Source organism: Helianthus annuus, chromosome 11 (genome assembly GCF_002127325.2).
Source record: "Helianthus annuus cultivar XRQ/B chromosome 11, HanXRQr2.0-SUNRISE, whole genome shotgun sequence".
NCBI lineage: Eukaryota > Viridiplantae > Streptophyta > Magnoliopsida > Asterales > Asteraceae > Helianthus > Helianthus annuus.
Genome location: NC_035443.2, coordinates 169,453,485 through 169,525,573, shown reverse-complemented (window position 1 = coordinate 169,525,573; position 72,089 = coordinate 169,453,485). Strand labels below are relative to the sequence as shown.

The window sequence follows — 72,089 nt, the reverse complement described above, 5'->3', positions numbered from 1 at the left end:
GAAAAGCCATGAAATTCGACGTTGACGCTTTTAACCCCTCAAGTACGGTTTTGGCCATAACTTTCTCATACGATAACGAAACTTCATGAAATTTTTACCACAAATTCTAGTGAGTATATTTTAGCATCACAAAGCTTCGGGTCTGCCAAAAGTTCACTTAGAGGTTTAAATTCAACATGTTGACACTTTTAGCCCCTATAGTTTGTAATTCCTCACTTTTGTGCAATTTCCGCTTCGTATGATCCATGATCCATCCGTTTAAGGTTATAAACATTATGTAGGGTTATTATAGAGTCTATTTATCCATTGTTGACACTTTGGACCCTTACGTTCCATAGTTTCCACCGTTTGTCAACTTTAGTCCCTCTAAAGTTTGTTTTTGCATATGTAAAGTCTATGACACGTGTCAATACATCATTGGACGTAAATTTTCGAGGTGTTACATCCTCACCCCCTTAAAAGAAATCTCGACCTCGAGATTTACTGAAACAAATGAGGATATTTCTCTTTCATCGTGGATTCCACTTCCCACGTGTATTCGGGACCTCTACGGGCATCCCATTTGACCTTAACAATAGGCACGTGCTTCCTTCGAAGCTTCTTCACCTGTCGATCCTCAATCGACAAAGGTTTTTCCACGAACTTCAAACTCTCATCTATGTGCATATCTGTGTGCGGTATATCCAGTGATTCGTCAGCGAAACACTTCTTCAAATTACAGATGTGGAACACATTATGAATAGCGCTAAGTTCTTCAGGCAAGTTTAACTTATAAGCGACTGACCCGACACGTTCGACAAATCTCGAAAGGTCCTTCGTATCTCGGGCTTAGCTTGCCTTTCTTACCAAATCGCATCACCTCCTTCCAGGGCGATACCTTAAGTAACACTTTTCCACCTACTTTGACGTGAAAATTTGCGCCTTGGCTCCGCATTCGATATGGGTTTATCATTATATCACAAGTCTTCCAACCGTTATGTGATAGTGCTTCTTGTCTTATTGGCGAAACATATCCCTTCATCCTTAGGGTGTAATACATTGCGAGCTCCACCAAGCTCCTTAAATAGGTTTTAGCTCATAAGTTATTTGATCTTTATATATTCGATCACTTCGAATGGTTTTATATATTCAGAGCTTACTAGCCTGACAATTAACAGATTGGCACACCTTTCCAGGGTGATATCTATTGTTGAACCTTATTTCTTAACAAGAACTTAGGAGGTTTGCTATTTACTTGAATCCTTGATTCTCTGCCGAATACTGGCAACTTATAGATGGCTATGGATTTGCTCGATCTTATTCGTTGTTTCCAAGGCAACTTTTAGATCCTGATAATTGGACTTACCAATTTTCTGTCTAGCAATAGATGTTTAATATCTTATCTATACAAGGTCTCCCAAGGAGCAGCCTTGACATTTATATCCACTTTTATCGAAAATCTTATCATAAGGTGAGGTGGTTATTCAAACCACTGCTTAAAGCTAATTTTAAGGAAATAGCCAATCCCTTCAGTTAGTCGAACAAATCGACGATCCTGGGCAACTGATAGAATTTCTTAATTGTTGCCTAATTAGGGTTGCGGTAATCAAATGTATAAGCAAATGAACCGTCTTTCTTACTTAACCGAATCAAATATCAGGATATCGAGTTAGGCTGTATGAATCCTCTATCTTAAAACTTAGTAAATCAGGGTTCGATTCATCCAGTGATGGTACCAGCCGTCTTGGAGAGTTCATAATAATACAGCCTTAAATGGGATATAAATCTTAATTCTACCTGCCTCTTAGGGTAAACCAGGAAATCTTAGGAGAAGATCGTCACGATACGAGGAGGTTATAGAGATTTTCATATCTCAGAATCCAGTTCACCCATCATTGCTTGTGTCAATTAAGTGACACAATTATGTTATGAGTCCTCATATTCCATTATCAGGGAATATTTATTGGGATAACTCTATTCTGGATATCTTCTTCGAATACTACTAGTCAACTCTAGTACAATACGATCATTGGGATATCTTAGGGGTTCCATGTATTAAACCTCCATACTGATCAGGCATGGAAGTAATCCATGGGACACACTAAAATACGCCAATCCTCATATGGCACTTTTATCAATCATAGTTTGGCATTCGCAGGCGATATAAAACAATGAGAAGAAAAAAAAAGAGAAGAAAAAAATATAATTAAAATAACATATGTTGTCGTATTCTATGCGAAGAAAGAGTACTCTTAGATCTTTCGGAAGGATCCCTTGCCGATACTAGAGGAATCGGTTACTAAGGTTTCCTTGGTAATTTATACCTTGTGGCTAATATAAAAGTTTACTAGGCTTATGGTTTATGAAGGTTTATTATTATACATGTGCTTATATTTAATCAAAATGGAAGTTTTCACAAACTAGGCGCTTAGCTCGGTTGGCTATGCGCGCGAAAGGGTGCGGCCTAGACCCAGATTCGATTCCGGGGACGGCCGATTCTACCATTTTTGCGACTTATCGATTTCTTACAGGAATGGAAAATAGTCCTAGTAAATTTTCTACTTGTAAGTTTTACCTTACACTTAATATATATATATATATATAGTCCTTATGAAGAGTTTTAAAAAAAATTTGTTATACTTATAGTTTATGAAGGATTTACTAGTATCTGAACCAAAATAACACTCTTAGCATTTAAATTACTGATAAAATGACAAGGAATGTACCTGATGTCATTATTTATGGGTTAGCTTAGGCATTTTAGGCGCTTTCAATTTTTGGCTTTACTTCCTCCGCCGCATTTCCTTTGACATATTTAGGGCACGTAGTCTTGATGTGGCCTTTCTCATTACAGCCAAAACAAACTGCATTCTTCATGTCCTTACAGTCCAATGTTTTATGTCCCTTAGACCTGCAGATCCCACAAGCCCTGGACTGCGATTTGGATTTTGGTTCGAACCTGCATTTCCCATAATGGCGCTTCTTGCAGGTCTCACATACTAGTTTCTTGTCAGACTTTTGTTTGTTCTTTTTCTTAGAACTCTGGGAGTTATCTACCTCCCTTTTCCTTTTTAGTTCATCCTTTGCATCCGAGGCATGAACGAGATCCTCCTTAAGAGTAAGGAAATGTGGTCCTAGATAAAACTTGGACCGAGCAGCATGGGGCTCCTTTAACTTTTTCACAGCCTTCTTCACAGCTTTTCCAACGACTGCGTCTATCATAGTCTGAAGAACATCTTTGGAAATTCTAAGGTTTACAATTTCAGCATCATTAGCATGCGTCGCGTCATCAATGGCGCGATTGACTGTTATCTTACCCGAGTTTGCCATACTCGATATTGGTTCCTAATACCAATAAAACAATTTCTTAGTTGAAATCCAACAACTGCTATTTTTCACCCTGATGGCCTTAATATATACTAACCATGGTGTCAATCACCTATACAGGCTATTATAGCACTAACATTATTAATGAACGTTGTTTAAAATATATTAATATTACTTAGCCTAGGTCGCAAAAGACCATCAATGGCATTAAAGATTTGGACCTAGTCCATTACTTTTCTGACAGAGAATCAAAACGTCATATCTGTCTTTATTATATTAAAGAATTTAGGTAGCTTGAAAGCTTGCCATAGGAATATCAGAAAAGAGTGATTCCTATTTAGATATAAAATATCCATCTAAGGTTTGTTGGAGCATTTTCTAAAGTATCATCGGCCAATTTCTACTTCGTATAAAATGACCGAAGTCCTACTAAGACGGAGATAACAGTTTTCAACAGTGATCGTTCATTATTGAATCACATGTGTCAGTATCAATTAAATTTCTACATAAACTGCTTGATAAGGAAAAGTACCTGCTATATAGTTATCCTTCCTGGCATTCATCCGGAAGACTCATGCATTTGTTTTCCTGGCCTCTCAGGATTCTTTATAAGCTTTGGGCAGTTGGTTTTGATGTGCCCTTCCTCGTTACAGTTGTAGCATGTGGCGTTCTTTAACCCCTTGCAATCTAAGGTTTTGTGGCCCTTGGTCTTGCAAATTCCACACAATTTAGCGCGTGGGTCTATTGTACATTTTCCAAAATGCTGCTTTTTGCAGTTATTGCATTTGGGTCTGTTATCCGACAGACTCGAGTTCTTCCTAAACTCGGAGTCCTTCCCACGCTCCGAGCTTCCCTTCTTCTTCTTGTTAGTTTGATGGGAGTTTTCCTCCTTTCTTTCTCTTCTTCTCTCGCCAGAAGCCTTAACAGACTTAATTCTGATTGCGTCTAAGGCGAGAGATAAGGATAAGTCCACCGCGGACCTATATGTGGTTGGCCTAGATGCTTTAACATTCCCTTTTATCTCTGGTGCTAGGCCTCCAATGAAACGCGCTATGCGTTTAGGTTCAGGGGTGACTAGATAAGGAACTAGGCGGGACATAGTGTTGAAACTTGTCACATATGCCGGACAATTCAAATTCTCCATGACCAAAGTCAAGAAGTCCGATTCTATCTTTTCTACTTCATGCTGAGGGCAATAGTTTTCCTTGACTAAAGCAACAAATTGACCCCAAGATAAGTTGTAGAGTAGAACTTTCCCCGTGGCTTGGAGCAATGATCTTCACCATGCCAACGCTTCTCCTTTAAATGATTGTGAAACAAACTTCACAACATCTTGCTCCGCACAACCGCTGATGTCAACAACAGCGTCCATCTCATCGAGCCATGTCATGCAATCGATGGCCCCATTTTCTCCTGTAAAGTCTCTGGGCTTGCATGAGACAAAGGGGGAACAGGCACACTTGGAGAGCGCAGTACAACGGAGAGTTGTATGCTGCGTTAATATTTATATGAACAGGTCTTAACTGGTGCCTCTTGATGAAACACAACTTGTCTAGACGGAATACTCCTTTGATTTGACAAGTTATGGACATCGTCCTCCCTTGACTCATGTGTTTCAGGAGGGGGCTCACTACGAGCCATAGATAGAGTCTTGGAGTGGGTATCATTTGATTCATCATACTGTCGATCAAGAGCTCGAGTAACAGCATAATCTATTATTGCCTGCAGTTCTGCTCCAGTTACACTAATTCTGGTAGTATCATTGCTCTCCTTCAAGTGATTGTTAACCTCATCTAATCTAGCCATGTAGCTTGATTGCTACATAAATATTAACAATGATTTATTCAGAGATTATTATGGAATCATCATCTTTGACGATTTATCAACCATTGTAATATAAACCATATTGGTTGACTTGTTAGTTATATTTAATTAGTATTTTCCATTATAATTTATCCTAGTTATAAAACATTAAGGATATTAAAGTGGCGCATAAGGCCTAGTCACAAGGACAGTTCTAAATTTTTGTAAGCCATGATTTCAGAGAATCGATGCATTAAGGTTTGAATCACGTTCATTACCTTCTCTTGACAGGGAGTTGTAGACTTCAACTGTCGTTTGTCTTTTAGGACAATAGGTATAGCCCGTGGGCATTTCCCTTCTGAGGGGTGTTATTTTCCATTCATTTCATATTTCATGTTTAGAATGAAAACTTAATTTAATCAATCCATTATATGAAAATAAAAGTACAAAGTTGACCTAAGCGGGTCTTTGAAGGGATAATGTGTCCTCGAAGGGACCGAAAGATAAATATGTCCTTATAAGGACTATTAAGGAAACGATCTTCAGCAAAAGGAGTTTCTTCTTCAAGTTATTTCTGAATGCTCTCTCCTTGGATGCTCGTTTCACCCCCGCCGCGCTACGAAGCTCAGCACTTAAAGGCTCCAGATTGTGGAGAATTTCTAATACAGCTTCTTCGCTTGGCGACGTATCCAAAAAAAAAATTGGAAGTAGAATTTTCCAGATTAGGATTGGAAGTATTCCTATGTTAAGTCTAGACTCAGAAGATTTAGGAATGTGCAATTGTGTCATTGAGATTAAACACAAAAGCTAGTGTTTAATTCACTCAATGTTGGCTCTGATACCAACCTGTCACACCCCAATTTTTCCACGTGTCACCGGTGGGCCCGGCGGGGAGTATAGTGACGTAGTTGGCATCATCATAGGCAAACAACACAATATATAAATGCACAGCGGAAGCAGAAATAGATTCATTTCAACTTTAAATAAAATGTAATAATAAATATCACGAGTAGTTGAAACGGATCCACAGGCGGATCAAATAAAATAAGATAAATTGTTCAACAGTTATTGTCGTCCGAGCTTGCGAGACTATTGTGGACGCTCTTAGGAAACAGCCAGCCTAGTACGTATAGTACCTGCACTTAACCTTTTGGGAAAATACGTCAGTTTACACTGGTAAATACAATTAACTGACTCAATTTGGAAAAAGAGTTTGAAAAGTGATTCGAGTGCAAACGGCACAAAATATCTTGACACATTGATTAAAATGCACAGAGGCAAGATTAATCTTTATACTTGGGACAATTTTATTAATAAAAATCTTGTATCCGATTTACATGGTTGTCCAACATTTAGGGCCGGTGATTATACAATACAAGCCGGACAAGATTAATCGACACACCACAAATATAATCTCACAAGAAGATACCCTTACGAGTGAGTATACGTTATACATATGCAACAGGAGGTGTTTTGCCTACACCTTGTGCTTACGTCGTGGCCATTCACTTTTTAAAATGAGCCAAGGATATCCAGGACACGGTCATTAACCCCCAATGTTATTTGTTATCAATCAATACATATTAAAACGGGATTATGCAATTTAATCATCTCTGATTAAACGGTTTCCACACCCGACCAAGCGGTATTTTTTTTATAATACCGTATCCCAAGCCCGTATAAAGGAAAATAAGTTAAAAGTATTTACCTGAGCTAGCTCCTGTCTTAAATAGCAAGAATAATAACTAGGCCGTATTCACTTAAGTAAGCGTAGGTACAATTTACCGGAAGGCTCTATTCTGGAATGATGGTATAAATAACCAATTAGACTGCTAACGGGTCTTTAATTAAGCCTAAGCTTAGACCGATTAGTCTTAAAGAAATATACGGTTAAGACGCACGATTAAGCGAAGACCGGATAAAATGTGATTTAGACCCGACAAGTTTGAATACTTGTATAATATGGGTATACTAAACACATTCTGGATATTGAGATAAAAATGATAACGTTTGACCCGTTTCGGTCAATTTACGCAAACCGAACCGAACGCAAAAAGGGCGTTACGGTAACCAAAAGAATCATATGCAAGTTCCCTGAGATAATATGCTTTAAATATGATATAATATCAGCAAGTTATGTTCTATTATGCCCCGAATAAATTTTAAACTCAATTTATGCCTTAGAAGGGCATTTTGATCATTTAAAATGCTATAAAAGAGTTAAATTGGAAATCTGGGTTTCGGGTCTGATTTATACCGTACATATACTTAATTTGGCATATTATAACAGTAGGGTATGACCCATATACCAAACTTATCATTTAAAATCAAACTATGCACCGTAGGAGTATTTTAGTAATTTCACAAGGGCTAAAAATGTCAAAACTGGAAATCTGAGTTCAAAATCTTATACTTACTGCTATTATATGAAAATATGCTAAATACATCAGTAGGTATGAGTCTTATATGTTTAATATGAGTATAACGCTTACTATGCGCTAGAAACGCTTAAAAATGCGATTTAGAGCCGTTTCCGGGTTTTCAAAAGAAAGCTGAGATTTTTATATTTCCAGAATGCTCAAAATAATTTATTTAACAAATAAAATCAGTAGAAAAAGGTTTGGGGTCAAAAGGATGTATAAAACTCATTTTATGGCTTAAACGGTCAAAACCGGCATTAACCGAATCGACTTAGCGACCTATGATGCGTTCAGCCAAAAATTAAATAAAAATCATCAAAAATCCCAAAATATTATATAACATCAGTGGGTAAAAAGTTTCATATCAAAAAGTGGCCTCAATTAGGTTATACGCTAAATGCGCCGTTTATTAAACATAAAGATATAGTTTTACGCTATCGGCCATAACTCAAAATCTGGACCACCAACTGATCTGAAATTTTCAGTGCAAGTTTATAAATTAATAATAAAGATTTCTACTCTTTCACTTTTCCAAAAATCACGTTTTATATCAAAAAGGGCAAAATAGTCAACTTTTAAGCATAATCGGAAACATGCATATACATCGGTTAAGCATAGACTCAAGATGCAAAAATTCCAGAGAGTTAAACTAAAATAAAAATGGTCAAAAATAAACTCTAATACAGATCTGAAACATGCATGCATGGATCCGAATCGAGAGTCAACGAAAAAGTCGTTTTACAAGACTTTCGGTTCCGATCCGAGTTTATACTAATGATTGTCGAGTTGATTATGCTAAAACACATTTTTGTATTCATTATAAGTTATTTTTGATGATCAAACTGATTGCATGTCATCTACATTACCATTTATGCTATATTTCGCAAAAACGATTTCTGTTGACTTTTTAAGAACATCTTTGACTCGACAAATAGCATGCTTAGAGTGGGAATCAGAGAATACCCTTTTGAGGGTTTGTTCCCCACATAAATACCAACTTATAAGTGGTTTCAATTTGAGAAATGACAGAGCCAATTTCGTTTAATCGAAAAGTCAAACTTTATGAACAACGGTTTGACTCTTAACTAATAATCTATGCTAGAACGGATTAGAGAGTGATATGAAGGCTTACAAAGGTCCTAATGAAGCTTAGATAACACTAGGAGGCTGCCTTGACGATCAGATTGCTCCTGGAAAAGCCTTGTGAAGTTTTGATAGTTGGGTGTTCTTGTTTACAATCACAAGTGCCTCAAAAAAATGGAGAAATGAGCTGATTTATAAAGGAAATCAGATGTTGTAAGGAGTCTATAGGTGCCTATACTTGCATGTCCATCCATTGGTGCATTTAGGAGGTGATCCCAGCTGTTTCCCACAAAAAAAATGGACTAAACAGCCCCTGATTCGCAAAAAGCTGCACCTGGGCTGCCAAACTTGGATTAAAAATGGCAGCTTTGGTCCCTGTCTTTGCACGCGAGGTTTCGGCTATTTATTTTGACTCGTAAACCCTCAAATCTGGTTTTTAAGTACCTTGGGACATTTACCAACATGGTAATGTCCTCGGATAACTTTGCGCTCACCCGAAAAGCCATGAAATTCGACGTTGACGCTTTTAACCCCTCAAGTACGGTTTTGGCCATAACTTTCTCATACGATAACGAAACTTCATGAAATTTTTACCACATATTCTAGTGAGTATATTTTAGCATCACAAAGCTTCAGGTCTGCCAAAAGTTCACTCAGAGGTATAAATTCAACATGTTGACACTTTTAGCCCCTATAGTTTGTAATTCCTCACTTTTGTGCAATTTCCGCTTCGTATGATCCATGATCCATCCGTTTAAGGTTATAAACATTATGTAGGGTTATTATAGAGTCTATTTATCCATTGTTGACACTTTGGACCCTTACGTTCCATAGTTTCCACCGTTTGTCAACTTTAGTCCCTCTAAAGTTTGTTTTTGCATATGCAAAGTCTATGACACGTGTCAATACATCATTGGACGTAAATTTTCGAGGTGTTACATAAACCAAATGGAAAATCAACGACTCAAGGTCGAAAGGAACCGAACCAAAAGAAGAACAAAAAGGTGAACTTTGTGAAATCAAAGGGAACAGATAAATTGGAAAATTTTGCGAATAAATCTAACTTAGATCATATCATTCAAGTTAAACTTTTGAAAAGAAATGAACAAAACAGTTTAAAACCAAGTACCTCGGGATCACAAAGTTCATCAACAAGACAGTCATATGATACTTCGGGGATTGTTGAACGAAGATCATGTTTTGAGTGTGGTGAAATTGGGCATATCATTCGAAATTGTCCGTATCTTCATAAACTAAAAGCCAAAGTTGATGATCCCCATGAACAAAATTATCGAAAGCGATCTGTTTCTTCAAAACTAGATCCCCGTCTTGTAAAAGAAAGGGAAAAGAAACAGAGACGCCAAAAAGTCAAGGTAATTGAGAAGGCAATAAAAACTGACGTGGTTCAAAAACAACATGTCTCTGTCAAACCAGAAATTTCTAAAACTTCAAACAAACAAGAAGTTAAAATTTCAAACAATCAAACTGGTAAAACTCAACAGACATGAAAACCCAAATTGACCACGAATTCATGGGGAACATCACAATTTCCAAACCATCGAAAAATTGAAGTAACTTTTGTTGATGAAAATGGAAGACCCAAGACCACAATGGCTTGGGTCCCCATCTCCAACTAATCATGTGAGTTCATGTGCACGATGTTCCAGGAGGAACTTTCAGCAGTCATTGGATTGTTGATAGTGGGGCATCCAGGTACATGACAGGCGACATGAAGCTTATCTACGACGTTAAATCTATTAGAGGAGGTTATGTTGCTTTTGCTGGAGATAAAGGCGGATATATTACTTGTGAAGGAATAGTATCCAACGGGGTTGTAAGCTTTGATATGATCAACTTTGTGCAACAAATTGATCACAATCTTCTCAGCGTTTCACAAATCTGTGATAAGAAGTTTTCAGTACACTTTGATGCAAATGGATGTTATGTGCTGAAACCCGGTTTCAAGATTCCTAAAGACTGGATTCTCTTATCTGCTCCAAGGATTAATGATTTGTATGTCCTTGATATGAGCCAAGCAAATACAACGTCTGCACAAGCAACCTGTTTCGTTTCCAAAGCCACATAAAAGGATTCAATCTCTTGGCACAGACGGATGGGACACATTCATTTATGGAAAATGAATCATTTGGTGTCGAATGAATTAGTGACTGGTGTTCCTCTTAAAAATTTCCATCTTCAAGACGTTTGTGTTTCATGCCAGAAAGGGAAACAAAGAAAGAAGTCGCACCCGGCTAAGAAGATCAACACGGTGGCCGTTCCGCTTGAACATTTGCACATGGATTTGTTCGGTCCTGTCAAGCATAAAAGCATCAGGAATGATCAGTACTGTCTCGTGGTGACTGATGATTATTCAAGATTTTCTTAGGTGGCGTTTGTGGCACACAAGAGTGATACTTTCGAGATTATCAAAAAGTTGATCACAACGATTGAGAATTTGTATACCTTGAAAGTTAGACGGATATGCAGCGACAATGGAACCGAGTTTAAGAATCATGCCATGGAGGAGTACTGTAGATCCAAAGGTATTCTTCATGAATTCAGTGCAAGTTACACTCCTCAACAGAATGGCGTCGCTGAGCGTAAGAACCGTACATTGATCGAAACTGCTAGGACTATGTTGGTAGAGTCCTAGTTGCCCATTCCATTCTAGAGTGAAGCTGTGGCCTCTGTATGTTACACATTGAATCGAGTCCTTACAGTAAAAAGACACAACAAGACCTGCTTTCAGCTTCTTCACAAACGAAAACCAGATTTACAATATCTTGAACCGTTTGGAGCTCCCTACACAATGATCGATCTGAATGGAAAGTTTGGGGCAAAAGCAATTGAAGGATACTTTCTTGGGTATGCCACCCCGAACTTAAGAGTCTGGAATCTAGAAACAAAAAGGGTCGAGGAATGATCTGAAGTCAGAGTACAAAGGCACACATTGCCAGTCAAGTGTCCTGGTCAGCCATGGATGTTTGAGTACGATGACTTTTTCAATTCGATCAATATTCAAGAAGTGGAATAAAACGTTTCGGCAAAGATGTTTTTCGAGAGTGACAACGCAACAGGTTCACCGTTGGTTCGTCCAATTATTGTCAACAATCCAGAACCATCTTCAGTGAACAATAATACTCTCGACAATGAGGATTTTCATGATGCTACCAAACTGAACGAATCTTCATAGGATGATGAATTTCTCGATGCAGACCAAGAAGTTGTTCATGGTACTTCAGAGGCTACACCTCCAGTGGACGCCCCTAAAACAGCTGAAGCTACTGCATCATCCTCTTCGCCAGTTCAGGGTATTGAATTGGTTGTTGATCTCAATCTCAACAATCTGGGTACAAATATTCCAGTTCCAGATAATCCAGAAACAAGAATTCACAATACCCATCCTCAACAAAACATCATCGGTAATGTACAAAGTGGTGTTCAAACGAGAAACCAGTTGCGAAACAACAACAATGCAGGCTTTTATGCGGCGATTCGAGAATCTGGTCAACAAAACGATTGGTCCTTCGTGTGTTATGTATCACAAGAAGAACCAAAATCTTGGAAAGAAGCTTTGAAAGATAATGCGTGGGTGGAAGCTATGCAGGAAGAACTGCAGCAATTCAAGAAGCTAGGGTCTGGAAGCTCATTGATAAACCTGAAGATTACAAGAAGATTGGTACCCGTTGGGTGTATAAGTGCAAAAAGGATGACCGTGGAGTAGTCATTCGAAACAAAACGAGAGTAGTCATTCAAGGTTTTCGTCAGATTGAAGGGATTGACTACAACGAAGTTTATGCACCGGTTGCACGTCTTGAAGCTATTCAGATCTTTCAAGCCTACGCGTCCTTCAAAGTATTCAAGGTTTACCAAATGGACTTGAAAAGTGCATTCTTACATGATGTGGTTGAAGAAGAGGTGTACGTCGAACAGCCTCCAGGTTTTGAAGATCCTATTCACCCTGATCGGGTTTGGTTGCAGAACAAAGCTCTCTATGGTCTACATCAAGCACCACGAGCTTGGTATGCAACCTTATCTAATTATCTGCTGGAGAATGGATTTCACAGAGGTCTTATCAATTGATGGAGATCTTCTATTGGTACAGGTATACGTGGTATTATATTTGGTTCTACTAACGATGTTTTGTGTAGGAACTTTGAGCGCATTATGCAGGATAAATTCGAGATGAGCGCAATAGGGGAAATGAATTTCTTTTTGGGCCTACAAGTTCTGCAAACTGAGACTAAATATGTTGGTGACATCTTGAGCCGGTTCCAGATGGCTGATGCAACGCCCATTGGTACCCCACTACAGCAAAATCATGGAATTAATCCAGACTTGAAGGGTGAAATTGTTAGCCCCTCATACTACCGCGCGATGATCGGATCTTTTATGTACCTCACAACATCAAGAGCAGATATAATGTATCCAACGTGCCTGCTTGCCAGATATCAAGTTAACCCGAAGGCCTCACATCTTGCAGCTGTAAAAAGGATTTTTCGTTATATGAAGGGATACCCAGACACCGGTCTCTGGTACCCTAGGGATAATAACCTTGACTTGATCGCTTTCAGTGATTCTGATTTTGGCGGATGCAAAATCGACGGCAAATCCACAACGGCTAGATGTCATTTTTTAGGAAATCGCCTAGTTACATGCGAAGCTGAATACATTGCTGCCTCAAGTTGTTGCTCCCGTGTCCTGTGGATGCAACAACAAATGCGCGACTACGGTTTTGAATTCCTATCTACTCCTATTTTCGTTGATAATTCTGCTGCCTTACAGATCACTAGAAATCATGTGCAGCACTCAAAGACCAAACACATCGAAATTAAGTATCACTTCATACGTGATTGCTTTGATAAAAGGCTTATCGATGTTGTTAAGGTCCACACTGATGACCAACGTGCCGACCTTTTTACCAAAGCTTTTGACAAATCACGATTTGACTATTTACTAATGGTAAACGGCATTAAGGTCAAACCAGAGTAAAACCAACATCGGAAAATCATTTTTGTAAATATTTGTTTGTGTTTTCTTAATTTCTCATACTTTTTGCATTTTAGGGGGGTAAAAACGAAAAAAATACAAAAACATTGAAAATTTTTAAAAATCCAAAAACATCGAAAAATTTCAAAAACACAAAAACAATAGAAAAACAAAAATGAGTTTCCTGGCGAGCAAAAGAGAAAATGATAGTACATCAGTGGTATGTCCAAACCTCTTTAAACCTTAAACGAAAAATGATAAGCAGCTCTATATAAGATGTGTCGGTAGGCTCACAATCATTTTAAAGTGTGCAGGGTGATATAAACTTAAATCGACTGAAGACCACGTGGGAACCACCCATTGGCATATGGTCTTAGTATCGAAATTTTGTTTGATAGATTGCCGAGGTTCTGAGATACGTGGTCTTTATGCTGTTTATCATCTAGGTATCATGGTTGTTCCGTTTCTTTTACCGAAAACAACGGAGACGAAGTCTAGATCTTCCATGATACCATACATACGTGTACATACTGCATACGACCATAATAAGTGATCAACAATCACATGTCCAAACTCAATAAGTGATAATATATCACATTTATCCGGGAGTCAAGTTCGTCTCTTTGTTGTATGTTGTACTGATCTGTTCACGGACTTGCTCATGTGCCCTCATGCATCTGAAAATCAAGTTCCTCATCAATAAGTGATTCTATCACGTAGGGCTTGTTTTCAATTCAAAATAAGTGAGTATCTCACATTTTCATATACGTCAAAACAGATGATAAATGGTATACTCACCAGTAAGATGAACTCTCGTGCATACCTTGATACGGGAATGTGTCGTGAGTGGATGAACACTGGTCGGTAAGTATAAATCATACACTAATCGTATCCCCTCGCCGCGATTACATCTGATAAGTTGAGCTTAAGTGGACAACAATACCGATAATTGTTATAGGATGCTTATCTAAATGTTAACTAATTGAACAACAAGAGCGTTTTGGCGTGAACGTACGCTGATATGATTCTCCTACCCTCAAAACTCACAAAAAGAATGTCTGTAAATATTTATTTAATTCTTTCAGTTTCTGCATCTTTGTATATATTTATTTACTTCTTTCCGTCTTTACATTTCACATATTCAAAATTCGAAAAATATTTTAGGTGTGTTTTAATATAAACTTTATAAAAGCCAAAAAAAAAAAAAAACTTATTTCTAATTTCTTTTGATTGCCCGATGTTGGAACTCAAGTCTTCGTTACCTGAAACCTGAATGAAAACTAAAACAACTAAATCTTCATAAACGGTCGAAATTTGCAAGTTTTTGAAAGTTAAAAACTAAAATTGAACAATTTGTTAAACTTTCAAACTGTCGGACGGCAGTTGATTGAAAATTGGTCACATGTGTGTCGTTTGTTTAAATGTTAACTATATTCCAAGCGGTTGTTCTCATTACGCGTTTAGCTTTCCTGTGTCTGCAGATGCAACATCAAACCAGCTAAAGGCAAAGAGAACGTGTTCGATAACAAGCTTTGGAATGAAGACACGACGTGGAGGCAGTCAAAAGATAAAAGATGATCGAGTTGCCGCTGACCTCTCATCAACACCTCAAGGATCTAGTGCTGAAAATGGAGTTTGTTAACACACTTCCTAAATGAGAGGGGGTTTGTTGATACATTTTCTACTTACGACGCGTGAAGACTTTGAAGATCCTCCGACATGAAAGACATGGAAGATGGACCCTCACGAGCAGCGTCCAAGGGGGAGTTTGTTGATGCATATATGTGGACGCGGCCCGTTCGGTTCGACATCACTACAAAATGCAGACCGAGGCTCGAGATCCTCCATCAAGTCTCAGTGAACATTGCTGATCTGCAGGTTGCAGATATATCAGTTGCTGCTGTCTGGGACGAAACTCCTGCTCATGTTTTCCTGATGATTGACGAAAGTCCAGCCTGCATATGATCATGACGAAGCACCTATTGAAGAAACACATGTTTCGTCGAATATAAGGGTGTGACGAAAGTCCCCTTGTTTCGTCACTCTTGGTGTTTCGCCATGAGTGTTTCGTCGCCTGAGGATGTTTCATCGGCTGCACAAGTATTTCGTCGACCTTGATGCTTATATATACAACAACTAAAGACAGAAGACACAGAAGTGTAAGCACAGACACACAAGTGAGAGAACAAAAAGAACTCAGAGAGAACCGAGAAAGTTGAGAGCGTATCTTATGTAATCGTTGTAAACAACTTTCTGTTTTTAATATATTGTGAGATTTAAACGTTGAATCTATGTGTCTTCGTGTTCTTATCTCGGTTTGCATATCCGGTTAGATTTCGCACAACCGGGTTTGTCGTATACAAGGATTAGGCGACTAGATCCTCCTCTAGTTGGACCTACAAAAGTTAAGATCCTTGAAAAGTGAGTTACTTAGACGGAGTGTACAATAATAGGCCTTCGAGCCCAATTACCTAATGATCTTTTCCAATGTTTAGACAGGGCAGAGATTAATGTAAATGGGAGTAATTACTAGTTTTGTCCTTTATCTATATACCATTTTGCAAGCGGTATCCTTTGGACGAAACTTAACGAGTTATATACTTAATGTTTCAAAATCTTGCACAGTATATCCTTTGAGCATAACCAGTAATTTTTTTTTGGTATAGTATGGCCATGTGCCTTGCACATGAGTATATTCTTGTCATTTCACATCCCTAGGGAGTATTGTGTAAAAAAAGTTATATCAAGGCACTATTGTGTAAAAATAAAAAAGATATTTAAATAAAACAAAACTATACACTTTCTCTCTCTCTAAACTTCCTCTCTCTCTCTCTCTCTCTCTCACTCCAAACTATATGCATTTCTAGAACCATTCAAAGAAAAGTGCCCCACATTCGAAATAGTCTCATGTTTCCGGAAGCATAGTTTGCCCGGAAACGGAATCCACATTGATGGTGGATCTGGTGGTGGTGTTAGGGGCGGCTTAGGGCGGTTGCAAGTGGTGGTGGCCGGAATCGTTTTTGATGGTGGATCTGGTGGTGGATGGGTGGTTGTGGTGTTAGGGGTGGTGGTATAGGTGGTGTTAGGCGTGGCGGTATAGGTGGTGTTAGGGACGGTTGCAGGTGGGCGGCAGTGTTAGTGGGAACGGTGGGAGTAGCGGCGGTATAGTTGTGTTCTCTATTGTGTTTTAAATTTGTTTGTAATTAGTTAGATATTATTTTTTTTTGTAAAAAATCTAGTGACAGGAACGGTGGGAACAACAGTGGTGGGTGGTGATTAAGGTTATGGCGGGGTTGCAATAGTGGTAGGGGGTTGTATGGGTGGTTTTGGTGTAGTTATAGCTATGGTGGGTGGATGGTGATGGTGGGAATGGTGGGGTTGCACTATTGAAGCAGTGGAGGTGAGTTATGCAGGGTGGTGGTGGTCGGCGGTAGATGGGGGTGGGAGGTGGTGGCAGCAGATGGTGGCAAGTGATGGTTGGAAAGAGAGAGAGTGAGAGAGAGAGAGAGAGAGAGAGAGTGTGTGTGGGTATGTTTAGAGAAAGGAATTCCAAGATGGGTATTGTTGTTTTGTTTTCCTAAAAAAATCATTTATAAATTAGGAAGGGAAAAGACAATAATACCCTTGGAGTGACCAGATTTAAACAAAAAAAATTAACTAGGTCAGGCTCAAATGACATACCATGCAAGATTTTGAAACATTTAGTACATAACTCGTAAAGTTTTGCGCCAAAAGACACCGCCTGCAAAATGGTACATAGATAAAGGACAAAACTTGTAATTTACTCATAAATGGTCTTCTAGACAAATCGAAAGCTATTGTTGATCTGCTACGCAATAAAGTACAAATGATGCTCAAGGATGTGATAATCAAGCTACGAAAAGATATGGATGACAATTCTTTGATATGAACTATAGCTTCTTGCGTTAGAAATCAAGATAAACGATTATAGCAAGGCCATAATAAATGTCATCCGAAACGTAATAAGCATTACCAAGAGTCAAAGTTCCAAAAAACACACCTTTTGTCTCAAAACCAAGTCAGAACAACGTGATATTTGATTTGCTATCAGTTATACATCTTTTAAATGCATATTTACCCTACGGTACTTTTTTATGAATTTATCATTAAAATACTATCCAAATCGTTCTTATTTGGTAATTACAGGTTTCTAAGAGTTATGGATGAAAAGAAGCGAAAAATGTGGCAAAAATCAAAAGTTCCAAGAGAATCTACCAACTACGAGATAGACACGCTCGTGTATATCAACTCAGCAAGTACAAGTCAACCCTATCTTGGTCAATAAAAGTACACGATGTGCGAAGGCATGACCGTTCACCTCTTAGGCACTACTGTGGAGGATAACGACAAGCAATGGATGCTTGGAGATCCGACGAAACAGGTACCTTCTGAAGCGTTGTCTGGACACCTGTCTATGCATGTCTATGCACTACCTTAGACATCGCTTTCAGGTTTGGGACTTGTGGAAACATGATAAAGCATTGACGGCAGTGGACTCATTTTTAGGTGATTCATTTGATGCGTGTGACGTTCTTCTCTCTAAAGTTGACCCCCGCCCCCCAATCCCTTTTTGCAAGTTGTGATTGTTTCGTCTTCCCTCTTGCTCCACCACCTATGCAACCCTGTCCCCAACTAGTCCTTCAGCTATATGAACTCGCATATCCACTCCTCTGGTTGCAATTTTGGTCATCTAATCAAGCAAACAACATGACCATACCATTCTAGTTTGGTTGAGCCTTTTTTTCCTTTGTGATTAATGGCTCCGATGCTCTATCTATTATTCGCATTCTTTAGAACACTGTGTCCTGCTTGATTGACACATCACCAAGTTTGCTTGACACCCCGGCAATTTTTTTTGTCTGCCCCTATTAACTAACCTTTTTTCTATACGGAGCAACAACAGCTATCATTGCTCCCCCCGCAACTCTTTCAGTTGTATCGCCTTAACATCTATTTAAGGATGTCATTGAGGATTCTTGTTGGCCAACTTTAGCGTACTACCACTGCTCACTCATTTCTCATTCAATCGCCTACCAGAAACGTACCACTAAACACTCAGTTTGGCTTCTGTTTCTTCCCAGTACAATGGATCCAAACAAGCAGCCCAAATCAAGAAATAGTAAAGGCCCAACAAGTAAAATGGATGGAATGGGGATCATCCGGTTATAACCAAGGGTAGAAAGAGATGTAGGGCATGAATTAGCTTGTGAGTGAATTGTTCTAGTTTCCCATCTCATTCTCTCTGTATATCCCATCTTCTCCTTATTGATTTAAGTAATAAATATGCGTTGACCCGATCTTGATCCGATCGAAATAAACCCAACATGATGCCTATAAAGCGGCATTTGCATTTTCATTATCGAATAAGAGAGTAGTAAAACCTTGATTATTGTTTACTTCACTGAAATTTTTAACCGCGATACCCGAGAGATCTCCGACAAAAGGAAGGCAAAAACTAGAGACAACACCCCTGAACTACTAAAAGGCAAAGCCTCAACTACTCTGCTTTATTTCAACAGAACTTAATGTTGGTTCAGGCCAGTTTGCAAACACACACTACACACAATTTACGTACTCTTTCTTTGTATTGAACTTCAAAAGAAATTACAACTAGAAAATGGGCTATTGAATACATAAACTCCTGCTACTTAAATAAAACAAATATAACTATAACAACAAACTTTCCACGTAATCTGTTCCATATTTTTCCATACTACTCGGTTAACATGGACCAATTCTTTTGTTGACACGTTTTATTTGCATGACATGTAATTGACTTGACCCGTACTCGACTTGAACCGACCCGAAACATCAAGATTATACCCAACATTCACCCCCTTAATCTTGATGTCAGTTCTTTGCTGCTTGCCTTCCTGGTTCACTTGCTTCATGCTTGATCGGCTTACTTAGATCCGACTTTTTAATTGTCTTGTTTCCTTCTACTTTCTTGTTCTTGCTTGCGTTTCATGCTATCCAAATCACAAAGATTCAATCTTGCTACTTGCTTCTTGCTACGAACCGCTCATGGCTCGAATCTTACTCTTGCTAAACGAACCACTCGGGTGCGGTATCTTGCTAACTTTCTTTCTTGCTAACTCGAATGGGTTTTCTTCTTAAACGCTTCTTTCACATGTGATTCGAATCCTCTTGCTTGCTGACATGTTTCAGGCTACTTGCTACCTGATTTTCTTTCTTCCTGTTAGGACCGGTTTTGACTCTGAAACGATTGCGAACCGAACGTGTGACGTGCGGAATCCGTACACGAACGTGATCGAACACACGAGACGTAATTATAACTGTGATTCTTTGATAGATCTGAAAAGATACAAGAACCGTGAATCACTGATGCGTGTGTAGTGTAATATAATTTAGATGTATAATTAAGCCCTTTTTACACTTTTAGCCAAGTTTTAAATTTATAAAACACGATATTCACTAACACTAAACACACATATGGGCAAGTGCACCCATCGTGGACGTAGTATAGTGTTGGTAAGATACCGAGGTCGTCCAAGGACACAAGAGCTTTTAGTACCGGTTTATCCTCAACGTCTAATCAAATCAAAAAGTTAGAAAAGATTTTTAAACTAAGAAAATAAAAACTAACTAAATGCTGAAAACTAAAAATAAAATAAAAACAGATAGACAAGATGAATCACTTGGATCCGACTCGTGTATTAGTATAACCTTTGATTATTTTTGCACTTTTGCACTTGTTTAAGAGATTATCTTAGTTATTGTAGTAGGCCCCTCTTTTGAAGGCGACGTTACCCTCAACCCAGTAGTTTGAGTCAACAAGGATACAATCCTAAAAGGTTGGATTATTGAAAGATAATGAATTAAGTTATTAATGCAAATTGTGGTAGGCCCCGCTTTTGGCGGTGACGTTACCCTCGGCTAAGTAGTCTGAGTCAGCAGGGATACAGTCCTAAATAGCCGGGTTATAGCATTAATAGTAGTTAACTTATGAGGGGGTCAAAGAGTTTGGATCCCCGCCATCCAATACCTATGGGCATTGAAGGAGATCCTACTAAAATTGACCCAGGTCCCTTGCAGGACCTCTAAACGCTGAACAAGGGCAAGACCCTTACCAAACCATTCCCTTAACCCCCGACCAGGTAGCCAACATACCTCCATATAGACCGTGGAGATATGAATGGTGAAAATCTTTTATTTTATATAGACAGTAAAATAATGCCAAGACACCACGGACAAACGATAAGGAAAGATCACCTTCAACATAAGCAACTAGTTATTAAAGTCATTAATACAAAACCATATAAAAAGTGCAAAAGATTAAAAATAAAAAGTATTATACTAAACACTTGTCTTCACCAAGTGATGTAAGAGACTTAGGCAAACATGGCCTTTGATTGTCAAGAACTCTTACGATCAATCTTGGATCCCGGGACGACTCACACACTCTATGATGGACAATGGATGATGGTGGTGGATGATGGTGTTATGGTGGTGGTGGGTGGTGGATGAAGTGTGTGAGAGGTGGTGTGCCAAGGGATGAGTTGAAATGAAACCAAGCACTCCTATTTATAGGCTGAACAGAAGGCTGGGCATGGCCCCGTGTCCGCTGGACACGCCCCCGTTCCCGTCTGACACTCTCTCTCTTCATTAATTGTAATTCGCAATTTCAATTAATGCGCCTGCTGTACTTTCACCACGCCCCCGTGCTCACTGGACACGGCTCCGTGGTGGGCAATAGAAGCTTCTACAGGTTTGTCTTTTCTGCTGCTTCTTGGGCACGGCCCCGTGCTGGCTGAGCACGGGGCGTGTTCAGTCTTCTGTTTTCTCTTCTCTGCTTGGGAGGATGCTGTTGAGGGTTCGGGCAATCTACTTTTGTTCCTTTTCTTGTATTTATGTTAGAATTAGCTGTCTTTTTGCTTCTTTTGTGAATTTGAGCTCATTTCATCCTGAAAATACAAAAGGAAGACAAAAACACTCTTTTTCCAACATTAGTACTCAAAAAGAGTTAGTTTTATGCCTTATTTGATGTAATTTATATGTTGCATTTTACACACATCAAATACCCCCACACTTGAACTTTTGCTTGTCCTCAAGCAAAACTCTTTAAATATGAGGCTTACACTCCCAAATGGATTGGGTAGAAGAGAAGGTTTTTGGTTTGTCATATAGTGTCGGGAATCCAAGATCTTTTTGGGTTTTATTTTTATTTATTTACAATCCTATTCGTTATGATTTATTTAGAACGTTTCATAAGAGAAATTACTTATTTAGGCTTAGCATGCCTTTTTAAAATTTCATTTATATACAAGTTCACATACCTCACGTGAGAAATCACTCAACACTCGGCCGAAGGTGTATTTTTTTAGTGAATCAGTCGAGAGCGGCATGGAACTTATTCCTACCATAAGCTTGCCAAGCAATCAATCATCCTCCTTTTTAACTATATACCTTTGTAAATATCAAGAGGACTTTTTGGGTGAAGGGTTAGGCTTGGGCTAAAGGTGGGTGGTTGGGTTAGTGGTTAGTAAAAGGGCGAAAAGCGTAAAAAGCGTCGGTTTTCGTAAAACACTTTGTTTTTAGTGACTTTTTATTTTGAAGTATTTCTCCAAACAAGCTTTTGATTTCATAGCTTTGTTTGTTTTTAACTTCATCATTCATTTTTTTTATAGTACAAAAAAACCGAGCTTACGAAAAACCGAGCTTGTTACTAAAATAAAGGGTGAAAAAAATAAAAAGAGTTTTTGGTGGGTAAAAAGGGTTTTAGGGTAAAGAAATGAAAGGTTTAGGCTCAAAGGGGTTAACTAGGGGGATTTTGGTTAGGTGGTAAAAAAAAATTGAAAAATAATGGTGTAGAAAGAAAAATGGTTAGTCCTAATGCCTCCATCATTTACTTACTTGGGTTTAAGTTGGTAAGGACCGGGAATGAATCGTCGTGGCAAGTCCTAGAGTTGTAAGAACCAAGCGGCTATTTCACACAAGAAACGAAAAATGAGCATTTAGTCTAAAGATGTGAATTTGTATGCTCAATAAAGGCTCAAAACTCACTTTTGTGGGAATGGGTTTTTATGTGATCGAGCATATATAATCAAATTTTAACTAAGCTTGTTATGCCGTTTCATAATTTTCTTATGTTGGTTCTTGTTATCACGACGCTCCCGGTTGTAAAATTTGTAAAAATATAACCTTATTAATCTTAGGATTCCTAACTTAAACTTTAGACAAGTAAAAAAAATGAAAATTTTTTGAAAAAATTTGGGGTGTTTAGCGGTTCCAATAGAGTTTTGTGTAAGGCTTGTTGTTAGGACTTGCAAAATTTCGAGGTGTTAGCTTCCCCCCCCCCCCCCACACTTAAATTACACATTGTCCTCAATGTGTCCCAAAAATAAATTTTTAGGTTGATTGGATGTGTAATGTGGTGTTAAAAAGCAAAGATTTATGTTACTGGCAGTCTGAACACGGCCCCGTGGGGACCGGACACGGCCCCGTGTTCAGGTGCTAGTAACAAAAATTAAAGAAATGAGACAGAAGCCTGGACACGGGGGCGTGTCTGGTGAACACGGCCCGTGTCCAGTTACCTGAACTAAACATTTTTCTGCAGGGGGTTCAGCACGGGGCCGTGTTGGTTGGGCACGGCCCGTGTTGAGCCTTCTGTAATGGAGAATTTTGTGTCGGGTTACCTTGTTCTTGTGCATGGGGCCATTTTTCTCGTTCCCTTTGTCATCCTTTACCACCATGAGTGTGTTTTATTTATTATAAACCATCAAACTTTTAAAAACCATCATCTCATTGCAACCATAGAGAGACATTACATAAAACGAAATATGAAAACAATGATATATTAAACCATGGAGTTCTAGCCCGTACTTTATTTTAGATAGCAAAATTTCCAAGAAGCTACTAATCTTGGTTAGACAAGGCTTTTAAAACTCCTTCTTCCCGGTGTGGCTTTCCTCACATGTCGGCGAGCCACTCCTCCACCTCCCTTGGAAGGAGAAAAGAAGGCTCATTTGCATTAGTTTGAGGAGTTTCGATTTCCACCGGGATCTCTTGTTGGTGCTCCATGGGAGGCTCCGCAGGAAAGTCTTCCCACCCGGTAGGGTTGTTAATCCCGAGTGCCAAGTTTCAATCCTGTTGTGGAAGGACTGGTTCCATTGGGGGTGCTACAAGAATATTTAACCTCTGGTGCAAGAGGTTAATTTCTTGGAAGCTGCTTTCGGGTCCCACCGTAAGATCGTTAATACGGTCGATTAGGACCTCCTCTACTGACGTCATTTCGTCGAGAGCCTCCCTTAATGCTATCATATAGTGCACAAGCGTAGCTTCAACGGAGGGTCTCCTTCCTCTTCGGATGTTTGATGAATGCACGGATGATGTTTCACTGTTTTCGCTCAACATTCTACGAAAAATAAACTAAAAAATAGTTTATTTGATGAAAGAGTATCTGGACACGGCCCCGTGCTCATTGAGCACGGCCCCGTGTTCATCTTTCTACAGACTTTTGAAGCAAGGAAACTTGAAATTTTAAGTTATTTTCTGAACTTGTGGGGTCTTTTTTAAACATTAATAACTTAAAACAATGTTACATAACATATTTTTACCAAGATTCCTTGAACAAAACTCATCAATTCCTACCACAAAGTTTGAAGAATTCAAACTTTTTAATGGTAGTTCTTGGAGAAAGATGGAGAAGAAGGAAATGGCTAGAAGAGGAAAGGACAAGATGGGTTGTTGGAACCTTCTTTTAGACTTACCTAGGATAGTTTGAGAGAAGATTCTTTCAAATCTCTGTCCCAAGTTGGTCCAAATGTGCAGAATTCTTGGCTGCATTTATAGAAAACGACAACATCCTGGACACGGCCCCGTGTTCGTTGGACACGGCCCCGTGTGCAGGTGGAGTTCTGACACAGTTTGTCCGTATTCTGACGTACTGATCAGAGGGGAATCTTTTAGGTGAGCACGGGGGCGTGTTGAGCGGACACGGCCCCGTGTCTGGAGGCTGTCTTATGGAGTTTTGTTGTCCCTAAGGATCTTATTGATATCGGGTGGTTCCTTACTGGATGGAACAACCCCAAAGTGCCTAAGATACCTTAATTGTCCTAGACTAAGGCGAGAACGCAAGAGGTTGTCGGTGAGGGTAATTCCTATTTTCATTTTAGGTGGACAAGTCCAACCCTTTCCCGGGCTCTCGTTAAAGAAGGTGTATGCCGAATCGCTCATGTCTATGTATGCACCGAACGAAGTCGATGGAGAGTCCTTCACGGCACAATCGGCACAGGGACGACTATCTCCAAGTCTTTTCTAGGTATGAAGGTATTTTCGGAAGCAACGAGGTTGTCGGAATGCGGTTCCAACATTTCTTCATGGTCATCGTCTTGGGGTGGATCAATAAAATCCTTCCTAAGTTCTTTTGACCAATTTAGAATTAGTTCTTCTAGTTGAAATAACTCGTCAAGTAGCATTTCCCCTAGAATATCTGGTTGGGCGCATTCGAGGGAGAGATAGTGCTTATTTTTACTTTCGCCCCTCTTAAGGTTATAAGGAATTGGTGGGTCTATATAGTGGGGCCTATAATTTAGAAAGTAACATTTTAATTCTTCATGTTCGCCTCCACATAATTGACACCACATACCATAAGAGTGCCGAAAGTAAAAAGAATTACTATCACTCATGTTTATGTCAGAAATTACCAACCGCCGGAATCTAACGGTTCTGTTTTCAGTAAGAGAATCTTTGGGCACGGGGGCGTGTTGAGTGAGCACGGCCCCGTGTTCAGCTTACTGTCTGACTTAAAACAGGATTGCCAGTTCCAATGATTGAGCACGGGGGCGTGTTCAGCGGGCACAGCCCGTGCTGAGCTCTGCAGAAGCTGAAAAACTAAGAAAATCCTAAAAAAATTAAAAAGAAAAATAAAAATATGACTAGGCCGTTGATTCCTAACTTTCTTAAAATCCTTGTGTCCCCGGCAACGGCGCCAAAAACTTGATGCGTGTGTAGTGTAATATAATTTAGATGTATAATTAAGCCCTTTTTACACTTTTAGCCAAGTTTTAAATTTATAAAACACGATATTCACTAGCACTAAACACACATATGGGCAAGTGCACCCATCGTGGACGTAGTATAGTGTTGGTAAGATACCGAGGTCGTCCAAGGACACAAGAGCTTTTAGTACCGGTTTATCCTCAACGTCTAATCAAATCAAAAAGTTAGAAAAGATTTTTAAACTAAGAAAATAAAAACTAACTAAATGCTGAAAAATAAAAATAAAATAGAAACAGATAGACAAGATGAATCACTTGGATCCGACTCGTGTATTAGTATAACCTTTGATTATTTTTGCACTTTTGCACTTTTTTAAGAGATTATCTTAGTTATTGTAGTAGGCCCCTCTTTTGAAGGCGACGTTACCCTCAACCCAGTAGTTTGAGTCAGCAAGGATACAATCCTAAAAGGTTGGATTATTGAAAGATAATGAATTAAGTTATTAATGCAAATTATGGTAGGCCCCTCTTTTGGCGGTGACGTTACCCTCGGCTAAGTAGTCTGAGTCAGCAGGGATACAGTCCTAAATAGCCGGGTTATAGCACTAATAGTAGTTAACTTATGAGGGGGTCAAAGAGTTTGGATCCCCGCCATCCAATACCTATGGGCATTGAAGGAGATCCTACTAAAATTGACCCAGGTCCCTTGCAGGACCTCTAAACGCTGAACAAGGGCAAGACCCTTACCAAACCATTCCCTTAACCCCCGACCAGGTAGCCAACATACCTCCATATAGACCGTGGAGATATGAATGGTGAAAATCTTTTATTTTATATAGACAGTAAAATAATGCCAAGACACCACGGACAAACGATAAGGAAAGATCACCTTCAACATAAGCAACTAGTTATTAAAGTCATTAATACAAAACCAAATAAAAAGTGCAAAAGATTACAAATAAAAAGTATTATACTAAACACTTGTCTTCACCAAGTGATGTAAGAGACTTAGGCAAACATGGCCTTTGATTGTCAAGAACTCTTATGATCAATCTTGGATCCCGAGACGACTCACACACTCTATGATGGACAATGGATGATGGTGGTGGATGATGGTGTTATGGTGGTGGTGGGTGGTGGATGAAGTGTGAGAGAGGTGGTGTGCCAAGGGATGAGTTGAAATGAAACCAAGCACTCCTATTTATAGGCTGAACAGAAGGCTGGGCACGGCCCCGTGTCCGCTGGACACGCCCCCGTGCCCGTCTGACACTCTCTCTCTTCATTAATTGTAATTCGCAATTACAATTAATGCGCCTGCTGTACTTTCGCCACGCCCCCGTGCTCACTGGACACGGCCCCGTGGTGGGCAATAGAAGCTTCTACAAATTTGTCTTTTCTGCTGCTTCTTGGGCACGGCCCCGTGCTGGCTGAGCACGGGGCGTGTTCAGTCTTCTGTTTTCTCTTCTCTGCTTGGGAGGATGCTGTTGAGGGTTCGGGCAATCTACTTTTGTTCCTTTTCTTGTATTTATGTTAGAATTAGCTGTCTTTTTGCTTCTTTTGTGAATTTGAGCTCATTTCATCCTGAAAATACAAAAGGAAGACAAAAACACTCTTTTTCCAACATTAGTACTCAAAAAGGGTTAGTTTTATGCCTTATTTGATGTAATTTATATGTTGCATTTTACACACATCAATCACCTTGGAGCACTTTCTCTCTCTAGCTTTTCTCTCTAACACTAGAGCTCTCCAAGTCACAAATGGCCAAAAGTCTTAAAGTCTAACACAAAGACTCCTATTTATAGATGTTGCCAGTTCACATGGACTGACTTTGTCACTTCACATGAAGTGGTCACTTCGTATGAACTGGCTTTGCCAGTTCATGTGTACTGGTCAACAACACTAAAAAGACTTGTTTTCTTCTGTTTCTCGCTACGGCTCAGATTGACAAAGGCGATAGACATAAATGCACTAACAGACTCCCCCTTGGATATTACTGTAGTCAATCTCGTAGCATCTTGTCTTTCTTTCTCTCTTTGCCTCTTCTTGAAGCTTTAACACGTTTTCATCAACGTAGACTCCTTCTTTCTTGAACAAAATCCCCGTGGATCTGTCTTCAGCTCCCCCTTTCTGTAGACTCTTTTCTTCATCAGGCTCCCCCTTTCGTCATGCTTCCGTGCGTTGGGATCGACACCTTGTTTTCCAGTTACAAGCTCTTTCAGGATAGTTACATGACTCCTTGAATCCACGCTTCCTCTTGCGTTGAGCTCGTCTTCAGACTCCCCCTTAGACTCGGCTGTCGGGATCGTAGTCTGGTACAACATCTGCAAATCTCAAATGTTAATAAGTACAAACATTTTGAACTTCAATTGTCCAGGAATTATAACCCTGGCTCTATTTAAACTTTCAAGATCCTGGCTTTAAGATATAATAATATGAATATATCCAGAAATATCTTGACTCTCTCCCCCTATTAACAAACTTCATAGGTTTTGCAGTTTCAGCGAACCGAATCAGAAACTGGCTCTTTTACAGATTTTAACAATATAAGAATCCAAATCCCTCATAGTTAATCATCCAATCCAACTTAATGACCTTGGAGATATCACAAACTGTTTTTGATTTTTGAATTTAAAAACTTCAAGTTTCAAATTAATGAACTTGTTTTATTTTTCAGAAACACCATCAGCATACTTAGATTTTGATACACAGCATTCAGACATCGGTTGTCGAAAATAAGGTGAAATCAAAATCTTTTTGTATTTTTCTCAAATATAAAGCAGTAAAGAAATATTTACAAACATGTTTACAGATAATATTTTTGTTTGAGTTTGCGTCAGAGGATCATATTAGTTTATGACAAATCACTAGTACTGTTGAGCTTTAAACACTTTAAGTTCTAAACGATTCACTTAGATTGTCAGTATACTGATCCACTTAAATTTTCACACAAACTTCAATTCATTCGAGATACACAATTAGTGTTTTAAGAACTTAAACTTATTCACGTGTCCCACCTCAGAATATACTCCCGTATCCAGACTCCTATATTCAGTCTTACATATGAATGTACACTAATGATATCTGTAAACGGGTAATGCGAGGCCACGAGAGCTCAGGTTAGAACTTCTGTTCAGACAAAGAAATGATGGCTCGACTTAGGTGTGTCCCGTTTGGGGATCTTTTCTTCAACAGCACATGATTAGCATTTTTCAATGTTTCATCATTTTTTATGCTGAGGGTGAGCTTTATGATTAAAGCATGTATAAAGCATTATACGAGGACTAGGTTATTGCTTCCGCAAAATCAGAAGTCCAGGTATAATACCCCAGATATCATTACGCACAAAGACCTAGTATGTCAGAAATAGAAAGCCCTTCAAACAAGATTTCGGGGGTTACCCATATATCCGAGAGATGTTCCTCACGAGATAAGTAAAGTATTGATATTTAGGTTTATATCTCGAAGACAATCTACTAAGCGTGTAAAAACCTACTGGCATATCATCAGTGAGACCATTTATCACATTAAAATATTCGATTTCTTTAGCGTACTGTGATTGTCTACTGATGTACTATCATTTCCTCTTTTTACACAAAAACTCAATTTTTGCATTGTATCATGTTTTTGGCTTTTTCAAATTTTCTAATGTTTTTGTATTTTCTGAAATTTCCTTACTCCCCCTAAAATGCAAAATCATTTAAAGAAAAATTGACAAACCGACCTTGATAGCTTTGTCTCGCTATCCATTTTCTGCTTTTCGTGCACTGATTTGCAACACATTATATTTTATGCAAATGTACCCCCATGATTTACAACACACTGATTTTTTACAGTTTGAAAACCGTTTTTCAATCTTGTGAAATTAATCATGTTTGTTCTGCCGTGAGGGTTTCGGCATATTCAATCAATATATTTTTTAATTTTTGAATATTTGACAAATTTAAAACAAACATATTTTTAATTTTTCAGATTTTTGTCAAAATAAAAACATATTTTTGGGTTTTAAATTTTTAAATTTTTATGGTTTTTGAAATATTGTTTATTTATGTACAGAAAACAATCAAACTCCCTGTTTCAACCAACACAGGGTTCAGCAGCCTCCTCTTCTCGTGCCAGGCTGCTCCGACACTCTTCTTGTTGACATTCAGATTTCTTCGGAAGCACCTGCACATTTATAATTACTCAATTATTTGAACAATGTAGCCCAGGTATGTTTGACCTTAGGCATTTCAACACAATATGCTTCATTCAACTTCTGAAAATCTTTGTCATTTTGTACGAAGACTTTGTCTATTTTAACATCAACTTTTTCATCATTTACCGAAGCAATTTGTTTCTTTACAGACCATGTTTAACCTTTTGGAGTCCCTCTTTTGTAAAAATTTGAATCTTTTTGAACATTTTGATTCTGAACAGCATTTGGTTTCCAAAACTGTTGTGGTTTTGTCATATCAACTGATGTTTGCCAACTTTGTGTTGTTCTTAATCTGGGTGTGTGAGAATTCCAGGTTTGTCTTGAATCGAACCTATTTGGGTTTGATTTCCAAGTTTGAAGCAAACTTGTTTGTATTGTACCTCCAAGTTTGTTTTGAATTAAATCTGGTTGACCTTTGTCTCACATTCTCAGATTTTTGTTTTTGAACAACATCAGACTTCTTTTTCGTCTCAACATCAACAGGTTTCAGATTTGGACACTTGCGTGCAACATGTCCTGTTTGATCACATTTAACATGTTCTTTTGGATACATCTTTGACCTGTGGTTGTTGCTTTTTCTTTTGAGCATAGAACTCTTCATTAGACTGTCATCTAAATTGGAGTTCTTTCTCTTCTTCTGAACTTGTTCCATGAACAAAATTTATCTTTGTCTGATAATTCGGCGTTTCATTTTTCTTTCAACTTTGTTTCTTCTTATAACCCAACCCAGCCTTCATGTTTTTCTTCTTGTAACCAGGTTTGTTATAAAAAGTTTTGTGACCATTTCCAGCAAACTTTGAAATCTCAGACTTTTCAATCTCAACCATCTTGAAAACTTTGTCAATCTTTTCTGAAATCACATTCTGAATCGGGAATACAATATCTAAGTATAATTTGTCTGATCCAATCATGGTATAAACCAATCCTTTTGAATCATCATTCAAATTTTTCTCAGATTTTGAGTTTTTTAGATATTCTTCATGAAAACTATCTTCATTTTCATCATGTGATTCAGCTTTACTTGTATCAACCGACTCTTCTTTCAACACACTTTCAACGACTTTACCTACCACCTCTGAATCACTAGAATCATCAGATTTGGAATAGGTTACGTCAATGTTATCTGGCAATTGATCTACCATGTTGAAAGCCTTTTCGACCTTTTCATCATCATAAAATGCAAACTTTTCTGGTGGAGGAACTTGATGATACTCAGAACCAATGCCCTTTTTGTTTTTCTCAGAATCATCATCACCCGGTTTTATGTTGAAAATTCTTTCAAGCACATATGATGACGCATGATAACTTTTTAACTTGTTGTTATCCTGTTCTAAATCAGCAATCTGACGCTTTAGCTTAGCAACATCCTCAATGTAAGAGTTTACAACTTGTTGCGTTATTTCATACTGTCGCTTAAGTGTATCAGTTGTTTCAGAACAGTATTTCAATCTCGATTGAACAAGTTTTACTTGACCTTTCACATCTTCATATGACTCTTTTGTAATGTGATAAGCCAATTTTATTGAATCATACTCCTTTTTCATTTCTTGAAAAGCATTCTCTTTTTTATCACATTCTTCTATCTTTTTCAAAACTTCGTTTTCTTTTTCTAATTTTTTACATTTTTCTGAAAGTTTTTCATCATTGTCTTTCAAAATATTTTCGTTTTCTAACATTTCTTTGCATTTTTCTTTGAAAACTTCTTCGATTTTAGTAAATTCAAGCTCTCTTGTTCTGAACTTTTCGTCTTTTTGTACAAGCACTACATGTTTCCATGCATTTATTGCACTGTTCAACAATTTTTAAGATTTCAGATTCAGTTTGAATTTTATCTGTTATCCCACCTTCTTCTGTCATTTTCTCCTTTTTTGCTGTGTTCACCTGATCATCAACCAGCTTTTGATCACTCTCAACTTCTTCTATCACCTTCTTTTCCTCTTCTATCTTCACATCCTCAACATTCACAGCTTCGACTTTAACCTCTTCAGCAACTTTCTTCAAATCGTTCACCATTTCATCAACATTTTTCTTCATTCTTGCTTCATCCCTCTTCCACAAACTTGATGTCATGGCATATCTTATGATTTTATCCATCCTTTTCACATATGTTTTATCTTTTTCAACATTTGAATAGTATTCGCCGGATCAAGGAATTACTAGAAGAACATCATCATGAACTCTGTCCCTCCTGGGAACAACAGGTTCACCATCTCTGTTGACATAACACTCTTGTTTCTTGTCCCATCTTTTATTTCTTACTGCATTTTCATATTCTTCCTGCATTTTCTCCATTCTGCACCCAACAATGAATATTTCTCTATCGGTTTTCTCACTCAGAATTTCTTCTCGAGTTTTCTCTTTTGTTTCACCCATGATGCTATCTCCTCGCATCACGAATTCGGATCTGAATCTGATGAAATCTCGAGCGGAATTGTGTGTTTGATCTGTGCAATCGAGCTCCTGCTCTGATACCACTTGTTAGGACCGGTTTTGACTCCGAAACAATTGCGAACCGAACGTGTCACGTGCGGAATCCGTACACGAACGTGACCGAACACACGAGACGTAATTATAACTATGATTCTTTGATAGATCTGAAAAGATACAAGAACCGTGAATCACCTTGGAGCACTTTCTCTCTCTAGCTTCTCTCTCTCTAAGTCACAAATGGCCAAAAGTCTTAAAGTCTAACACTAAGACTCCTATTTATAGATGTTGCCAGTTCACATGGACTGGCTTTGTCACTTCACATGAAGTGATCACTTCGTATGAACTGGCTTTGCCAGTTCATGTGGATTGGTCAAACAACACTAAAAAGACTTGTTTTCTTCTGTTTCTCGCTACGGCTCGGATTGATGAAGGCGATAGACATAAATGCACTAACACTTCCGCTTTCTTTTGAGATGAACGAACCTGTGCGACACCCGTCTTTCTTCTTTCTTCACGGCACCGGCTTTCTTTCTTCTTTCTTTGGTTGTTGATCTTTCTTTCTTTCTCTCTTTCTTTGCAACACTTTCTTCTTTCAACAATATCACAACATAATTTTCCTCCTGACTTCTTTCTTTGATCCATTCAATAATTAATTAATAACAAAATGAGGTGTGAGTTTGCCTGCTTATGTTTTTGCATTTTTGTTTAATAGGGGTTTTGAAAGGAAAGTGGTTGCTTGCTTCACCAACATGCATGTCTGGTTCGTTCAATAATCTCAGCCGCCGCCTTTGAATTTTGTGGTGCTTCCCTTCAATTAACTTGACCACTTGCTTCCTTTTCAATGCGAATCAACTCCACCAAAATTCATTTTTCTCCTGTCACGGCTTATGATTGCAAACAAATCAAACCTCACTTTTAATTTCCGGTAACCACCTCCACACTACTTGCGTGCTTTCTTTCTTTCTGCTAATCGCGTTCTTCGTTATCAGCCCTTGCCTTTTCTTACAAACCTACTGCTTCCGCTTCTTCTTCAGCCCCACAGCCAAAGGCTGCTCTCTTACTCGAAACCGACTCTCAAACCGGCTCCCGTTATCAACCTTGCTCTAATACCAAATGTTGGTTCAGACCAGTTTGCAAACACACACTACACACAATTTACGTACTCTTTCTTTGTATTGAACTTCAAAAGAAATTACAACTAGAAAATGGGCTATTGAATACATAAACTCCTGCTACTTAAATAGAAAACAAATATAACTAAAATAACAAACTTTCCACGTAATATGTTTCATATTTTTCCATACTACTCGGTCAACATGGACCAATTCTTTTGTTGACACGTTTTATTTGCATGATATGTAACTGACTTCACCCGTACTCTACTTGAACCGACCCGAAACATCAAGATTATACCCAACACTTTATGCTTGCTGTTCATTGTTATCTTAAATCAAACATAATCCACTTTTCATGGCAGTTAAACCCAAAAAACCTCCTTAGTTTAGGAAATGTCAAACTCACTGAACAGATGGATTTTGACAAAGTCATGAAAGTGATGTCTCCCAGAATCATCTATTATCTTTGATATTTTACATGTTAACTCAAGATTCTCATATCTTGCATCTTTTAAAACTATCACTCACAAAAAACTGCTGATCGGAAGAAAAGAAAAACATGCATCAAGAAAGAGCCATTCTAGTATCTGTGTTAATCTTTCTGATTTTCCGGTTTTGCACTTGTATCGACACCATCACACTCACTCGACCGCTTAAAGATGGGGATATATTGGTCTCTAATGGAGAAACTTTTGCTCTTGGATTCTTTAGCCCCGCAAATTCCAGCAACAGATACGTTGGTATCTGGTATAACAAGGTTTCCGAGCAAACTGTAGTTTGGGTTGCCAATAGAGACCGTCCGATCACAAACTCATCCGGTATCCTATCCATAGATGAAACCGGGAACCTAGTCCTTCACGAAAAAGATCAAAGCTTTGTGTTTTGGTCAACCAACGTGTCCAGAGTGGTGAATGATGTTTTTTCAGCTCAGTTGTTGGACTCAGGGAATTTGGTGTTGTTTCAAGGCCTAGTAAACAAAGAGGTTTATTCATGGCAAAGCTTTGATCACCCTTCGAATACTCTTCTTCCGGGTATGAAGTTTGGGTTAGACAGGAAAACGGGTTTGAATAGGGTGGTTACATCTTGGAAATCTAGTGGTGATCCGGGTGTGGGCGATTATTCATATAAAATGGAGTTTGTTGGGCCAACTCAGTTGTTCCTATACAAAGGTATGACACGAATTTGGCGGACCGGGTCATGGACGGGGCACGGATGGAGCGGTGTACCTGCGATGACGCAGAATTTCATCTTTAACGTGACTTACATAAACAACAATGATGAGGTGGCAGTTGTTTACCTTATACGCAACTCGTCCATCTTGTCCAGATTAACGGTTAACGAGTCTGGAACTGTGGAGAGGCTAACTTGGCACGGGCCAGATAAGAGGTGGATCGGGTTCTGGTCGGCTCCAAAAGAGCAGTGTGATGCCTATAACCATTGTGGTCCTTTTGGCTTTTGTGATCCGTATAAATCTGGCACTTTTGAGTGTGATTGCCTTCCAGGATATGAGCCACAGTCTCCACAGGACTGGTACCTAAGGGACGGTTCCAAAGGTTGTAAGAGAAAGGCCGGGACACAGATGTGCGAAATCGGAGATGGGTTCGTTGAGTTGGCTCGTGCTAAGGTTCCCGACACATCGACAGCACGTGTGAACATGAGCTTGGGATTAGAAGCATGTAAAGAGTTGTGCTTGAGGAATTGCACATGCATGGGGTACGCAAGTGCCGATATCAGTAAAGGAGCTGCTGAGGGTGGTTGTATTACGTGGTATGGGAACATGATTGATGCAAGGACTTTTCCAGATGGGGGCCAATCGTTTTATACACGGGTTGATGCCACTGAATTAGGTACGTAATAATTATCTTTCAAAAAGTATATTTTTTTTTTCAAATATATTAATTTTTCTTATTCATTACTAGTATAAAATGTTATATTTGAGGTCATCTGCCTGTGCCATATTTAAATCTCTGATTTTAGATGGTGTTACGGTCTTTGTAAAGAAAGAGTAAAATAAAAATGATTAAATGCTATTTGTTGAATAAAATTGTGATATTAAAAAGCAGACAATAAATATGATGCAAACAGAAAGCAAACAATAAATATGATGCATAAGCATAACAGAACACGAAACGTATTTAATTGTGATAGGTGTACATTATAAATGAAGGGTTTGTTGTATGGCTATAAAGAAATCTTTCTTGTGGAGTTGTGATCACTCACTCACTCTTAACTTTATTTTCATACATTTAATTCAATCCTGTTCACATCATAATTATTTGTAAATAAAAAAAATGAGTTCAATTAAGATTTGATAACAGATTATTGGTGATATAATTTTTATCGTAATTAAGAACGTAGTTGACACGTGTTCGATTTAAATCCATAAGGGACAACTTATGTAGTGATGCTAGAAAAACTAGGTATTTCTAATCTTGTTTCGTACTCAACTCTATCCGATAGGTGTACACAGGATATAGATTTTTATGCTAGAACCCATTCCAGAAACCACACCCAAAACCAATTTTTATAACACCCAAACCCGGGTATTATACCCTACCCGAACCGGATTTAAACCGGTATATAAAGGTTATAGATAAAAATAATTGTTAGAAGCGATGCTTTGACAATTTGTTTGCATTGTTTTTTTAACCCTTTCAGACCCCATATTTAGTTATATTGGTAACGGGCAAGCCAGCACGCGACTACTAAGGCAAACGGTGGATTTTTTTTTTTTTTTTGAACGGCAAATTTGGATCACTTAAGAGCAAAAGGAAAGCGTGACCTTACCTCTTTTTCTAAGCCTATTTGGACATACGGTTCCCCGGGAAGATCAAGTCCGTTGCCGCTTAATTCATTACCAGGAAGAGACAAATTCTCTTTTTTAGTAAGCCCTATTAGCTAGTATGGGTGGGTTGAAAAGGTAAAGAAGGTATAATGGATCCGAACGCATGGGCAAGTGAAATGAGGTTTTTTTTAATCCCCCCTGCCCGCATCCAATCTCCAATTCTTGTTCACCCCGGATGATCGTGTTGGATAAATTGTGACCTCATACAATCCTGTCAGGTGAGCAACAACCGCTTCAAGATGAGAAGAGACTTCGTGCTATGGAACATGCCCAGGTCTACTAGAAAAGAGGCTTTTAAGTAAATTAAAAACAGGCATACCTGTGTTACCAAAACTTGCTAGTGGACAAAGGTCAAACTCACAACATCAGAAAACGCAAATATTTAACATAATATTATATGTTTTAGTTTACATTTTTATTTTAAAATAAAAAGATATATATAATATAAAGTAAGTAATATTTAGTTAAAAGATTTTTTGGTTGTTGTAACTTATTAAATTATTTTTATAAAATTCAAAGAAAATTAAAAATAAACCAATTTATTTGGGTAAAATAACACAAAATGAGAAACATATTTTTCTAGAATCGTACATTTAATATCGGGTTATAATCGAACCTGGTGTCTTACCCTATCCTGCACAATTACATATGGTTTGAAATTTTGTTCTCACCTGAACCCTCAAACCGGACTTAGTCCCACTCATACATTTCTCTCTTCTCACAAAACGCACAAAAACTTTCAAAAACCAGAGTCTTCCCTATTTCGGGTTTTGATAGTTCTTACATAAGAACTCCACTTCACCTCACTCCATCTACTCCACCATGATCACCCTCTCTATTTTTCCAAAAAATACCTAATAGTGTCCTAAAAGAGGCTCTTACTAATGTGTTTATACACATTATATTGTCCATATTAATTATTCTTCTTATTATTATTTTATTTTATTTTATTTTATTTTATTTTATTTTGAAGTGCTTATGAATAGTAACCATCAAATTTTAAGTCTTTTTTGTAATTTTTTATCTAAATTTTCTAAATATTATTTTCTACTTTTTTTAATAATATGTTATTCATCATTTAATTAAGTTTTTATTTTTATTTTTGTTTCGAAAGACATATTTTTATAACGTAAACTATACGAGTGCCAGTAACGATATTAAAAAAAACATAAAAACATTACTTTTTTCGTAAACTATATGAGTATTGTTAGCTAGGTGACGGAACCTATAAGCGGAACTTAAATAGCCACCACTAGAGCACTAGTGATGGTTATTAAGTTTCTGGGTGTTGCTAAAAAATAATCTATCCATAATTTATGATTTATGATTAATAATAATGGCATCAAAATCTGTGGCATAATACTTATATGATTATATAATTAATAATAATGACATCTAAATATGTTGCACAATACTTATATGATTAATAAACTCTTATATCAATTGGCATAATCTTTCCTGTGATTGTATTTCAGCCAAGTACTCGTCACAGAGGCTAAAGAAATCGCATAACAATCGATTTCTAGTCATCGGGGTGCCGATCATTGCAGCAGGGTTTTTCTTCTTGTGTGCCTTCATTTGTTATTACATATGGAAGATAAGAGGTATGTCAAAGATCAAATATCATTAACTCATTCATCTTTGGCTAAACAAGAATTCACCAGGCCTAGACATATGAATAACTCCAACCTAAAAGGCTAAAATCTTATTTAACATTGTTTACAATTAACTAAAATAGGATACACTATCAAGGAAACCATTTGGGTTCTTGGTTTAAACCATTTGCAAATTGTAAACATAAATAAGATTTACTTATTACTAGAAGTTAGAACACTAGATAATCCAAATCTATTAACAATTTTTCTTTAGTGAAAACAGAATTTGAGTTGTAATTCATACTATACCTTTAACTACTTAACCAAACAGACAACAGGTGTTTTGGTTTGGGTTATTGACTGGGTCAATCCATTTTCATGGTTTATGGCTCGGACTTATGCTCCTAGCTAGAAAAATAATGAAACTAAGGTGACAAATTAGTTTCACTACCACTTAATTGTGGGATACAGGCAAACTAAATGAAGGCAAAGCTCGGTTCAATTTCATGAATAGCTTGAAATCTTCAGAGGGGTGTTTGACAGATAAGGACATTGGCGAAAATGTTGATATACATGTTTTTGATTTTAGCAAAATACTTGTAGCAACTGATAATTTTTCTCCTTCAAACAAGGTCGGAGAAGGTGGCTTTGGCTCTGTTTATAAGGTAGTGTCAATTTTGGTAATGATGTTAGCCTTTGTGGTTTAATATAATGGTTGTAATTTAATAAACACTGAATTACTCAGGGTAAGCTACTAAATGGGCAAGAAATTGCTGTGAAAAGATTATCGCAAAGTTCTGGTCAAGGGATGCAAGAATTCAAGAACGAAGTGACGTTGATTGCCAAACTTCAACACAGGAACCTAGTCCGGCTTTTGGGATATTGTTTCCGTAAGGAAGAAAAAATGTTAGTTTACGAATACTTACCAAATAAAGGCTTGGATTCTTTCATCTTCGGTTAGTTTTCTAACCTGCAAATAATTGTTCACAAAACCCAACTACTTAGTTTTCTACTCCTTAATAAATTCTAAGATGTTCGATGGAATGGTGCACTAGATCAAGAAAAGGCTTCTCTTTTAGATTGGAAGAAACGACTCCAGATCATTCAAGGAATTGTTCGTGGACTGCTATATCTTCATCATGATTCTAGGCTCAAGATCATCCATAGGGATCTAAAAGCAAGCAATGTTTTGTTAGATACAAATTTAAACCCTAAAATTTCTGATTTTGGAATGGCAAAAATCTTTGGAGGGGAAGAAGACGAAGCTAAAACACGTAGAGTAGTCGGAACATAGTACGTATAGTTATACTCGATCTTTAACATAACTCAGTTTTAATTCGTTTTATTAATGTAACGATTTCATGATATCTTTGTAGTGGTTATATGTCTCCCGAATATGCGATGGAAGGCCTCTTTTCAGTAAAATCTGATGTTTTTAGCTTTGGAATTCTACTTCTGGAGATGATAAGTGGGAGGAAAAACAACAGCTACTATAAGGACAATTCGGTTAATTTGATCGGACATGTAAGTAACCAAAATTTGTCACTTTTTTTAAATTATGCATCCCACCAAACAAACCTTACCATAATATATCGCTTTTAGGTTTGGGACTTATGGAAACAAGATAAAGCATTGATGGTAGTTGACTCGTCTTTAGGAGATTCATATGATGCCCATGAGGTCCTTTTATGTATCCATATCGGGATTTTGTGCGTTCAAGAATTGGCTAGTGATCGGCCTACAATGACTGACGTAGCTTTTATGTTGAGTAATCGTGAAACAATGCTTCCGCCTCCTAATCAACCAGCATTCATCTTTAGACAATTGAAGTATGGTATGGACTCAAAATCAGCATCCGCTAGTGGCGGTGATGGCTCCGTATTCGATGACACCATCACCATCCTTCATCCTCGGTAAGTTTATAATCTCTACACTTTTAAAACCAAGTGGAATGTAAAACTCTAGATCATGTCCCGTTTTCTTTAACGTCGTGAATGAAGTTGTGTACTCTATAAGTAGTCGTTCCAGATAGTATACTCCAAAAATGTCTTGAACAAGTAAACTTGTAAGATATATACGGTCAAGCCTTGCTATCATCACCATCCAAATAGGTAAATTTGATGGTAGCTTAATTTGGATTTGCATGTATAAATTATATAAGTTATTGAGTAATTACACATACAATGCTACAATGCAATTGTTCATCAAAATCAACTACCCTTTTGATCATCATGGACTAAAGAAAAGAGAACTTGCATTAATCGGTGGATGCCTAAGTAAGTTCAAGGTCGGATCTACGTGGTGGCGAGGGGTTGCATGGGATACCCCTTAACTTTTTTGACGAAGTACCAAACTTTTACTAATCTCCTATAATTTATCGGGATACCCCTAAACAAATATTATGATACCCTGAGTGTAGATGAAGATAAAGATGAAATGACATATAGTCGATGGAGACGAAAAATTTTGATCAATTGGATATTGCAGTGACACATTGTGAAAGAACGTAGAAGGAGCTTTAAATAAATATTAAAATAGGGTCCTAACATTAATACATGGCAAAAACTTATTTACACATGGTGTATACGGGCCGTATACAGTTATACGGCCCGTATATAATAAAATAAAACTAACAAAGTCTGTGCCTTCAGACTTTGTCAGTTTTTTTCATTCCATACGGGCCGTATAACTGTATACACCATGTGTAAAGAATTTTCCTGGTCGTATACAATGGATACGAATAACGTATACGGGCCGTATAACTGTATACGACCCATATGAAAAGAAAATTAGATTTTACCCAAAGTATTTAATGGATTTAAGGTGTCAATCACATGAGACATTTTACAGTCGTTAGGTGGTCAAATCTTTCTAAAAGTAGAAAAAAATAAAACTTTAACAAGTAGCAAAGATTGAAAAACAAAAAAACGTGTCGTATGACTGTAATAAAAAGGAAGGGTGAGGCATTTGATGAGAGTTGTAAGGAGAAGCGTTTTAATCACTTGTTTTCAACGGGGATGTAATGCAATGATTCTGCTAGTGGTCGGGCTTCCAATGCTTACACAGGGTGATAAACAACGCTGATATGAACCTAAACCAACTGCTTTGTCTTGAGTCATCAGGAAAACTTTTCCTCAGGGGAGGGTGAGTAGTATGAGTCTGAGTCCATTGTGGTTCGTGAATGTTTCGAATCATCATAGAAGACGTGTCGGGTTCTGCTAGAAGAGTATAAGGATTTTGTTGGTTTGTTTCCAAGTAGGGATTAGAATGTTTGAAGTATTCTTGGTTCAATACCAACTCTTCTGAAAGACAAGAATACAACGTTCATGTATCACAAGGAATGGCCGATCTAAGGCAGAGAACTTGATTTAGATACACAAATTCATCACCGGTTTCTACAGCACAAGCACATACACAGTTTGTGTAGAGATCTTTATGTACAAATTTGCATTATCCTTACGGTTACAAATGAAGTATTAAAAGATGTTAGTTTCTTGACAATATGGTTTCTCGACAAATGAAGTATTATCTGTCATTGCTGCCTCTTCGGTTGGTAAAAGACATAGGATGGTTTCTAATACATGCTCTTTTAGAGAAGCGTTGGGATTCAAGGGTTTATGAGTAAAAGATGGTAGTTTATTGACAATATGGTTTCTCGACAAATGAAGTATTATCTGTCCTTGCTGCCTCTTCGGTTGGTAAAAGACATAGGATGGTTTCTAATACAGGCTCTTTGTCAGTTGTGGTTGATTTATAGGAGGAGGTTATGAAACGAATATATGTTTATGAGAATTCACAACATCTTGCTTTATTCTCTTTAATCTATTAGAACGATCCTTGTTTTGTCACGTACATGTGTTTAATTCCCAAGATCCTTATTGTATCAGACTATCTCACCTCTTTTTCTCTCTCTGACAACCTAGACCCAAACCACCGCAATCAACCACGTTCTGTGAAAAAAATATCATCTGTTCATCATTGTTCTTGAAGATGAAGATGAAGATGAAGAAACGAGGGTTTATTCTCATTAATCTATTAGAACGATCCTTGACTTGAATTTGTGGATTTCGGTTGGGTTAGAAAAACTTAACAAGAGAATCAACTAAAAAATACAATTAATTACTCGGTCGAATAACCGGTCCGTTAAAGTTGAGCTTCCTGATGCAACTTTCACAGTGGTACCAATGTCCTACTACTACAATCCTTCCAACGCCTGATTCCGATACAACCCTCGATGTTGAAACCAGTTTTACCTCATGAAAAGGAAAGAGTTAACATTCTGATTCAGATTCAGGAAGCAGATGTTCATGAGTGAAAGAGTTAACATTCTGATTCAGATTCAGGAAGCAGATGTTTATTAGTGTTTGAGAAACTAACAAGGTAAACCTGAATTTTCAAAATTTTAGATACTTACTTGAACCGTTAGTAATGCTAGATGTCATTTTTGCTGAACCACAACCTATTACAGCACTGTGTGAACCTGTGTTTTGAAAATAGGCTTTGTTCTTCGTTTATTGGATCGTTCTAATAGATTAAAGAGGTTTTTACCATTTTTTACCATGCGTATACGGGTCGTATACTGTTTATACGGCCCGTATACTATGGGTAAAAAATGGTAAAATTGGTTTATTCTCTTTAATCTATTAGAACGATCCTTGTCTTGAGAACCTGATTCTGATTTAAACAATGGAATTTGTGGATCAACAGAATAACTGAAAAGAACTCGCCATTCTCTTGCATCTGTATACGTTGATTGTGGATTTAACTTGCAAGAATTGTGTCCGTTGCATGGACTCAGACTCATACTACTAGCAGAACCCGGCACGTCTTCTGTGATGATTCGAAACATTCACGAACCACAATGGACTGAGACTCATACTACTAGCAGAAGAACCCGACACGTGTTCTGTGATGATTCGAAACATTCCGAATCACTAGCAGAAGAACCCGACACGTCTTCTATGATGATTAGAACGATTCTTGGTTCAATACGAACTAAATAACTGAAAGACAAGAATACAACGTTCTACAACACAAGTTCATCACCGGTTTCTACAGCACAAGCACATACACAATTTGTTTGGAAGAACCCGACACGTCTTCTGCTAGTTACTCTTTTCTTCGATTTCAACAAATCGTACCGGTGATTGTTTATCCATACTATTCTTCATAGCCATATTCCCACTCACAAGTTGTTGATACTGAGCTTCCTGATACATATCGTTCGTAAGAAACTTTTCGTGCACTGAACCTTCAGTTGTGTACTCTTCAATCTTCTTGAGTATTTTTCTAACTTTATGCTTGCATCCACCATAGTGAATATTAACTTTGAGTGAAAGAGTTTGGAAACCGGACGGTAAAAACGAAGTAACTGTTGGTATTTGTGGATTCCGGTTGGTTCAGAAACTTAACAAGAGAAGCAACTAAAAAATACAATTGATTTCTCTTCATGTTACGGAGAATGTTCTAGAAATTGAAGGAAAAGGAAAAGATTTGTTGAAATCAAATTCAACAGAGATAACTTAAAACAACCGGTCAAATTACACACTATATAAAGATTACAGAGGTTTTTACCATTTTTTACCATATGTATACGGGCCGTATACGGTTTATACGGCCGTATACGATTGGTAAAAAATATTTTTACCGATCGTATACTATGTATATGAACGATGTATACGGGTCGTATATTGTTATACGGCCCGTATACTATGGGTAAAAAATGGTAAAAATTGGTTTATTCTCTTTAATCTATTAGAACGATCCTTGTTTTGAGAACCTGATTCTGATTTAAACAATGGAATTTGTGGATCAACAGAAATAACTAAAAATAACTTGCCATTCTCTTGCACCTATGTCCGTCACATGATAGAAGACGTGTCGGGTTCTGCTAGAAGACTATCAGGATTTTGTTGGTTTGTTTCCAGGTAGGGTTTAGAATGTTTGAAGTATTCTTGGTTCAATACAAACTCTTCTGAAAGACAAGAATACAACGTTCATGTATCACAAGGAATGACCGATATAAGGCAGAGAACCTGATTTAGATACACAAATTCATCACCGGTTTCTACAGCACAAGCACATACGCAATGAAGTATTAAAAGATGTTAGTTTCTTGACAGTATGGTTTCTCGACAAATGAAGTATTATCTGACATCATCTGTTCATCATTGTGTGAGATTAGCCAAACGAGGATGAAAGATACTCAAACCATCTGATCCCGTTGTTGCAAACTCCTTTAATGTGAGATTCTTCAAGTTTGCACATTTTGAGAAAATACCAATGTGTTTGTCAGCTTCGTCAACACACAAAGGAAAATATTTGTTGAAATCGAATTTGGCAACTATGACAGCTTATTAAAAGTAGCAATCACCTCCAATCATTTCTAGATGTCGATTGTTGAAAGTTTGAACTGATTATTTGTTATCAGGTGAGTTCCAAGCATTTTATCATGTGTTGTAATTTTAATGAAGCAATGAAGATTGAATATGCACTAGGGTTTTTTCTCTTCCGGTTACCAGGCCTATCATTTCCGTCTACGTTTGGTTTCCTCAACGAAGAACCATCAGCCATTATCTGCCCTTTTTCCTTTGGTTTCTGGTTGATTTTGAGGGTGAGGGTTTTGCATTGATTCCTGCGCTCAAATCATCTGCTTCCTGAATCTGAATCTGAAAGTTAACTAGACCCCTCAAGTTGTCATTCGTAACAACTAAGCGTCTGGAGAAGAGTATGTTGATATAGGAGAGTTGAACCCGACACGTCTTCTGTGATGATTCGAAACATTCCGAATAACTAGCAGAATCCGATCCACTTACATTCGAATAACGCTGAGAATCCACAACGCTTATGGCCAGATTCTTTCCTTCAATCTTGGCAAAATCAATTTCTGCTTGTTTTATTATCACGAAAGTACTGAACAACCGAGATAGGCACAAGAACAATCGAATCAGTGATTTTACTGGAAGCCGTTTGATTATTTCTTGTTTTATTATCACGAAAGTACTAAACAACCGAGATAGGCACAATAACAACACCATCTTTCTATGATTTGGAAACTGATCGGAATCGAATCAGTGATTTTACTGGAAGCCGTTTGATTATTTCTTCTTGGATCTCGAAAGGCACGTTGTCTGACATCTTGATTTTGATTAACAACTCACCATATCAATTTCTAGGTAGTTAACAACGCTAATTAGAAAAAAAAACGTGTTCCATATACACAACGGTCTCTTTGCTTCGTCCACTAGAACTATTTGTGTATGCATTCTTTTGGTAGTTAACAACGCTAATTAGAAAAAAAAAATCTGTAAAATAAATCATATCGATTGCTATAACAGGATGGATGTGACACACACAGATAGATAAGCTGTCACAGTTGTCAAGACTGTTTGTCGGGTTTCCAATGCTCACACAGGGTGATAAACAACGCTGATATGAACACATGTGTTTCGAAATAGGCTTTGTTCTTGGTTTAATGAAGTTACACGTAACATCTACTTATATTCAGATTTAAACAATGCCCGCCTCAACTAAGATAACGGACATCCATCAAGCTCAAAAAGAAAACTTGTGTTTCCCATAGTCACAAAAGATTGCGGTTTGTATTTCGCATAGCCACCGTTTCCGTAGTAAAAAACGGTTGGGTTTGCACATTCAATCTTCAATACTTCATTAAAATACCACTAGTAGAAGAACCCGACACGTCTTCATGTTACAGAGAATGTTCTAGAAATTGAAGAAAAAGGAAAAGATTTGTTGAAATCGAATTTGACAACTATGACAGCTTATTAAAAGTAGCAATCACCTCCAATCATTTCCAGGTCAAATCACACACTATAAAGTTTAAAGCTATCGTGTGTTGTAGTTTGGAAAGATGACCGAATAGAGATCTGGATAACAAACTGTGGAGAACTTGTTTGTGTCGGGTTCTTCTGCTAGTTACTTGATCAACGGACTGATCGGTAACGTTACTCTACTTGTGCTCCGATTTAAGCGGCGTGTTCCGATCAACGTTGTTTAAAGGTGATGAAGAGTTTAGAAACCCTAGAATGATGGTGTTTTTACGGGAAAAAACGTGATAATTGAAAAACATCCATCTATACGACCCGTATACAGTTATACGGCTCGTATACATTTGGTAAACATCAAAAACCTCAGAAATAAATCCATTGAGCCGTATAGTTTTTATAAATCGTATACACTTGTATACGGCTCGTATAACTATGTATGGGCCGTATATAGTAAAATAAAAAAAAAACATTCTCTGCACATTTTCCTATTCAAAAATATTCTATACGGGTCGTATATATTGTATACGGCCCGTATACACTAGGGATAGATATAGGGGGTGTGGGAACAAGACACCCCTTAAAATATGAGCGATGGGATGGGATATTGAATGAAAAGGCAACATACTCTGCAAAAGTAGTATGTAACATAACATTTAGTCAAATTGAATTAATATTCAACCATTTAGTTTATTTAATATATTATAAATATTACTTATTTGTTTTATTTCTTTTACTTGTTTATACATAATTTTATATGCACTAAACGCTATTTTAAAATGTTATGCACCCATATTATCCTACATATACATTTTTCCTGATGGGAATAGTTTTGATATTTGATTGGCCAAAAGTGGCGGCAACCAACAAGCTTTTTTTTTTTTTTTGAAAGTTAGCATATAATATTTAAAATTACGATTTCGCCCCCAGTTCAAAATAAAATTATGGTTTTGCCCTCAGCTATGGTCATGTCAAATTACGATTTTATCCTCAGTTTAAAATTACGATTTCGCCCCAGTTCAAAATAATATTTCGGCATTCCCCGTAGTTTAAAATTACGATTTTGCCCCAGCTAAAAATTACGATTTTGCCCCCGGTTCAAAATAAATTTATGGTTTCGCCCTCAGTTCAAAATATGATTTTGCCTCCATTTCAAAATTACGATTTTACCCCAGTTCAAAATTGCAATCTTACCATCGTTTTTTTTTTGGAAAAAACTATGGTAGTGTTTTATTTTACTTGATTCACTCAGTGTAGTTTTTATTCGTGCAAAACAGTTGCCTATGTAGGACCATGTTTCGGGACCGAAACCGTGATTAGTGTGAGATTAGTTCAAGATGGGAGAGATTAGAGAGATAAACAAACACTTCTTTGTATTAATCGGTAGTAAAACAATACAAATCGGCCCGATTACTAGCTAACCGACCTAATACCAAAGGAGTATACATCCGGGGAGAGACCAAGTGGTGATCTTTCCCCTACACAATAAAGCTCACTGTGAACTCTCAAATGAGCTCACCACACTCTCTGATTCTCTCTAGTGAAAATGAAAGACAAGGGTGGTATTTATACCCATACCCATTTCACTTGCACACACACACGGTCAAACACATAACCCTCTCGTTTAACCACTTCAAACGAGCGGGTCAATACACATTCGTTTGACTGTTTCACTAACTGTAACATATTCAATGTAAAATAAAATCTAATCTATTCGACAAGCATCGGACACAAAATCTGCACCAACAAATTCCCCCTTGTCCGTTGCTGTCGAATGCTGAAAATGCAACTGCAATCGATCTTCAGTCAAGTATTTATCTTCTCTGTGTTAACGAATTCCCCCTTGACCAATGATCCAGGTAAGTAGTATCTTGACGCTCCTTGTATAAAAGTTCCCCCTCAAAGTACGCGTATCCGTGTTGGGTGTTGTGAAATTTCCTCACAAGGCTCAATTAACCGATCTTCCGCTGATCTTCCAATACTCCAACCGGCATTAGATAAGGGTTCCATTCTTTAAGAACTGCATCAAGTCTTGATTTGTCATAAGAACTCTATTTCATACAAGCATACTACATTGATAGAGATTTCTGGTGAACTGTCTTCTGTAAAACCGTCTTTGTGAAATCGACCAAGTAATGCACTTTAATCCTCAGCATCAATACTCAGGAAAGTCAGCTAGACCGAGTATATCCTTGCAAGCTTAACCAAACGGCACGCTTAGTTGAACTACATCCAGATCTCATTGTCTCGCCTTTGTGAAGTTGACCACGTAATGCACTACGGATCTTCAGCATCAGTACTCAGGAAGTCAGCTTGACCAAGTACATCGTTTGCAAACTCAACGAATTGAGTTACCCCCAGATCCCTGTAAAATCCCAAAGAAACATCAAACCCAAAACCGAATCCTGCAGGTCTTCAGCCTTGAACTATCAACTTTCATAAAGATTCCCCCAGGTCTTCAGTATACAGCGCTTTGAAACTACTGTCGACTTTAGATACCTGTATGTTTCCGTGCAAAACTCTTCACACTGGCTGGAGAATTAATTAAAATCCTCAAATATGTGTCTGTGCAAAACATTCCACGCAAAACCGTTTGTATCACCAGAAAATAACAAACTCTACCACCTGTGATTGCGTTTAGAAAATTACCTAAGAAATTCAATATTTGAAAAAAAAAATTATTTTTTTATCCCCCCATTTCTTTGGTAAGATATCTAAACCCTAACAGATTCTCTCCACTTCAAAGAAACTGTCGTCAATTTCACATAACAAATTCTCTCCACTAAGTAGAATTTATCTTTAAATGTTCACCAATTCCCTCCACTGAGCGGAACTGTCATCCATCTTCATTGACTGTTCTCGGTTGTTCGAAAAATCACGAAAATGACTTTCTTCTTTGCATATTCTAGTTGAATAAGAACGTCCCCTAGTACCCCGTAGGATCCGACTTGTATCCCTCCAAAGACTTTGTGAACTCGTTAGGACCGGTATTGACATTCCAGGTTCATACGTTCGTTTTCAAATGCGAGAATATGACAATAAACAAAATGCTTTCGAACATTTACGAATAACCGATAACAATCATAAACATTGACGTGCGGAAGTGAACATACCGTTTTTGGTTTTTGGCCCATAGTAGTCAAGTCACTAAAATTTGACGTTTGCATCGGTAACCGTGACTACCCCACATTCAAAATAATTCATTTGTTTTCATCAAGCTTCATCATCTTGCGCGCTCCCGAACCCGTACAAATTTGACGTTGACATTTAGAAGCGCGGTTCAACTAAACTTCACGAATACCTGACCCCACTTTGCAACTCATGAATAGAAATGGGTCCACTAAAAATTTACCAAGTCTGATTCACTATAAAAAAGATAGAATACCAATCCTTTCATGAATGAGGCTCAATGCTGTTGACTTTGAAACCCATGAGTAATCAGGTCCAAATGAGAGTTAAGCCCAACACACTTGAAGATCCATCTTATGTAGGACACCCTATTCGATCAGGTGTGGCCCAATATGAACTTGTAACAAGTTTAGTTGATCTTAGATTAAGTTTGGCCCAAGACATAAGAGCCCACCACATGTAAACACAACAACCTTTAACTTTGGCCCAATATAGATAGTCATGTAATCACAACCCATTTCACAAAATGAAATCAGACGAATGATATATTTTGCAGAATAAAACAAAAAGAGTAGATTTTTTTTTTTTTTTTGACTTGAGGGGTCTTCTGTTGATTAATACACTTACCAGCTTTTGGTTTTGGTAGATTGATACATTCGTGAGAGATGAGCCCAACAACAATCAATATGTAAGCCCAAATAAAAGTTGTCATCACATAAGACCCAATAGTCAACATACCTAAAAATTTTTATCAGCCGCTATACCATCTGATCTTTCTCTCCCGCTGCGATACTCACCTCCAAAACCATCCAACCCCCAAAGAAAACTTGTGTAGCTGCCACTCTAATCTACTAGGTCTCTCTCCTTCAATCTTTTCGATACACAACAACCAAAACCCCCAAATAAAAAGTGCAGCCCTTTCCCGAATTTATTCACTGCTCAACTCTGAATTCAATCCAAATCCAATCAGTTTGGAGCCTAGGTTTTGAACCCGCTGGTCGTCGACTTCTACCACAGACCACCGTTGGCCATGTCCGGCATTCATCTCCGGTTTCTTTAAGAAAAAAAAACGTTATACACAGCATCAACCTCCAAAATCCAATTTCATTCAACTTCAGTCGTCACCATTATCGACGAAACACCTGAGTCGACGAAACAAGGAAGCCGACGAAACAGGATATTCAGGTGTTTCGGGGGGGGGGGGCGTTTCGTCATGTGCTTGGGAAGTGGGGTTTCGTCGGAGACCCTAAAATTTCTTAACAGCCGCCAAGAACATCTCAAGAACACAACCACTGTTTATTCCCAGATCTTGACGAAAAATCTTTAGAAACAAGATGAAAACTGATTTGTTTGGTGTAAAAGAGAAAACCTAAACCTCGGGTGTGATTTGTTTCAGCGCAGATCTGAATTTCGGGTCTAGATCTGGGTTTTCTTCATTTTTACCCAACTTTACATCTTGAACAAAAGTCACTAAAATCACAGATCTAGAGCACATGTGACTTAGTAAACGGTTAGATTTACTAAATCGGGCACCATGGCTCTGATACCAATTGTAGGACCATGTTTCGGGACTAAAACCGTGATTAGTGTGAGATTAGTTCAAGACGGGAGAGATTAGAGAGATAAACAAACACTTCTTTGTATTAATCGATAGTAAAACAATACAAATCGGCCCGATTACTAGCTAACCGAACTAATACCAAAGGAGTATACATCCGGAGAGAGACCAAGTGGTGATCTTTCCCCTACACAATAAAGCTCACTGTGAACTCTCAAATGAGCTCACCACACTCTCTGATTCTCTCTAGTGAAAATGAAAGACAAGGGTGGTATTTATACCCATACCCATTTCACTTGCACACACACACGGTCAAACACATAACCCTCTCGTTTGAACACTTCAACCGAGCGGGTCAATACACATTCGTTTGACCGTTTCACTAAGTATTACATATTCAACGTAAAATAAAATCTAATCTATTCGACAAGCATCGGACACAAAATCTGCACCAACAGCCTAACACTCGCTAATTGGTCCTAACAAGTTATTGTTTTGCCCCCAGTTCTAAATTACATGCTTGGCATCGTTTTAGTTATTTTTTTGGCAAAACTATGGTAGTGTTTGGGTTTAATTGGTTCACTCTATGTATCTTTTTTTTTGAGATCGTGTTATAAATGGCATGTATAAGTGACCGAAATAAAGGCGTACATGTTATTAAACTAAGAAATATGCGGTTTAGCGCCCCGTACAGGCGACGCATAACACTAGTTTTTCACAAAGTGTACATGATGGTTCTTTTTTAAACAACAAAAGGTTAAAAGTGAAAATATCAAAGGAAAAACATTAAAATAGTTTTTTTTTATAAATATATGATTTAATAAATTATCTATTTTGTTATATATATATATATATATATATGGGACCGTTAAAATAAAAATCATCTCTAGTTGTAAGAATCGAGAGAACCATTTTCTGGCCATTAGATATTCAAGATCAATGAATGAGATTTAAAGTAACTAAAAATAATATTAAATGTTTTTTGTCTTATTATATCTTTAATATTTTAATCCAAAAGGGTAAGTTAGTAAAATTACTCTATTTTGTCTTTTTGTCTTTATTGTTTTTTAATAGTTTTTGTATTATAATATTACTTTTTATTTTTTAAACATAATGTTTTTATTAAAAGCATTTTTAAATTCAGATTTGTTTTAAAAGTTTTTTTTATACTTTTTATAATTTAAGTTTTACGTTAAACTTTTTACGTTTTACGTTTTTTTAACGCGCCGTTTTCTCGCCCGGCTTTTTCAAGCTCCGTTTTTTAACGCGCCGTTTTTTACGCGTCATTTTTTTAACGCACCGATTTTTCAAGTGTCGTTTTTTTAACGCGCCGTTTTTTACACATTTTTTTAACACGCCGATTTTTACACATTTTACGTTTTATGTTTTATGTTTTACGTTAAACTTTTTAAACTTTTTAAGTTTTAAGTTTTATGTAAAACTTTTTACGTTTTACGAAAAAACTTTTTACGTTTTACGTTTTACGTGAAACTTTTTACGTTTTACATAAAACTTTTTACGTTTTACGTTTTTTACGTTTTACATTAAAAAGTTTACGGTTTAACTTTTTTTTTTTACAAAAACTTCTTTACGCAAAAACGAACGCACCCAGAAATCGCAAATTCGGGAGATGTCTCAGATATATCGTTATTATCATCGACTAGGGGGGGAAACCAAAAAACCAACAATATCAAAACAAAGTCTATCTCGAAAAAAAAACGGGGTTTGTCTTAAATTAACTGATAATCAAAAGACTGCAAAAGTGGGGTTGCAGGTTCAAAAAACCATCCCTCCGTCGTCCTTGCCATGCCATCGTCATCAAAATCGATGTATTTTTTTCATCATTGCCACCCCTATCCAACATATCAAGGCCACAAAAGTCTACTGATCAAAATCACCAGATAAACAAGAACACAGGCCACATAGTCCACATATCAAACCCACATAGTCCATAGAGTTCATCAGACAAAAAATCAAAGAAACCCAACCAAAACAAATTTGAAAACCCACCTTCACTGACCCAACTCAAACCATCATCGAGCACCCACCACCTCCAACATCGTGCACCCACCACCTGCCATCGAGCACCCACCACCTCCGACATCGGCACTCCACCACCTGCCATCGAGCACCCACCACCTCCGACATCGACACTCCACCACCGTCATCGAGCACCCACCACCTCCGACATCGACACTCCACCACCGCCGGAGATAACAACACAGGTCATCAACATCAAACCACTGCCGAAGATAACAACACAGGTCCCATCGTTCACCGTCAAACCACCACCATCTAACCCTAAACTCCAAACCGGAGCTCACTACCCCAAATCGGAGCTTTGGGCGGTGGTTTTGTGACAGTTGCCCACGCAAGTCTTCATCAAATCCAGGATTGGGCGGTGGTTGGTAGTGACCGGTTGGGTGGCGGTGAACAGTGGTTGGTGGTTTTGGGACAGTAGGGCGGTGGTGAACGGTGTTTGGGAGTGCCGGAAGTGTGGTTGACGGAAAAGGGGATTGGTTTGCAGGTGGTGAAACGGTGGTGGGTAATGGGTTTGAGAGGAAGAAGATGGAACTTTGCATATTCAAATTAGGAGAAACCGAGAGAAAGATGAAAATAATTAAAATTAAGAAGTATTAAATAGAGAGAGAGGATGAGGAGAGAGAAAAACATTAATTGGAGAGAGAGTGGTGACTTGACATATGAGGTAAATGACTAATATACCCTTTATGTTGGCACAATGTGATTGGTAGAGAGTGGTTCTCGTGGTTCTTACAACTGGATATGGTTCCTATTTTAGCGGCTCCCTATATATATAGGGTAAGGATAGTGTACATTAATTCAAAAGTGTGAGAAGTGTCTTATAACACTATATATAACACTATATAACACCATATAAACACCATATAACACTATGTAACACCATATAACACTATGTAACACTATATAACACTGTATAATAATATATAACACTATACATCTATCATAGACATGCTATCAGACAAAACATAGTGTTATATTTGTTATATAGTGTTATATAGTTTTACCTAGTGTTATATGTTGTTATATGGTGTTACATAGCGTTATACGGTGTTTATATGATGTCACATAGTGTTATATATAGTGTTATAATAACCATACCCTATATATATATATATATATATATATATATATAGGGTAAGGTTATTATAAAAAAAGGTTAAAAGTGTGAGAAAGGTGAGAAATATTGTGGAGATGACATGTGTCCTAAGTTTAAATTAATTCAAAAGTGTAAACAAGTAATTTTATCATTAATTCAATTAATTAAAAACTTCTCATAACCACCACCTTAATTATAGGAACTGGATTTTTTTAAAAGATCTCTATAAACACCATTCAACAATTATATGACACCATTTAGTAAGTATATAATACCATTCAGCAAGTATATATAACACCATTCAGCAAGTATATAACACCATTTATAGTAAGTATATATAACACCATCCAGCAAGTATATAACACCATTCAGTAAGTATATAACACCATTCATGGACTAAACATCTGATCGAAACATATTTTTTTCTCTATATAAGTATAGCAATAGGGTACTCATATTAAAGATAAAAAACCCTCGTTATTATTGTGTAATTTAAAAAAAAGGTTACGTATAAAAAGTTATTGACGTTTAAAAAAGACAGGGGAAAGTTAATTACATGTGCATTAATGTTAGTTTCTTAATTTAAAAATGTTAAATTTACCTATATACCCTTAATCTAGAAAATTAGTATGTTTAATAGTAAACATTATTTACAATTTTGCCATTATGATCTCAACCATTAGATCAAAGATCTAATGGTGTAGATTCTTTCTTACCTTTCTCACAAAAATCCCTTTTTTACATGAACCTCAACCTATATATATATATATATATATATATATATATATATAGGTAGAGGATCCTGTAAAAAAGGCCTAAAGTTTGAGAAGAGTAAGAAAGAATCTCAGCCATTAGATCTTTTGATCTAATCGTTGAGATTAATAGAGACCAAATTGTAAAATATTTTCATTAATTTTGGCTGATTTGAAATATCTAGGGGCAATATAGTCTTTTAAACCCACTAGAAATTAGGTAATGCACATGTAACTTCCCCCGTCTTTTTTAAACGTCAATAACTTTTTATACGTAACTTTTTTTAAAAAAAATCACACCATAATAACGAGCGTTTTTTTTATTTTTAGTATGAGTACCATATTGCAATACTTATATAGAGAAAAAAATATGTTTCGATCAGATGTTTAGTCAATGAATGATGTTATATACTTGCTGAATGGTGTTATATACTTGCTGAATAGTTTATATACTTACTGAATAGTGTTATATATACTTGCTGAATGGTGTTATATAATTGCTGAATGGTGTTATATACTTACTGAATGGTGTTATATACTTACTGAATGGTGTTATATACTTGCTGATTGGTGTTATATACTTCCTATAATTAAGGTGGCAGTTATGGGAAGTTTTTAATTATTTGAATTAATGATAAAATTACTTGTTTACTCTTTTCAATTAATTTAGATCTAATGAGTGAGATTCTTTCTTACCTTTCTCACACTTTTGGTCTTTTTTACAATAACCTTACCCTATATATATATATATATATATATATATATATATATATATAGTTGAGGGTTCAAATGAGAAGAAAATTTTTTGTAAGAAGAAAAAAAAATAACTTTCAACCAATAAGAATGTTTTATTTTACTTCATTTACTATTTGCATTTAATTTTAATATAATGGTATATTTGTAAACTTACATAAATCATTAATTTATAGTTTTCCTTTTTAATAGCTAAACTACATTAAATTTGTAACTTATTTTCAAAATATATATTTATTCAAAAAATAAAAAAAATATTTTAGAGTGTAGGACAACTTACTAGCTGTGTAGGATAAATTACGAGTTATATAGGAATAAATATAAATATGTGAAGGATAGATTTCTAAAGGTGTAGGGTAACATTTTATGTGTGTAGGCAAAAAAAAATTAGGGTAAAGAATGATCGTTTTTGTAAGTAATTAATTACTTAAAGATAGTAATAAATGAGATTAAAGAAAAACTATTTAACATTTTACAATTGTACCATTTGTTCTTTTTCTTCTCAATTAAATTTTCTTCTAAAATGAACCTCCCCATATATATATAGTGGAGAGTTCAAATGAGAAGAAAAATTTTGTAAGAATAAAAAGAATAAGTTTTAAACCAATAGAAATGCTCTATTTTACTTCATTTAATATGTGCATTTAATATTATTAATAAGGGCATATAGGTAAATTTCTAATTGTAATTAATTAGCTAACTAATTAAAATTGTAACTCCTTGTTAAATATACTCTTTCAAGATAGAATAATTTAGGGTGAAGGACAATTTTCGACATGTGTAGGATAAATTTTAGTATGTGTAGGATAAATTTTAGTATGTGTAGGATAAATTCTTAAATGTGTATGATAAATTTAGATATGCGTAGGGTAAATTTCAGTAAGTGTAAGATATATGTAGGATAAATTTTGAAATGTGTAGGACAAAATGTTTTTTTTTTGCTTTATTAACGAGAGATAACATAATTAATGGGAGGAGTTATAAACTATTTAATATTTTACCATTATGCCCTTTCTTCTTTTTCTTCTCACATTAAATTTCTTCTAAAATGAACTTTTCCCTATATATATATATATATATATATATATATATATATATATATATATATATATATAGGATGAGGATCATTACAGAACACTAATTATTGCGAGAACAAAAAGAACAACTCTAAAACACTAAATGTTGGGATTTAAAGTACATATTTTTTAAATTTTATGTTTCTTACATTCATATCTATATTATATGTACATAAAAAAACCAAAGATTTTAACCTACACATTGTCTACATACATGTTGGTAATTTAACCTACGCATAACCTACCTATGTGTAGGTTATACAAGAGGTGAAAATTTTCCATATTTTGTTTTGAATTCTAGTGTAAGAAACAATAAATCTTATATTTGTAACATTTTCATTTACTTTTTAGGTTTTTAGGATAGAAAAAATGGGTGATTCATTGTGTTCTGCGTGTTCTCGCAATATTTAGTGTTCTGCATAGAACCTTCCCCTATATATATATATATATATATATATATATATATATATATATATATATATATATATATATATATATATATATATATATATATATATATAGGTAGGTAGGTAGGTAGAGGATCCTGTAAATTAATCGAGAAGTGTATTATAACATTATATATAACACTATATAACACCATATAACAATATGTAACACCATATAACACTTTATAACACTATATTACAAATATAACACTATAGTTTGTCTGATAGCATGTCTATGATAGATGAATAGTGTTATATATTGTTATATAGTGTTACATAGTGTTATACGGTGTTACACAGTGTTATACGATGTTTATATGGTGTTACATAGTGTTATATATAGTGTTATAATACAATTCTCACACTTCTGAATTAATGTACACTATCCCTACCCTATATATATATATATATATATATATATATATATATATATATATATATATTAAATTGTTTAAAGTAATTCAACGCTTCGGATTTAAGTTTAAGAAAAGACACCCAGGTGTTTCTAGAGTAATCATCGATAAATGTAATGAAATACCTGCATCCACAGATGGATTGTGTTCTCATAGGACCACATATATCCGAGTGAATAAGTTGTAGAGGTTTATATGCATGCCATGTAGTTTTCTTGGGAAAAGGCTTTCTAGCGTGTTTCCCAGATACACACCTTTCGCATATGTCGTCATCTTTTGTGATCTTTGGCATGCCATGTACTAATTCCTTATTTCCCATATATATACTAGAGTGTCAAAATTGATGTGACCGAACCGTTTATGCCATAAGATTGAAGTGTCTTTCATGGTCATCGTCAGTGCTAGTGTTAAGTCATTCTCGGGATTAAGAGGAAACATCTTGTTGTTTGTCATTTTGATTGTGCCCATAACTTTGTTAGTTGCACTTTGATAATGCATCGTTCCCCTTCTGGAACTTTATTTTGTATCCCTTTGTATAAGTTGACCTACACTCAACAGATTGTGTTTTAATCCTTTCACATAAAAAACATTTAGGCCCTTCTTAGTTTGTCCTCTTATCGAGATTACTACGTCTCCGCATCCTAGAACTTCTAACGTCTTGTCATCACCCGTTCTCAGTTCCTTCTTGAGTGTTTCGTCTAGTCTAATCTGATAAACAGACTTCTGTTTCCCGTTATGTGGTTGCTGCAACCACTATCTAAATACCAACAGTCATTTTTGACTTTTTCTTCCATATTAAAGATCATAAACATAGTATCATCCTGCTCTTCCTTCTCGTCTTCCTTATGTATTAATACACTGTCTGATTCCTCGTTCTCATCTTTCTTTAGACAAAACCTGCCTGTGTGTCCAAGTTTTTTACAATTATAACATCTTATTGAACCAGTGTATCGCCCTTTATACTTGTCGCGTACTCTTCCTCCTGCATCTCCTCTCACTTGTTTAAACCTGTCCTGATTTGCATTTTGAATCTTAAAGGCATGTTCCATCGGAATATCTTCATATTTTTTCATTCTTAATTCATGGGACTGTAGGATTCCCATTAATTCTTCAGTAGACATATCTTCCAGGTTTTTTGTTTCTTCAACAGCGATTACTACAGACTCAAAATTTCGAGTCAGACTTCGTAGAATTTTCTCTATGATTCGTTGTTCACTAATTTTTTCCTTCTTTCATTCTTAATTGATTAATGATTAGAGTCGTTCTATTGAAGTAATCTTCAACAGTCTCTCCTTCTTTCATCTTTAAGGCATCAAATTCACATCTGAGTGTTTGAAGTTTTACAACTTTTACCCGGTTTTCTCCTCTGTATGATTTATGCAGAATGTTCCAAGCGTCTTTCGAAGATTTTTCCATGGCGAATCGTTCTAATATGGTATCATTCACTAATTAGAATATTATGTGTAGTGCTCGCTTATCTTTCTTAATTGAATCACGGTACACAACGGTTGCATCTTCTGAGGGATTTGTTCCCAGATCTTGATATCCTTCTTCGACTATATTCCATAGTTCTTGTGATTCGAGTAATACTTTTATTTGTATATGCCAGTGATAATAATTTTGCCCTGTGAGTTTGGGAAATCTAGGTTTGAGTCCCTGGCGTCTGATTCATCTTGTCTTGAGAAAATATCTAGGGTTTTTGAAAGTGGAATTTGTTGTTCTTGTTTTGTGAAATTGATCGATGTGGCTCTGATACCACTTTGTTAGAATATGATTAGTGAAAACAGAATTGATGATTAGGGTTTCATAGAATGAAGAATGTTCGTAATGAATTGATAATTAAATTGTGCATGATACACGATATATATACATACATGACATTAGCGATAACCGCCATTAGCCTAATCTAAGGTTAATAATAATAATAATAATAATAATAATAATAATAATAATAATAATAATAATACATGTCACCCTATCTAGCTTATACTTATAAATATATATATCTAACGAGTTGACGCGAACCCACGCGTTGCTGCGGGACTATTGAACCGAATAAAATATAAGTGTTAAACCATTTAATTACAAATGCGTGTTGCGGACCGTCACATAAAACTATTTATGAAAAGAATGACTATGTTGAAACGATAACATTGGTTCCTTAAACCATTGAATTACAAACGCGCGTTGCGGACCGTCACGTAAAACTATTTATGAAAAGAAAAGAATGACTATGTTGAAACGATAATATTGGTTCCTTATGCAACGGGCACTCGTTACAGCAGAGAAAACCCGAATGTCCAAAAAAATACATCTATCTAGAACTATAAATTTAAATAAATTGAAGATTTGTTTCTTTTATGAGCAACGCACAATTTTGCCTACTTAAATTTGAAGTGAGTAAACATAGCATTTGGGAAAAAGTAAATGAATTTCTTTAAAGACCAAAAAAATGATTTTGATTACATAAAATTTCTTCAAAATATCAAATTTGCCTGCTTGAATTTGAACTCACATTTGACTCTCTTGCTTGGCGTTACGGTATCTTTGTTGATGCAAAGAAAAGAACATGACATAACACTCTAATTCATTTGCATAAAGAAAAAGTACACATTTTCAAAGACTTTATCTAATAGATTAGTACAACATTTGGGTGTTTAAAATAGAGACAAATTTCATACTTGATTTCGATTGCGGCTCCTTATTTGGGAATTTGTCATCGCCATCACCAGTCTTGCTTTGATTCTAATTCAAATCGCATCTTAAGTCGGCGACTAATACCCCTATAAACGCCGCATTTGTTAGACTATTTCCATTCGTCGATGTTGATAGAAAAACCCAGTTCTATGTTTAATGTCAACACAATTTTGTTTCCATTCGTCGATGTTGATAAAAAATTCAGTTACGTCAACACCATTGTTAGACCGATTCATTGAAGACACCACATAAATCCATCTTGAATCTTCATCATCATAGAACCTGGATCAAAATCAAATCATTTACACACCTTGGATAAATTTGCAATTGGGTTTTTCTTGTTCATCACTACCATGTCGATCTATATCATTGGATATGCGACTTCATCCTATATACGTACACAGTGAAACTAATAAACAAAATTAGATAAAGAATATACATACAAATCGAACATTTCGCTCATTAGTGTTATGTATGTACGTTTCGTATAGAATTTTTTAGGTATATACGTTTTCGACCCTCGGTTTTATAAAATTTTTTTACTTATATATAGAATTTTTAGGTCTGGTGACTTCCGACCCCCGTTAGAAATTTTCAAGCTTCGCCATTACACCACTTTGTAGGATAAGCACGTTGGTAATTTTTCTTTTTGAAGTTTATTAATATAATATTTCAATTTTATGTTTTTTGTCGGTTGGAAATCATGTTGGTAATTTCTTTTTAGTTTATTAATATAACTAGGTTATTTCCCCGTGTAATACACGGGGTGAATCATAATTATAATTATAATGTGAAATAAAAAAAATATGTTCATAATATGATCTAAGTATATATATAATATAGAGTAATATGCAGACCAAATACGAAATAAATAATGAAGTTTGTATAGCCATTCATAATAATATGATCTGTTATTTATTTTAGGATTTGTCATAGGAACTTAAAATTTTGTACCAAGACTAATATTTATTGTGACATTTTCTTGTTCAAAGGTAACGTGTCTGATTTTATCTGATAATAGATTATTCTAACGGGTTAATGTTGGCATAATATTATATTTTCTACCATCCAAATATAGTTTCCTCACTTTCGCTATCATTAACATTAATATAAGGTATGCTCGTATTCAAAGTTATAAACCAATATGAGTTGTACGAAATAATTACTTTTATCACAATTAGTAAGGAAACCAATAAAAACTATTGATAATGTAATATGTCCCGTACCATTTGGAAGGTCTGAAAAAGGACTTCTAGACAGATAAAAGTAATGTAAATGAATAGACAAAAATTGAATCAATAAAACCAATTAACTATAGTTGAGAAAATACTATGTATAGTGTAATACTTTACATGTACAATTGAACCAATGAAACATATATATAGGTGAAAAAATAAAAATAAAGAAATGAGACACCATACGACAACTAAGTAAATATAATTTTTTTTAAAAAAAGTTATGACATTCCGCATGTGAAAATACCTTTCACAGACCTCTACATCTTAGTTACAATAGGAAAAATTATGTATGTTAAGAGTTCACCTTGTTTTAAAACACATATATCTAACTTATCTAAAAATACATGATGTTTTCTATGTGACATAGATAATATGCATATTAATTATTTGACATGGTAAACTTATCTAAAAAAACATGATGTTTTCTATGTGACATAAATAATATGCATAGCATATGAAGAGTAAAAAAAACATATCTAGTATTTAGAATGAAGTGGAATTTAATTCTAAATATTTGATGTAATATATTGAATATTAGATAATGATTTTTTATATTCTTGACAAAACTTTAATTATCACAAAAATCTAATTTGATTCTAGAAGGGAAAGTAAAACTTACGAAATTGATTAAATAGTTACTAATTTTATGGGTTCTTGTTTAATAATTTCAAATCAAAATTAAATCCATAAATTATAGATTAGATTTAAAACACATTTTAGACTTTAGATTTACAATCAAAATAAAATTCTAATATGATATTTAAATCTTTTTAATTTATAATTTAAAATTTATCAATAAATTATTGATGCCCTCATTGAATGACATCTGTCTCAAATTAGGTTTCTTTTATTATATAGCATAGATAATATTTCATTTTAATGTTTCTGTCGCCTTGTTTTAGATGACACATCGGTTTGATTATCTATTATTTCATGCAACGCAGCGGTTTAATTATCTAGTATTTCATTTTAATGTTTTTGATGGTTTGTTTAGTTGAGAGTGTTGGATATAATGTTCAATTGTCGATTAAAATTCAACGTTGCCGTCAAGGTACGACCCAAAGAGTTACACTTTGGGCAACGAACATATAACGGTGTTTTAATCGTTAATCACCAGATCACGAAATAATAAGCGTAATAAAAGAAACGAGTAATTATTTGGAATAATTACGGAGAGCTGATTAATATTATAATTAACTTGTTAATTATAATAAAGCGTATATATATTGTTAATTATCTTGATAATTAAAAAGAGAGATAATTGTTTTAATTATGAGATAATTATGGAACAGTTGTGATTAGATTAGAATTCCTAATCCTTCTATATCTTTAAATAAAAGACTTCCATAAAAATCTATATTATTATCTATTAAATGCTTGATAGCTATTAATAAAAGGTATACGGAAGTTAAATAAAAGGATTACTAATTAGTCTCAAATAAATCTCTCAAATCAAATATATACGGAACTTTAATTAATTGAAGTTGGGATGCTTCTAAAAGGGTTCAAAAAGAAACAGAGAGTAGAAAAAGGGCATACGAACTTCATTGACTTCTTTGTTCTTGTTCGTTGCAAAAGGAACCAAAAGGAAAGAGGATCAGGAAGGTCTATTTGATTCTAACTTTTAAGTTCGTGTTTCTTCGATTACGCAAAAATGTAAGTAAAGTTTTTGAACTTTTTTTTTCTTAGTTTAAAGGTTTCGTTTGAAATTGTTTCAAACGAACAAATATGATTTCGTGGTCAACGATCATCTAGCGAGATCGTTCGTTGAACCAAGGTATCTTTCTTGGATGTCACGATTCTTTAATTTTATATTATAACCTATTTTGATTGTAAAGAGATCACTGGTGGAAACGGTTTAGAACCGAACCTCGTGTACATGTTTTCTGTTGCGTTCAGTTTGTTTGACAAATTGTCTAAAATTATTTTCTAAATGTTACACGAAATTTCCTACAGTGGTATCAGAGCCACCTTACAAATCAAAGTAGGTTAATGTGTTTATAGATCTATAAAATAGTTATAGAATTGCATGCTTAAAATCGAGTAGATTTGGCATAGGAACCTGTCACGTATAATAGTTATAGGCAAGTTTTATTAAGGCCAAACATGAACACTTGTCAAAGGAACCAAGTTTCATTGACTTCTTGGTTCTTGTTCGTTGCAAAAGGAACCAAAAGGAAAGAGGATCAGGAAGGTCTATTTGATTCTAACTTTTAAGTTCGTGTTTCTTCGATTACGCAAAAATGTAAGTAAAGTTTTTGAACTTTTTTTTTCTTAGTTTAAAGGTTTCGTTTGAAATTGTTTCAAACGAACAAATATGATTTCGTGGTCAACGATCATCTAGCGAGATCGTTCGTTGAACCAAGGTATCTTTCTTGGATGTCACGATTCTTTAATTTTATATTATAACCTATTTTGATTGTAAAGAGATCACTGGTGGAAACGGTTTAGAACCGAACCTCGTGTACATGTTTTCTGTTGCGTTCAGTTTGTTTGACAAATTGTCTAAAATTATTTTCTAAATGTTACACGAAATTTCCTACAGTGGTATCAGAGCCACCTTACAAATCAAAGTAGGTTAATGTGTTTATAGATCTATAAAATAGTTATAGAATTGCATGCTTAAAATCGAGTAGATTTGGCATAGGAACCTGTCACGTATAATAGTTATAAGAAAGTTTTATTAAGGCCAAACATGAACACTTGTCAAAGTCCTCTTTGACAAAATATTTGGCCTTAACCTATTTCGTTTAGCTTAATGATCGTACTATGCAAATCCGGGTATAGAATTTTTTTTTGTTTTAACAAGCGTACTAAATTAGTTTTTGGAGCTACACGTGTTAACCACAAAAAAAACAAAAATATTAAAATAGTAATTTTAATTTAAAACCGAAATTTAAAAAGAAAGTTTAAAACGTAACACATTATTTTGAAAATAAAGTTCAAAATTTTGTTCTACTTTTTTGTTTAAAATGTTAAAGAAATTAAGGTTTTATTTAGATTAAAGTTTTTTTTTTTTTATTTTTGTGGATTGAATCTAAGATTAAGTGGGAGTACAAAACGGTTTGTGCTACACTTAATGGGCTCGGTTCACGTTCTTGGGCTCGAACGAACCGAACATATTCTGAACCCGGAATTGCATATTTATTTATTTTATTATGGGTTTTGCCATGAGATGTTTGTTACGTACTTAAAATTAATAATTAATACACGATCATTAAAACGACAATTTTAATATAAAAGGTTTATTAAGTATTGGATAGGTAATTAAAATAAAGAGTTTATTTTAAAATACAAAAAAAATCAAAATTGGTTTTTCAAAAATTAAAAGTTAATTTGAAAATCATAATTAATAAAAGTTGTTAATTAAAATAAATTTGCGACACGACCAACTTAGATTAAATAAGGTATTTAAAATTAATCGGTCGAGTGATTGAAAGGTGTTTCAAGTCGTCACAAATTAAAACGTAAAATTGATTTTTACAAAGGAATTGTATATCCTATGTTCATGCCATAGACCGTACAAGTATTTTAAAACGACCCGAACTGGTAATTTTAAAATATAACCCAAATTAAAATCGATATTCTACGCCACCCTAAATTAAGAACACCCGAACTGATCTATCCGAACCCCTGGTGCTAGTGTTTACCCTGCATCCAGGCCTACGGTTTTGGTTCACTACTAGAAAAGAGGGTTTTTGTCATGAAACTTTTGGTCACAAAACAGTAGCAATTTCCCTGTTGTCACCATTTTGCCACTGAAAATGCGGTGACAAAAATACCTGTGTCAATTGCCCTAATGCCACCAAATAGCCACCGTCTTTATATTTTGCCACCTTATTTTTTCCACCAAAAAATTGGTCAAAATTATTTGTCACTGCTTCTTGTTTACTACGGTCCACCTTGTTTGCTACCGATTTGCCACCATTTTTTGCTACCGATTTGCCACCATTTTGCTACCGATTTGCCACCATTTCTTTGCTACCGATTTGCCACCATTTTTGCTACCGATTTGCCACCATTTTTTGCTACCGATTTGCCACCATTTTGCCACCGATTTGCCACCATTTTTTGCTACCGATTTGCCACCATTTTCATTAAAGAGCTTGTTGAATTATTTGCTACCGTTTTGTGATTACTTGAATATTGGATTTTATTCAGCTTGATTTTCATTTTTCCATGCTTTTTTCATAAAAATTACATATCAATAAAATTACAAATTATAAAAAGTCTAATAAGATCACGAAAACCCAAAATTATATAAAACATCTATGTATCAAAAGCATATAAAACATTCTAATAGAAATACCAGCAAACATCAAATAACTAAAAAAATCCTAATACGATAAACATCTAAACATTCAAAATCAAATGTTTGTAGCCTATCTTCAAATTGTACTTGTTAACATAACTTCAATTTGTGACATCGTATTGAGCATAGCATCTTTATCCACCTTATCTTTTTCTTTTTCAGCCAACAACCCTCCAATAATTCCATTTAGTCTTTCTTTTTCTTCATCCTTTTCCTTAATGAGCTCCTTGATAACTAAGTTCAACTTTTCAATCTACAAAACAAACAGTGAATTTAATCAAGAATTCAAAATTAACGAAAACTAATAACGGGTCAAGTTGGTTGCAAAGATAACCAAATATCCAACTAGTTTAATACCCGTCCGGTGGACGGGTAACGTAATGCTATCATATGACTTGACAACAATACCACTTAAAAAACTGAACATAAAAAAGTAAATTTACAAGGTCAAAGCTCGAGGAGGAAACGATTCATAAAGAAGTTCGTGTATACCGTATACGTTAATAACTACATGAATCTAGAATGATAATGTTGTTGGCATAGTCACAATGTGGGAACCATGACCCACCCAAAGAACACCATGCAGTTCCCCAACATATTCTTCCTCTTGTAAAGAACCTGCATGACAAGAGATGTTAATATGCATTACAAATTACAAAGGATTATAAATAAGGTAGTGTTTCAAACCTCCTAAATAGCTTATCTTTGTGAAAAAAAAATCATTTGTGGATATATATTACGCTTAGGGGTGTTAAATGGGATAGGGGTGCTAAATGGGTCGGGTTCGCGAGTTCATCCCGACCCGAACCCGAAAATTTTAGACGAACCCGAACCCGATTCGAACCCGAAAATCTTGTCATACATATGAACCCAAACACGACCCGAATATTAGCAGGTTGACCCGAACCTGACCCCTTCAACCCGAATTTTGAATTTTTAAACTTTTTATTCGCAAATTAATATGTTAGAATTAATTTATAGTCTAAAGTAAACTATAAGGGAATCAAGTATTAAGTTATTACACGAAAGAACCAATAACATGAACTTAGAACATTAGCACTTACTCACTTACACGCTAATTTTAGAGGAAAGAATCCAAACATTTACCCACTTTAGCCACAACCTAAGTTTTATAAATCAAATTCATCTGAATATCATGAAAGACTGCATGTTCCTTATATTCAACCTAAATAACAACGTAAACAGATGCCTTGACAAGTTCAGTTAATCATACTTTTATTGTATTGTTTATAGAAGTAACATTCTTTATTGTTATGGTCTGATTGGGCACGAGCATGGAACCATTCTATTGTTTATCGAACTAACACCATTACTACAAAATCAAGGACAAAAATTATAAACTTATAAACAACAATGAATGAACTACTAGGATACAAACAATTACATTGTTCATTTACAAGTACCCAACAACAGCAGAAAATGTAAGTTTCTTTGATTTTTGTTGTGTAGAGTTAAAAACACTTAAGAGGTCCAACATTAGGGGTGCAAACGGGCTGAGCTACTCGAGCTCGGCCTGAAAAAAATGTAATGAGTCGAGCTTAAACGAGCTTGAGGCCGAGCCTAAAAGCAAGCTCGTTTCGTAAACGAGCCCGAGCCTGAGCTTCACTTGTCCAGCTTGAGCCGACTCGCGAGCTTAACCAAGCCTACTGCTTATATTATTTTTAATTAATATTTTAAATAATAGTAATTACTATTTTATTCTTCTGTAAAATATGTGTTTATAAATAAAAAGTTAAAAATATGTTATGTGGAGAATTAAGAATAGGGCAGTATGTCTTTATAAAAACAAACATGCTTCTGCAGGTCTTTAATCAAACCAATTTTACCTATCAATCATTTAAACAACCACACACACGTGAACCAAATATCTATATAAAACTCTGTTGGGCTCGGGTTTAAGCGTATTTGGGTTTGGGTTCATCAGGTTGGCTATAAGTTGGTTTCAGGTATTAGGTAAAAAGAACAGCCCTACTCTACTGAAACATGATCAGGGTCGCAACTCATAAGGGATTGTGTCAGATCGAGAGGATTAGCTATAATTCCATGTAAAATAAATTGACTTATCTAAAACCATCGTCCTATTACTTCTCTTTTTCATTGTTTTATCATTTATGTCTATAAAACTCTAAAACAAAACTTAGTGTTGATACATATTTGTGGACACGACTCGCGCATCGAGACTTGGATATGACACGACCTTCCTCAGTCGTGTACATCAAGATCAAGAGCAGGCCAAACATTCAAAGGATCATAAACCTTGATCAATGGGCTAATATCTACATGAAGAAACACTTGGGCCAATAATGATTTGGTGAAACACTCTTTGGGCCAAAGCCCATTATTGATGAAACACATTGGTTGTTGACGAAACAAAAGTGTTTCATCAAAAAGGTGTTTCATCAAAAAGGTGTTTCTTCGAAAAGGTGTTTCATCAAAAGTGTTTCGCCAAGAGTCAGTTTGGTCAGTTTGGTTGTGTCTGTGTGTATAAATAGACTGTCACTAGTCTTAGAACATAACAGAACACATTGTAGAGAGCACACACACACACGAGAGTTAGAGAGAGTTTGCAAAATACATTTGTAAACATTGAGCTTGTAACCGAACCTTTCATACGTATTAATACAGAGGTGTTAATCGGTGAATATCGCGTGTCGTGTATTTGAGTGTTCTATCTCGGTTTGCCTTTCCGGTTGGATTCCGCACAACCGGGTTGGTTAGTATACAAGGATTAGGCGACTAGATCCTCCTAGCCGGACCTACAAGTGGTATCAGAGCCTTGGCTCTTCTCCTTGTTAAAACCGAGGTGTTCTTGTTTGTTTTTCGGGTTTGAAAAAGTTATATTTTTCTGAAAAACTTCTGAAAATCAGGTTTAATCTTGTGTTTTGCTTTGTGTTTTGTTAAAAACCTTGTTAAAATAATGTTTACATGTTAAATATAGGTTTTTATTAAACATTATCAAGCAAAACCGCGTTTTCAAAAGTGTGTCGGGTCACCGGAAAACTCATATAGTTTGCAGGAAACTCATAGTGTTCTTGCAACCTTCAAAGAGTTCTTCATAGTTTCACACTTTTTGATCTTTGAGGATTAGATGTGAAAGTTGTTTGTGCATTGGAAACTGATAAAAGGTTAAAATATTGTAATCCATACCTGGTTGGTGAAACAAGCCGAAAGTGTGTTCTGATTGTGTCAGAAAAGGATAAGGTTTGAAAAAGTTACCAACCCCTGACATCTTTTTCGACGAAACAAATCTTGGCGAAACAAAACATCAGTTTCGTCATAAGCATTCTTGGGGAAACAGAATTTGTGTTTCGTCAAGTCAATTGGGCTTTGTTTTTGAGACTTGGGCTTATTTCCATTTCGTTGAGCCCATAAAGTCCCCCTGTTTCGTTGACTATTATTGAACCTCCATTTTGTTTCGTTGACCAAACTACCATTCTGTTTTGTTGGTTTAAAAGGCCCAAAGGATATTCCATTTCGCTGAAGTGAAAGCCCATAAACCCTTGTTTCGTCAAAATAGAAAGCCCAACAAGGATCTATGTGTTTCGCAAATTTCAAATTAAAAAAAGAGAAGCCCAGAAGAAAATTAATTTCTTTTGTTTTGTTTCGTTGAATTTAGTTTGTCACTTACCTTTTGTTGACCAACTTTAGAAGCCCAAACGATGAAACTGTTTCCTTGACCAAATTACCTTTCTGTTTCGTTGACTTTAAGTTATAAAACACAAGACAAAATAATTCATTTGTTTCGCCAAAGCCCACATTAAAAGAAATCCATTTCGTCAAATTATAGCTACATATTGGGCTTTCTTTTAAGTCTTGGGCCTTTGATTCATTTCGTTGACTTATTATAAAAAGGCTTTGTATTTTGGGCCTCACTTTCGTCAACTGTTTCGTCAAACCTCTTATCTCACCAAAACAGTTTACAAATTTTGTTTCGTAAACCAAGTGTTTAAAATCCATTTCGTCATTAAAAGAGTTTCGTCGAAACACTTTGTGGATTTACATAGTAGGTTTACCATTGTGATTTAACAGTTTGATTTGAGTGTGATTTTCAGGTATCCGTGTTTCATATCAAACATGAATCCAAGTTGGTGGGGTACCTTAAAGGCAAAAAGAGTTCCAGTGCCACAAAATCCTGAAATGTATTATGGAACTTCAAGTACTTCTTCTGCAAAATCCATTGTGCCATGCAATCCTGAGATGTATTATGGAACTTCCAGTTCTTCGTCTGCAAGACCCGGTTCACATGCTCCACTTCAAACGGCGTTTGTCACAAGCACGGATTTGTATGGCAATTCAATACAAGTTCCTGTTAAGCCAGCTCCTGTTAAGCCAGCTCCCACCACAGACTTGTATGGAAATCCATTACCCCCAGTTGCTTTACAACACCATCGTTCTACTGTAGAACCATCAGAACCATCATCTCTTGATCCAAGGAACAGTAGTGAGACAAAAACGGCGTTGTATGCTGAAATTGTCAAAGATGCAAGCAATGGTGAATCCTCGGGAAATAATGACAGTTCTGAACATGACAGAAGTTCAGATGAAGATGTTTCAACTTCAGTTGAGGATGATACAACTTCAAGTTCAAGCGAGGATAGATCTGAATGTGAATCATCAAGGGAGGTTATTAATTCTGATGCAGAAAGGCCAACATCTGAGAGTTCATCAAGTCAGGTATGTGTCGATGAACCCACTGCTGTTATTTGTGATAGTTGTAATAGTTTGAGTGTTAAATGTGCTGATGTAGAGGCAAACATGTCTGAGTTGCAAGGCAAACATGATGCTTTACAAGCTAGTTTGTTTGACTTGCAAGACAAACATGTTACATTGAATGATAAGTGGTGTGAGTTGCAAAGCAAACACGAGGCTTTGCAAGAGAAATATGATGTGACATTCATCCACAATCAAAAGTTGACCGTGGATCTTTCAAAGTGCACTGAAGCCAACATGTTTTATGAAAACCATGAAAAGGAGTTTAAATCGGTAATTGAGAAATTAAAGAAAGATAAAACCGAATTAACTAAAATGGTTTCCAGAAAACAAACTGCCATTAATTTGTATATAACTCGCCTTGAGATAATGCAAAAAGAGATGGCTTGTGTCAAAACTGAAAGTGAGGCGATGCAGCTTAAGCTAGACAGTTATTTGAGCTCTAGCTATGTGTTGGATCACGTCATTGACGTTCAGAAAGAAAAACGGGATGTCACATGCATAGGCTACAAGAAATGTCCACCACCAGTGAGACACAATTATGATGCCATGCCTGACGAGGAAGATAGAACGTTCTTTGAACCATCTGTTCCTCTAGATGTTAAAGAATTTGCAACAGGACTCGGATACAAGAAAGAAGTATCATCAGATTCAGATGTATCAGCAGACACATGTGTGTCTTCTACTGAGCTGAATCAGGACCCTCCAGTCATTATTGAGGATGCTGATACTTCTGATGATGAATCCGATGATACTATACCAGCAAAGTCTGATGCGGAAATCAAAGAAGAGGACATACCTCTTGAGAATCATATCTATGTGATCCTCCTGCAAAATCCGCTAAGACTGTTGCAATCGAGTCCTCGTCTGAAAAAGAGTCGGAGAGTGTAAATTTGCTGTACACTCTGGTTGGTGATGCTAAAATTTATTCAGACAAAGATTTTCCGATTAAGAATGTTAATCAATCATTAATCAGTAAAGTCTTTGAAAACTCGACAAGTAAGTTTTTGGGAAAGACAGGATCACGTGTTACGATAACACAGTGTCCTCCTATTCTAAAGGCCAAAGTTCGAAAACAATTCGGCAATCAGAAGTTACCAACGGTGCAAAAACAGCAAAATCATACCAAACTCAAAGGAAAATCAACGACTCAAACTCAAAGGAAGCCGAATCAAAAGAAAAACAAGAATGTGAACTTTGTGAAATCTAAGGGAACGGACAAAATCGAAACTTTTGAGAACAAATCTAACTTAGATTTTGTTAAACAAGCAACAGTGTTGAAAAGAAATGAACCAGACTGTTCAAAACCTAGTACCTCGGGACCACAAAGTTCATCATCGGCAAGACGATCACATGATACTTCGGGGATTGTTGGACGAAGATCATGTTTTGAATGTGGTACAATTGGACATATAATTCGAAATTGTCCATATCTTCATAAGTTGAAAGCAAAGGTTGATGATCCCCGTGAACAAAATCATGCCGCCCAAGAGAATGGAAAAGGCAAACAGGGCGAAAACAAGAAAAAGGATCGGAAGATAAACTTCGTGAAATAAAGAGGGACTGATAAAATTGATACTTTCGAAAACAAATCCAACAAGGATTCTGTTAAACAAAGTAAAATTTTGAAAAGAAACAGTCAAAACAACTATACACAACAAACAAACGGTTGTGATGTAGGACCAAGGCTCAAGATCACGAAGTTCATCATCCAGCTATTACAGTTATGATACTCCAAGGTTTGTTGAGCGGAGATCATGCTTTGAATGCTGTGAGTATGGCCACATCATTAAGAATTGTCCATATCTCACCAAGGGAAAGTCAAAAGTTGATGCCCCCCATTGTAACAATTACCATAAAAGATCTGTTTCACCAAAACAGGACCCTCGTCTTGTTAAACAACGAGAAAAGAAACAGAAAAAGAAACAAAGAAAAGAAGTTGAAAAGGTTTTAAAACCGGAGGTCATCCAAACAAAATCTGTTAAATCGGATGTTAAACATGAAAAACAGAAACAAATTTGGATACCAAAACCGGTAACTGTTTCAGGGGGAGCTACATCAATTCCGAATCATCGGGAAATGGATGTTACAATTCTCGATGATGACGGACGACCCAAGTCTGTGAAGGCTTGGGTCCCCCTCTCCAACTAATCTCTAAATGAGTGTGCAGGATGTTCCAGGAGGAACTATTGATAGTCTTGGGATTGTTGATAGTGGAGCGTCCATGCACAAGATTGGCAACATAAGGCTCCGAAATATTGTTATATCTAGGAGAATGTTGTTGCCATTGATGGAG

At 36.2% G+C, this 72,089-nt stretch overlaps 1 protein-coding gene across 2 annotated transcripts; it reads left to right on the top strand.

Moving 5' to 3' along the window:
- The first annotated feature begins 33,677 nt into the window (after positions 1 to 33,677).
- Positions 33,678 to 39,954, top strand: LOC110891037 (G-type lectin S-receptor-like serine/threonine-protein kinase RKS1). 2 transcript variants are annotated; one of them, XM_022138699.2, is made up of 7 exons: positions 33,678 to 35,169; positions 37,643 to 37,771; positions 38,234 to 38,427; positions 38,508 to 38,718; positions 38,818 to 39,055; positions 39,139 to 39,286; positions 39,365 to 39,954. In XM_022138699.2, the coding sequence occupies exons 1-7, from the start codon at positions 33,882 to 33,884 to the stop codon at positions 39,677 to 39,679; spliced, it is 2,523 nt and encodes an 840-aa protein (XP_021994391.1). In that variant the 5' UTR covers positions 33,678 to 33,881; the 3' UTR covers positions 39,680 to 39,954. The 2 variants fall into 2 exon arrangements, with proteins under 2 accessions (XP_021994391.1, XP_035835956.1); XM_035980063.1 differs by lacking the exon at positions 37,643 to 37,771 and having other exon boundaries at positions 33,820 to 35,169.
- The last annotated feature ends 32,135 nt before the right edge of the window (positions 39,955 to 72,089 follow it).

Bases quoted from the DNA above. Each gene is read 5' to 3' on its own strand.
- LOC110891037 (XM_022138699.2), top strand. From the start codon at position 33,882: ATGCATCAAGAAAGAGCCATTCTAGTATCTGTGTTAATCTTTCTGATT. The intron at 37,772-38,233 runs GTATGTCAAAGA...TGTGGGATACAG, and splicing joins TTACATATGGAAGATAAGAG to GCAAACTAAATGAAGGCAAA. The intron at 38,719-38,817 runs GTTAGTTTTCTA...ATGGTGCACTAG, and splicing joins CTTGGATTCTTTCATCTTCG to ATCAAGAAAAGGCTTCTCTT.